Here is a 60,109-nt window from a genome sequence, read left to right as displayed (position 1 = left end):
ATCGCTGCTTGGCGTTGAGCGCCAGGGACCCGGTTCCAGGCCGGTCCTGGGGGGAGGGGCTGGCGGCCCCCCGAAAGAGGGAAGGGGGTGCATGGAGCTCGGGAACCAAACGAAGGGCCTGGGCTCTGCAGGGCAGCGGCCGGTGCTGAGAAAGAACCCCAAAGGCCAGTGTCCGGCTGGACGCCCCAGCCCCGGCCGCTTTGGGAAGGAGCCCCTGGGTCGGTCCTTCGTGGAAAACGGTCTGGTTCCCGGTTCCCGGGACGGGCGGCCTCGGGGACCCGCGGCGGCTTCCTTTGCCCCCGTCGGTGGGAAGTCCAGGCCGCGGCCGGGCCCGGGGGCGGGTGGGCAGGGCGGCACTGCGGACACGCGCCCCCGATCCCCCGTCTCCCCCTCTCCCCGCGCCCGCCCCCGCCGCAGCCCCTCCGGCCCCTCCCGCGCCCGCCCCGCGCGCTCGTCCCAGCCCCGCGCGGGCCCCGCCCGGCCCCGCCCTCCGCGGCCCAGGCAGACCCGCCCGCCGCCCCGCGAGTTCAAGAGCCGCCTCCTCGCACGGGGGCCCGGCCACTCGCAGCAGCTCCGCCGCGGGGACTGCACCTCCGCCTGCCGGACCCGCCCCGCCCGCCCGGGGCTCGACGCCGCCGCCGCCCGAGACCGCGGGCCGCGCGCCCCGCTGGGCTCCGGTGCCGAGCGCGCAGGTAGGGCCCGCGCCCCGCGGCCGGGGGGGTGGGGTGCGCTGACCCGGAGCCCGGAGGGGAGGGGGCCGGGCTCGGGCGAGGCGCCGCGGGGAGGATCCCCGGTTTGGAACGAGGGAGGCAGCGCCCGGGCCGCGCGGGGAGCCGGACTCCGGCTCCGGAGTTGGGGTGCGAGTTGGGCGAAGTTGGAGAGTCGCTCCGAAGCGTCGCTCGGGCCCGCGTGGCTCCGGAGGGCGGGCTGGGGGCCCCGTTGCGCCGCGCCCCAGCCCCCGCCCGTTCCCCGGGGCGGTGGCTCGGCGCGCCCTGCGCTCCCGTCCCATCCGCGTGGACGGACGGACGGGGGACGTTCCCGAGGGGGCGACCCCCCGCCGCCCCTCCCCGTCCCCACACTCCGCCGCCGGGAACTCCGAGTCCCCAGTCCTCCCGGCCCCACCCAGCCGTGTCCTCCCGCCTCTGGGCCTCCGCTCCGGGCGGCCCCGAGCCCCTCCGGCGCCCCGCCCAGCGCCCCTCCGCTCCGGCGCCGAGCACTCCTCTCCCGGGCCGCGGACTGAGTTCGCCGCCGCCCGCGGGCCGGGGCCGGGTGGGGGTGGGGGTGATCGGGGAGATTCCTGCGCCGGGTGGGCGGGCGGGCGGGGGTGCGGGCGGCGCGGCCTCGGGACCGCCCCTTCCCCCGGAGGCGGCGCTCCCCCAGCCCACCCCAGCCGTCCGGGCGGCCCCCGCCCTGCGCCTGGCCGGGCGCCAGGGCTGAGGAATGTGAGGCTGGAGCCGCCGCTAATTCAAACCAGAGCCCGGGGAGCGGCGAGGGGCCGGGGGGGCCGGGGTGCGGGCGGCCGGGCGCAGGGGCCCGCGCTCTGCAGCCCTGCGCCCGCGGCGGCTCCGGGGGCCCGGCCGGGAGCGGGGGCGGGCGCTGCGGGGTGGACGCCCGGGTTATGTAAGGCTCCCCGTGCGGGACCGGAGGGCGAGGGCCCGGCCAGCCCGGGCTGGGCGCCCCCGCGGGGCCAGGGCGGGGGACTGGGGGGCGGCCTGGCGGGCGGGAGGGACGCGCCGGTCTGCGCGCGGCGGGCAGGGCCCGTGCGTGGGAGGAGGCGCAGTGGGCACACAGGGCACCCCAGCTCTGACTGGCCGGAACCCCCGGGGTGACCACAGAGAATGGAGCCGCGTGTGCTGGGCCTGGGTGTGGCCGCGAGGCGCCCGGGCCAGGGGGAGCCTGTGCCCTGCGAGGACTGGGCCGGGAAGGCAGGGCGGACCCTCCCGGGAACCGGGGCCTGGAGTTTTTTGGGAAAGCTGTGGACGGAGGTCCCCAGCGCAGCCTGGGGCTCCCGGTAATAGGTTTTGGAAGTTTCCTGAGTTAGAACCTAGCTCCTGTTGCAGGGTCACATGTCCCGGGACAGCCCCGCGGGGCCAGGGCCTTGCTGACTTTGCGGGTGCAGTGCTGCCTTGGGGTCTGTGGGGATAGGTGAGGCCAGGGAGGGGAGGGTGGGGGGCTACAGGGGGAGCTTGAAGGTGCCTCGGGAGGCATGCCAGGGCCTCCACCCGGGTGCTGGGTCCAGATTGGGGGAGTGGATCGTGCTTCCAGCCCCTCTCCTCTCGCCCGCCATCGGGGAACCCCGGGCAGGGTGTGGCCCTCACTTCCTTTCCGAAGCTGATTGGGGAAGCGTCCCTCTCCCAGCGCCGGGATGAGGGGCCGGGCCGCCCTGGGAGGGGTGTGTGCAGGGCGGGGATGGAGGGAGCCCAGGCTAGGGGTTACCTCCTTGCTGGGGGGTGAGGGCGGGCGGGAGAGGACCTGGGACCCTGAGGGCCGGGCGGGCAGAGGACGTGAGGTCGGGCTGCTGGGGTGGAGGTCGGAGCCCTGACCTAGAGGCTCTGCCCAGGGACATTAGTCCGAGAACCGGCCACCAGGCAGCCAGCTTGTGCTGCCCAGGCCGAGCCCCACCGCTGGATTCGAGGGTGCAGCTCCGGGTGCCCCTGAGAGCTGCCCCCGCAGAGCTGAGGCTTCGGGCCACCTGGTCTCGCTCAGGGTGTGGGGTCCAGAGCCCGGGTGGGAGGCCTGGAGGGCGGAGGCCAGCCCGGCCAAGGGCAGGCAATGAGCTGGGGGTCCCCGGGGTCCCGGGGAGGCCCTGGGTGGAGTGCCGGACTGGGTTCTCTGGCTCAGCGTGCAGTTGGCTGCCCGGCCTGGCAGCGCGCGCCCGCAGAGCCTGAGGAGCTGGTTTGAGGGGTTCAGGCGGAGCTGTGGGGGTGGAGGAGTGTGTGGGGCGTGGGGTGTGGTCACCACCCTCCTCAGAACTTGGGAACCGCCTGGGGACAGACAAAGGGGCAGACTGGGAGAGCTGGCTCCCCCCGCCCCAGCCCCAGCCCCCCCCAAGTTTCCCTCCCAGGCGCGGGGCCGCGTGGAAGGGAGGTGGCTGCTGGAGAGGGACAGTCCCAGCAGCAGGGTCCGGCCTCTGCTCTTTGTTCCCACGCTTCACACGGGCACTGCCATTGCCGGGACCTCCATACCTGCAGGGGGGTGGGGGGCCGAGGGGGGACCACCTGGGCTCAGTCGGAGTGTGGCTCTGGGGCCGGGGTTCCCATCGGGGCCTGTGGTCCTGGGGGTCGGGGCCGGGGCTCAGGCTTCACGGTGTCCGGGCCCTGTGTCTGCCCTGTCCCGGCCTGGGGCGTGCTGTGACCTGCGAGAGGCTCCCTCCCGGTGGGCCTGGGTGTGTCACCGCTGGGTGTGCCTGTGGCTGGTGGGGCCGGGATGGTGACCGCAGAGCCGCAGGGGCTGCAGGTGGGGACGGAAGTGACTTTCTCCGTCGGGGACAGTCTGGACCCTGGAGCTGGTGTCTGAGCCCGGGGCGGGGGGGGGCGGACGGGGGGACGGACCTGGGCGCGGGGCCAAGCGCGCTGCGCTGGGGCGGGAGGGGCATCCTGCCCGGTCCCCGGGGCCGGGCGGAGGTTCCAGGGGAAGGGGAAGTGCCTGCAGCCGAGTCCGCTGCACGTCCCGCTGGGCTGGGGGCGGCTCTTCGGCAGCCAAACGCCCTGCAGTGGCCTGGCCCGGCCACTGGGTGGCGAGCTGGGCATCGGTGGGGGGCTACGGTCTGGGTGCCCCTGGGGCCCGGGGGCAGCCCCCAGGCTGTAGTGGAGGCCCCCCCTTCGCTGGCTCTGAGCCCGGCGTGGGACCTGCTGGAGAAGGCGGTGCTGTGAGGACGGGGGGGGGGGTGGGGGGAAGGGGGGAGCCCCTCTTGGTCAGGGGAGAACGAGGGAGCTCCCTCCCCTGGAAGCGGGAACTGGGAGCTCCCGGGGGAAGTGGCCAGGGGAGGGGGCGGGGGAAGGCCTGGGCAGAGCCGAGGAGGCAGCCGTGGGGCTGGGGAGGCGGGGACACCCTGGCAGTCACGATGGAGCCCAGAGTGGGGTGGGAGTGGGAGAGGGTTGTGGCCCAGGCATCAGGGAGAAAGGCCGGTGCAGGGGGGTGGGAGGGGAGGTAGGCAGAGAGCCTGGGCAGAGTGACCGGGGGGCATTGCCTGGGCCTGCTCTGACAGGCGTGGCTGTGGTGGGTGAAGGCACGGGCTCTGGGCTGCTCAGAATGCGGGATGGGGCCCGGCTGGGGCGGCTCAGTTGGCTGAACATCGTCCCATGGGCTGTGAGGTCATGGGTTGGATTCCAGGTCAGGGCACATGCCAGGCTCGATCCTCAGTAGGAGGTGCAGGAGGCAGCTGATGGATGTTTCTCTCCCCCTCTCCCTTCCTCTCTGCAATATATAAAAATGTATACCCCCCCCCCAAAATATTTAAAAAATAAAATAAAACTGAGTTATTAGGAAAGAGAACAGGGAATGGGGCTGAGAGCGTGTCCGTGTGCTGGGCGTGCACACGTCCTTGTGTGTCTTCTCCGAACGTGTCCCTGGTGAATGTGTAATTCTCCCCGTGACCCCATCCCCCAACGCACACCCCATTCAAGCGGAGAGCACCCCCTGGTGTACCGCCCAGAACCCGCCGGGCCCTCCCTGTGCCCCTGGGACGCGGGTCTGCCTTCCTCGGGTGGGGACTGTGCCCCGCCCGCCCTCCGTGCTGCCTCGGGGGTCCTGGGAAGGGAAGGTTCACTTGGCCTTGACCCGGGGCCCAGGACAGTGTGCGGGTGAGCTGGGCCTCGGGCAGCCCCGCCTAGACTCCTGGCCAGAAGACCCCTCCGACCCCGGGCTCCGGGACGCCTGGACGGGCTCCGGGACGCCTGGATGTGTGCACTCGGGTGCAGGGCTCGCTGTCCCCACGCTGGACCAGGCGAGGCCCGTCTTCCTGTGGGCGTGTCCCTGGTCCTCACCCACCTCCGGTGCAGGTTTCTGTCTCTGTGGTCTCCCCTGCTCCGTCCTCTGCGGTTGCTCGGTGTGTGTGTGTGTGTGTGTGTGTGTATGTGTGTCTCTCTCTGTGTGTGTATGTGTGTGTGTGTGTATATATGTGTGTGTGTGTGTGTGTGTGTGTGTCTCTCTCTGTGTGTGTATGTTTGTTTGTGTGTGTGTGTGTGTGTGTGTGTGTGTGTAAGGGGCGGAGGCGCGTGCATTTCCACCGTCTCTGCCGAGGCCAGTCCCCTGCCCTGGGGCGGGTGCTGGTCTCTGAAAGACGGACGTGAATTTTTAATGGCGGAGTTATTTGGGGATGGAACGGGCCCCCGGGCGTGGAACAGCCGGTGTCCTGCGGGAGCTTTCGCTTCCTCTGTGGTGGCTGGTGAGCGGCAGGGAGGGGGCCCTGGGTGTGTCCCTCTCTGAACAGGGATCCTCGGTCCTGTGATTCCTGCTGGGGCTTCCCCTCTGGCGGCCCCTCTGCCTCTGCGGTGAGTCACGTTCTGGGCCCGGGCCTGCCCCTCCCGGCCTGTGTGTGTGGTGGTCCGCCCGGGCGGAGGGAGCTGCATTGCGGTGATGTCCTCTCCGTGGCGGGTGTGTGTGCTTTCTCCCTCGATGCCATCTCTCCGGCGCTGGGGGCTGGGCAGGTGGTGCCTCTCTGGCCCGTATGTCTTCAGGTTTGGGGCACAGAGGCCCGGAGGCCCAGGGCCAGTCCCTCGGGGGGTGTATCCGTCCCGGTCATCTTTAAAAAAATATATTATTGATTTTTTTACAGAGAGGAAGGGAGAGGGATAGAGAGAGAAGCATCAATCAGCTGCCTCCTGCACACCCCCTACTGGGGATGTGCCCGAAACCAAGGCACATGCCGTTGACCGGAATCAGCCTGGGGTCCCCCAGCCCGCAGGCCGACGCTCTGTCCACTGAGCCACGCCGGTTCCGGCGGTCCCTGTCACCTTGGCACGTGCCAGCCCCACCCGTTTCGGAGCCCAGCCGCCCGCGGCCCTCCCATGGGCTTCGGGGAGGGAGGGGCAGTGTTCCCGGGGGGGGGGGGCGGGAGAGGATGCGCCTCTGGGGTCACACCTGGCGGAACCCCTGCCCTGGGCGAGGAGCCCCCCTCCGGGGCCCGTCCAGGGGTGGCCCCGGCCCAGGCGCGCAGGCCTGCTCTGCACAGCCCCTCGGAGGCTTCGCCTCGTTCTCCGCTGCCTCTGGCGGGAATTGCACTCCGTCCCGGGGTCTCAGACCTGTGTCCTCTCGGCCTTAGCGGAGTGGCCTCTCCATCTCCCGCTCTCTCTGCCCTGCTGGCGGCCCCTGCCTTCCAGTCCCACCCCGGCTGCCGCCCACCACTAGGACCCCGCGAGGCGGCGTCAGGTGGAGGGGCGCGGGCAGGGGGCAGCTAGCAGGCCCTGGGCGAGGGCCCTGGCGCTCCCCATGCTCACCCCCTCCTCACTTCCCTGTGGGGGTAGCAGGCCCGCTGGGACCTGTTTGCAGGTGGAAATGCGCTCTGTCGGCCCCCATGGTGGCCGTTAGGCTTTGAAATGTGGCTCATGCAACCAGTGAACTAAACAAACAAACAGAATGTTTTTATTGCCCAGCGTCGTGGTGGATGGTTGAGGGTCGCCCTGTGAACCAGGAGGTCAGGGTGTGGGTCCTGGTCGGGGCACCATGGTTTGTTGCCCAGGTTGTGGGCTCCATCCCCAGTGGGGGACCTGCAGGAGGCAGCCAATCAGTGATTCTCTTTTTCCCTTCCTCTCTGAAATCAAGAGATAGAACATCAGTGACGAGAGAGAATCATTGATCGGCTGCCTCCGGTGCACGCCCCCTACTGGGGACCCAGCCTGAAACCCGGGCCTGTGCCCTGAATCGGAATCAGACCGTGACCTCCACCTTCTGGTTCATAGGTCGACGCTCAACCCCTGGGCCACATTGACCCAGCAAGAATTTTTTTTAGTTTTTTAAATCCTTACCTGAGGATATGTTTGTGGATTATTTTTAATCCTCTCCAATAATATATATATATATATATATATATATATATATATATATTATTTTTTTATTTTTATTTTTTTTAATACATTTTATTGATTTTGTACAGAGAGGAAGGTAGAGAGATAGAGAGTTAGAAACATCGATGAGTCATCGATCAGCTGCTTCTTGCACACCCCCTACTGGGGATATGCCCGCAACCAAGGTACATGCCCTTGACCGGAATCAAACCCGGGACCCTTCAGTCCCCAAGCCGATGCTCTATCCATTGAGCCAAACCGGTCTCGGCTTTTTTTTTATTTTTTATTTTTAAGAAAATACATTTTATTGATTTTTTTACAGAGAGGGAGGGAGAGGGAGAGAGAGTTAGAAACATCAAAGAGAGAGAAACATTGATCAGCCGCCTCCGCACCCCCCTCCCCCCCCCCCCGCCAGGGATATGCCTGCAACCAAGGTACATGAATCGAACCTGGGGTCCTTGAGTCCGCAGGCTGACGCTCTATCCACTGAGTCACACAGGCGAGGGCCTAAGGACATGTTTTTATTGGGTTTTTAGAGAGAGGAAGGGAGATAGATAGAAATGTCGATCCGTTGCTTCCCCAACCGGGGATCGAACCTACAGCCTCTGGAAATGCCCTGAACGGGAATTGAACCCAAAACCCTTCGGTGCACAGGCAGAGCTCCAACCGACTGAGCCACCAGCCAGGGCCAGGAACTAAATTTACATTGAATTCCACTCATTTAAATGTAAGCACCCCACGTGGCCAGCATGCTGGCCAGCACAGCTCCAAAGGCTGTGACCTTGGCTGGACGTACAGAATTCCGGGTGGCGCCACGGGCCTGCGTGGGGTGGCCGGCTCCCCTGGGCTCCAGTGGGCGGAGGGAGGGCCGGCTGCCCTGGGCGCAGGCTCCAGGGGTGGGGGAGCCGAGGGCTGGGGCCCAGATGCAGAGAACAGCCCTGGCCACGGGGCCTCCAGGCCCCTGCCAGCACCCCTGCCTGCCGTCCGCATGGCCCATATCAGGAGGGGGGTCCTTCCCGGCGGTACCAGGAGGCGGCCGAGCCCGGCAGCAGGGTGGCAGGCGGGGCCTCCCGTTCTCAGGCCGTGGGCCCTTCTCTCCCCGGGGGGGCCTTCATCCGCCGGGTCCAGGCCCGGCACAGGCCCTCCCAGCCTCCCGGCTGTGTGCAGGGCCCTGACCGGCTTGGGGCCCTGTCCGGCCTGGGGCTCCGTCTGAGGAGCCGGCAGGGAAGCCTGGCCCGGAAGCACTGCCGGGTGGCGTTAGGTGTGACCCTTCGCATGTTTGGAGCCGCCGTGGCCGCGGTGACTCATCGGGGAAGCGGGGAGGGTGGGGCGAGATGCGGCGGCTGAGCTGGCGCTCCCCCCTCACCTGCTGCTGGCTCAGCACCAGGATGCGAGGCTGAGGGTGGGGCCGCCCAAGGAGGAAGTCGGGTGCCAGGCGTCGGTGCTGCAGGGATCTGAGGCCTGAGGGCCTGCAGGCGGGCAGCTCCCCACCCTGCTGGGTGCTTGTCTGTCCAGGACTGGCTTCTCAGTCCTGGATGCGGGGCGGGGGGGGGTGTGTGTGTGTGTGTGGAGGGGAGAGGGACGGGCGCCATTGAGGCTCCAGCTCTGCTGTTTCAGGCTCCTCTGCCCTCGGGGGGGGTGTGTGGCCCCCCTGCACGGCTCTGCTCCCAGCCACAGACCGCAGGTGTGAGTTCAGGCGGTGGGGGCACTTGGGTCCACGAAGTTGCCCCCCCACCCCCCCAGGCTGTGATCTGCCCGACACTGGAACGGCCGAGTGCCTGTGAATACCCACGAGCAATCCCGTTTCTCAGAGGCAAACTACGCCGTCAAGACCCTATTTTTGTTTCATCCCCACCCCAAGTCTCCCAAGCCTCCGGAACATTCTGAACTGGGCACACCCAGAGCACCTGGCTCATAATTTATATCCGGGACGGGGACTGAGTCTCCCAAACCTCCAGGTCTGGCGCGGAGCACGCTGAGCAAGTGTGAGCGGGGCAGCAGCGAGTGGGCGGCGGGCACTGTGGGGCGTGCGCTCCTCCGTCTGTTATTTTTGTTGGTCCTCACCCGCGGGGCTTTTTCCAGGGATTTTTGGAGAGCGTGGAAGGGAGTCGGGGAGAGAGAAACATCGGTGTGAGAGGGACACATCTACTGTTGTCTCCCACACGGGCCCTGAGCGGGCCGGGGGTCGAGCCTGCCACCTGGGCGTGTACCCATGGCCGGAATCGAACCCGGGACCCTTCAGCCCGCGGGGACGCTCTGCCCGCTGCGCCTGTGGCCCGGGCAGCAGACGCACCTTTATCAGCGGCTGACTCATTCCTGGGTGCACAGCTGCGGGGCGGGGTGCTGGGCGGGGTGCCGCGCGCCCCCCCCCCCCCCCCCCCCGTCACACGGACCTGCTGCGGGGACACAGACGCCCGTTTCCTGTGGGCGCCTGTGGGCGGTGGCTGTGCCCAGGGCCTTCTCCGGGCCCCTCTGCTGCTGCTGCTCCTGGGCCGCGCTCGGGGCGGGTCTCTGTGCCAGCACCTGGGCCTGGCCCTGCCCGGCGTGGGCAGCAGCGGCCTGACTCACCAGCCCAGGCCGCGCAGCTGGACTCCAGCCTCTGGGGCCGGGCTCCTTTGTCCGGCTGCTCCCGGCCAGGCCTCAGTCCCGCCGGCGAGGGCGAGGGCCCCTGGTCCTGAGGACTGAGTTGGACAGGGAGGCCCAGAGTCACTGTCCCCACACCCTGCTCCCCGGCCTGCCGGTGCCCCCAGCGCTGGGCCACAGGAGTGTCTGCTGGTTAGAGCTGCAGCCCTGGTAGGACAAAGTGCCGGGGGCCAAGATCCGGGGGGGACAGGGTGCCGGGGGGACAGGATCTGGGGGGGACAGGGTGCCGGGGGGACAGAATCGGGAGGGACAGGGTGTGGGGGAGGGGTGGGGCGCAGACAGGGGACAGGGTGCCTGGAGGGACAGGGTGCCTGGAGGGACAGGGTGCCGGGGAAGGGGGTACAGATTTGGGTCCGAGCCCAGGCAGACTTGCTTCCTTACTGTGGACCCGGAGCAGTTGGCCTGTGACGGTCACTCTTCCCACCTGCCGGTTGGGGCCGTGGTGTCCCCCTCCTGAGGCTGGTGTCTGTCCGAGGTCCTGTGCGCAGAGCTTCGCGCACACGCTCTCTCCTCCGTCCTCACCCACATCCTTCATCGCCGCGCCTCGCCGGCTCACCGCCTCGCTGTGGGGAGAGGGGGGGTCTGAGAGGCGCAGGGGCTTGGCCAGGGCGCCCGCGGGGAGGGAGCGGAGCCGGCTCTGACTCTGGGTCTGGCCTCCGAGCCCCCCCCCCCCTCCCCGGCTTCCAGGCTGAGTCACGTCTGGAGGGAATGGACGGTGGGTGGCAGCGAGGGTCCAGCCTGGGGCACAGAATATCATCGCCTGCGTGGTTCGAGCCTCATTGTGAACCTGCTGGCCCGGGTTCGAGCCTCATTGTGAACCTGCTGGCCCGGGTTCGAGCCTCATTGTGAACCTGCTGGCCCGGTTCGAACCTGCTGGCCCGGGTTCGAGCCTCATTGTGAACCTGCTGGCCCGGTTCGAGCCTCATTGTGAACCTGCTGGCCCGGGTTCGAGCCTCATTGTGAACTCTCCCCTAGGCTGTGTGACCGTGACTCCGAGAGAGACTGAGAAGAGGACCGAGGGGAGGACTGAGGAGAGGACCGGAAGGAGGGGCGGGCTCCTGGCAAGGCCTTTGCTCCTGAACGAGTCCTGCAAAAGGTCAGCAGGAGGGGGTGGTGAGGAGGCGGCGGGGTGGGGGTGCGGAGACCCCTGGGTGGCACCGGGGGGCGGGGCTCGGGGGGCACTTGGCAGCCGGTGCTTCTCGCCCCGGGAGCTCGCCCACCCACGACCCCCGGCCTCCTCGCCCCTCACCGCCCTGCCTGGCGCCCCCCGGTCTGAGCTCGCTCCCTCCCCTTCCCTCGTCCCAGATGGAGAAGGAGGAGGAGCCCACGCGGGAGCTGCTGCTGCCCAACTGGCAGGGCAGCGGCTCGCACGGGCTGACCATCGCCCAGACGGACGACGGCGTCTTCGTGCAGGAGGTCGTGCAGAACTCCCCCGCGGCCCGCACCGGGGTGGTCAAGGAGGGTGAGTCCTCGGGGGCGGGCGTGGGCGGAGGGGGGAAGGGCAGGGGGCAAGCAGCAGTGGGCACGTGGCAATGGAAGGTCTGGTCCCAGTGCCAGCAGGATGGCCAGTACCCAAGGCCAGCCTTCTCTCGCCCACCCTGTGTCCGTCACTCGCTCCCAGTCCTCGTGAGCTTGCGCCACGCTTGGGCGATCAGCTGGCCGGTCTAAGCCCTGGACAGTGGGCACTGCCACTCCTGCCTTGCATGGAATGTGTGTGTGTGTGTGTGTGTGTGTGTGGCTTTCCTGAGACCCGCTTCCTGTTCCTCTGGCTCAGGGGACCAGATTGTGGGCGCCACCATCTACTTCGACAACCTGCAGTCCGGCGAGGTGACGCAGCTGCTGAGCACCATGGGCCACCACACGGTGGGCCTGAAGCTGCACCGGAAGGGGGACCGCTCCCCCGAGCCCGGCCAGACCTGGACGCACGAGGTCTTCAGCTCCCGCACCTCTGAGGTGGTTCTGGTGAGTGCCCGCCGGGGGCCGCGCCCCGAGCTCCCGCCCGCCGCCCGCAGGTCCCCCTCCCCGAGGCCGCTGCTGCCTGCGGGGCCTCGTGCCATTCCTTCTCCTGAGTTCACCCCTCTGCCCTCTGCGGAGTCGGCCTGGTTGTCCCTGTTGTTCCACGTGTGGCCCGTGGCTGATGTGGCCTCTAAGTGTCTGTCTGTCCTGAGTGCCACGGCCTGGGAACCCGCTCATGCTGCTGGTGAGTCCCCAACGCGGCGCCAGAATCTTTGAAATCACTTCCCAGGTGCCCGGGTCTGTGTCACAGAACATTTTCCTTTCCTTTCCTTTTCTAAATATGTTTTGTTTTTTTTTTAAATTGATTTTAGAGAGAGAGGAAGGGGGATGGAAAGAGAGAGAAACAACCATCGGCTGCCTCCTGCACGCCTCCTACTGGGGATTGAGCTGCAACCCGGGCAGCCTGACCGGGAACCCAGCAGCGACCGCTCGGGGCCCGGGATGATGCCGGCCAGCGCTCACAGAACCTCTGTCTGCTTCCGGAGGCCTGGACTCACCTGTGAGCCAGAAGCTGGGCCGCAAAGTGCCTGAGGGACGATTCCCTGCTCCTTCTGACGGCTTGTTTATGTAACAAAGAGGGGGTGCTTGCAGGGAGAGTTCGACCAGGCACAGCCGCTCCCAGGAAGTCCCCCTCCTGCTTAAACAAACACACCAGGGAGTTAAGAGTTGAGAGCCGCGCTAGCCAGTTTGGTTCAGTGGAGAGAGCGTCGGCCTGCGGACTGAAGGGTCACTGGTTCGATTCTGGTCAAGGGCACATGCCTAGGTGGTGGGCTTGGTCTCCATTGTGGGGCGTGCAGGAAGCAGTCAGTGATAATACTCTCCCATCATTGATGTTTCTCTCTCTTCTCCCTTCCTCTCTGAAATTAATAATTAAAATAAAAAAAAAAGAGTTGAGAGCCTTAGGGTTAAGTCAGTGCAGAGCTGCTCGCCCAGAGGCATCCTGGGTACTTGGCTGGCCGATTGGAGTCCAGAACTGATGGTAATTGCTCCTCCCAGTCCGGGCAGTCCAGTCGCCTGCAGCCTCATCGCCCCGTGGCCTTTGCTTCCCGGAGTTTCCCTGCGTAACCTGTCTTCCTCCTGCGATGTGGCCGCCAGCCCTCCGTGCTCTGCCCCGGGCGGCTCCGCGGACCCCTGTTTCGGTCCCGGCTCCTCTGGGAAAGGGCTGGGCTGCGGCCGGGCGTCGGGAACGCGGGCAGACTCCGTTGCAACCTCTGCCGGGCGTGTCTCTCTGCAGAGCGGGGATGACGAGGAGTACCAGCGCATCTATGCCACCAAGATCAAGCCCCGGCTGAAGTCGGAGGACGGAGTGGAAGGCGACCCCGGGGAGACCCAGAGCCGCACCATCACGGTGACCAGGAGGGTCACGGCCTACACTGTGGATGTGACGGGCCGGGAAGGAGCCAAGGACATCATCAGCAGCCCTGAGTTCAAGGTCAAGATCCCACGGCACGAGCTGACCGAAATCTCCACTGTGGACGTGGAGACCCAGTCTGGGAAGACGGTGATCCGACTGCCCTCGGGCCCGGGGGCTGCGGACGTGCGGGCCGGCGCCATGGCCGTTTCGGGACCAGAGCTCCATGGGGCTGGCCACTCGAAGCTGCAGGTCTCCGTGCCCGGGATCAAGGTGGGAAGCCCAGACACCAGAGTCAGTGCCAAGGGCTTGGACGTGGGCGGCAGAGGGGGGGCCCAGGGTCCAGGAGTGGGCGTTTCGTCTTCTCTTGGTGGTGGGGCGGTAGAGGTTCAGGGCCCATCTCTGGAGAGTGACAGTAATGGGAAAATTAAAATTCCCACCATGAAGATGCCAAAATTTGGTGTCTCCACGGGGCCCCAACCCCAGGCCCCGGAGGCAGGGTGGCGTGTTTCTGCAGCTGCCGGTGTCACGGCTCAGGGGCCTCAGGGGAAGCTGCAGGGCCCTCGAATCACTGGGCCGTCCTTTGAAGGAGACCGAGGCCTGAAAGGTGCCAAGCCCCAGGGGAGCGTCGGGGTGGACATCTCTGCTCCCAAAGTCAAGGGCACCATCCCCGGCCCCCATGTGCAAGGTCAAGGCCCTGATGTTGACATTCACGGGCCTGGAGGCAAACTCACCATGCCCGAGATGAAAGCGCCCCAGTTCTCTGTGTCAGGCCCTAAGGGAGAGGGAACTGGGATTGACGTGACACTTCCTGGGGTCTCGGGGGGCGTCAGCCTGCCCGAGGTTACTTCGGGGGGGCTGGAAGGGAAGCTGAAGGGCACTAAAGTCAAGACTCCCGAAATGATTATTCAGAAACCCAAAATCTCCATGCAGGACGTGGATCTGAGCCTGGGGTCCTCCAAACTGAGAGGAGACGTTAAGGTTTCCGCTCCGGGAATGCAAGGCGATGTCAAAGGCCCTCAAGTGGCAGTTAAAGGCTCCAAAGTGGACATAGAGTCGCCCAGCCTAGAGGGGACCCTGGCAGGACCCAAGCTGAGCAGCCCTTCTGGGAAGATGGGAACCTGCAGCATCTCCATGGCAGATGTCGACTTAAAGGTGGCTGCCCCTAAAGGGAAAGGGGGTGTAGATGTCACGCTCCCCAAAGTCGAAGGCAAAGTCAAAGTCCCCGAAGTTGATGTCAAAGGCCCCAAAGTGGATGTCAAAGGCCCCAAAGTGGATGCCCGTGCCCCAGATGTGGAGCTCCACGGCCCAGAGTGGAACCTGAAAATGCCCAAGATGAAAATGCCCAAGTTCGGCACTCCGGGAGTCCAAGGGGAAGGCCCAGAGGTAGACGTCCATCTACCCAAAGGAGATGTCAGCATTACGGGGCCCAAGGTCAACATGGAGGCTCCCGGTGTCAGCGTAGGAGGCCTCGGGGGCAAGCTGAAAGGCCCTGATGTTAAGCTGCCTGAAGTGAGTGTCAAGACGCCAAAGGTCTCCATGCCAGATGTGGATCTGCACCTGAAAGGCCCCTCGGTGAAAGGAGGGTACGACGTATCGGCACCAAAACTTGAAGGGGAGCTGAAAGGCCCCCAGGTGGACATTAATGCCCCCAACGTGGATGCTCACGGCCCAGAATGGCACCTGAAGATGCCCAAGATGAAAATGCCCAAGTTCGGCGTGCCAGGGTTCAGAGCGGAGGGCCCAGAGGTGGACGTGAACCTGCCCAAGCCTGATGTGGACATTTCCGGGCCCAAGGTAGATGTGAGTGCTCCGGATGTGAGGGTGGAGGGACCGGAAGGAAAACTGAAAGGACCCAAATTTAAGATGCCCGAGATGAATATCAAAGCCCCCAAGATCTCCATGCCAGACGTGGACTTGCATTTGAAAGGCCCTAGTGTCAAAGGAGAATACGATGTGACGGTGCCAAAGGCCGAAGGTGAGGTGAAAGTTCCCGATGTTGAACTTAAGAGTGCCAGAGTGGACATTGATGTTCCAGCCGTGGACGTGCAAGGCCCAGGCTGGAACGTGAAGATGCCCCAGATGAAAATGCCCAAGTTCAGCGTGCCTGGCGTCAAAGCAGAGGGCCCAGAAGTGGAGGTGAACCTGCCCAAAGCCGACATTGGCATCTCGGGGCCCAAGGTGGATGTTGACATTCCAGATGTGAACATTGAAGGACCCGAAGGAAAGCTGAAGGGCCCCAAGTTCAAGGTGCCTGAGATGAACATCAAGGCCCCCAAGATCTCCATGCCTGAGGTGGACTTGCATATGAAAGGGCCTAAGGTAAAGGGCGAATATGACGTTACAGTGCCAAAGCTGGAAGGCGACCTGAAAGGGCCAAAAGTAGATGTCAGCGCCCCAGATGTTGAAGTTCATGGCCCTGATTGGAACCTGAAGATGCCCAAGATGAAAATGCCCAAGTTCACCATGCCCAGCCTCAAAGGAGAGGGCCCAGAATTGGATGTGAACCTGCCCAAGGCTGATGTAGACCTTTCTGCACCCAAGTTAGATGTGAGTGCTCCAGATCTGAGCCTTGAGGGACCAGAAGGGAAGCTGAAAGGCCCCAAGTTTAAGATGCCTGAGATGCACTTCAAAGCTCCTAAGATGACTCTGCCAGATGTTGACCTCAATCTGAAAGGACCCAAAATGAAAGGAGATGTAGAGATGTCTGCACCAAAAATAAAAGGTGAGATGACAGTTCCAGACGTGGACCTCAAAGGGCCCAGCGTAGACATTAAAGCACCAGATGTGGAAGTACAAGGTGGAGACTGGAGCATGAAAATGCCCAAGATGAAAATGCCCAAGTTCAGCATGCCTACTTTCAAAGCAGAGGGCCCAGAAGTGGATGTGAACCTGCCCAAGGCTGACATTGACATCTCTGGACCCAAGGTGGATGTTGACATTCCAGATGTGAACATTGAAGGACCCGAAGGAAAGCTGAAGGGCCCCAAGTTCAAGATGCCTGACATGCACTTCAAGGCCCCCAAGATCTCCATGCCTGATGTGGACTTACACTTGAAAGGGCCCAAGGTCAAAGGGGATGTGGATGTCTCTGTGCCCAAGATAGAAGGTGAGATGAAAGTGCCGGATGTGGACATCAAAGGGCCCAAAGTGGACGTTGATGTCCCAGATGTGGACATGCATGGCCCAGACTGGCACCTGAAGATGCCCAAGATGAAAATGCCCAAGTTCAGCGTGCCTGGCTTCAAAGCAGAGGGCCCAGAAGTGGATGTGAACCTGCCCAAGGCTGACATTGACATCTCCGGACCCAAGGTTGACATAGAAGCTCCAGATGTGAGCCTTGAGGGACCAGAAGGGAAGCTGAAGGGCCCAAAGTTTAAGATGCCTGAGATGCACTTCAAGGCTCCCAAGATCTCCATGCCTGATGTGGACTTGAATCTGAAGGGACCAAAACTGAAAGGAGATGTGGATGTGTCCTTGCCTGATGTAGAAGGTGAAATAAAAGTGCCAGATGTTAACCTTAAAGGGCCCAAAGCTGACATTAGTGCTCCAGATGTGGACGTCCATGGCCCAGACTGGCACTTGAAGATGCCCAAGGTGAAAATGCCCAAGTTCAGCATGCCAGGCTTCAAAGGAGAGGGCCCAGATGTGGATGTGAACCTGCCCAAGGCTGACATCAGTGTCTCGGGACCCAAGGTGGATGTTGAAGTCCCAGATGTGAACATTGAAGGCCCAGATGCAAAACTAAAAGGTCCTAAATTTAAGATGCCAGAAATGAATATAAAGCCTCAGAAGATACCGATACCAGATGTTGGTTTGCATTTGAAAGGTCCGAAAGTGAAAGCAGATTATGACGTGACTGTTCCAAAAGTAGAAGGAGAGATACAAACTCCTGATGTCAACATTAAAGGTCCCAAAGTGGACATAAACGCACCAGACGTGGGCGTCCATGGCCCAGACTGGCACCTGAAGATGCCCAAGGTGAAAATGCCCAAGTTCAGCATGTCAGGCTTCAAAGGAGAGGGCCCCGAAGTGGATGTGAACCTGCCCAAGGCCGACATTAATGTCTCTGGACCCAAGGTGGACATTAATGCACCAGATGTGACTCTTGAAGGTCCAGAGGGGAAACTAAAGGGTCCCAAGTTCAAGATGCCAAGCATGAATATACAGACACACAAAATTTCTATGCCTGATGTTGGACTTAATCTGAAAGGCCCTAAACTGAAAACTGATGTGGATGTCTCCCTTCCTAAAGTGGAAGGAGACTTGAAAGTCCCTGAAATGGACGTGAAAGCCCCTAAGGTGGATGTGGAAGTGCCTGATGTTGATCTCGAATGTCCTGATGCAAAGTTGAAAGGGCACAAGTTCAAGATGCCTGACATGCACTTCAAGGCTCCCAAGATCTCCATGCCTGATGTGGACTTACACTTGAAAGGGCCCAAGGTCAAAGGGGATGTGGATGTCTCTGTGCCCAAGATAGAAGGTGAGATGAAAGTGCCGGATGTGGACCTCAAGGGGCCCAAAGTGGACGTTGATGTCCCAGATGTGGACGTGCATGGACCAGATTGGCACCTGAAGATGCCCAAAGTGAAAATGCCCAAGTTCAGCATGCCTGGCTTCAAAGCAGAGGGCCCAGATGTGGATGTGAACCTGCCCAAAGCTGACATTGACATCTCCGGACCCAAGGTTGACATAGAAGCTCCAGATGTGAGCCTTGAGGTACCAGAAGGGAAGCTGAAGGGCCACAAGTTCAAGATGCCTGACATGCACTTCAAGGCCCCCAAGATCTCCATGCCTGATGTGGACTTACACTTGAAAGGCCCCAAAGTCAAAGGGGATGTCGATGTGTCTGTGCCGAAATTGGAGGGAGATTTGAAGGGTCCCAGCGTGGATGTGGAAGTACCTGATGTTGATCTCGAATGTCCTGATGCAAAGTTGAAAGGGCACAAGTTCAAGATGCCTGACATGCACTTCAAGGCCCCCAAGATCTCCATGCCTGATGTGGACTTACACTTGAAAGGGCCCAAGGTCAAAGGGGATGTGGATGTCTCTGTGCCCAAGATAGAAGGTGAGATGAAAGTGCCAGATGTGGACCTCAAGGGGCCCAAAGTGGATGTTGATGTCCCAGATGTGGACATGCATGGACCAGACTGGCACCTGAAGATGCCCAAAGTGAAAATGCCCAAGTTCAGCATGCCTGGCTTCAAAGGAGAGGGCCCAGAAGTGGATGTGAACCTGCCCAAGGCTGATATTGACATTGCCGGACCCAAGATTGACATAGAAGCTCCAGATGTGAGCCTTGAGGTACCAGAAGGGAAGCTGAAGGGCCACAAGTTCAAGATGCCTGACATGCACTTCAAGGCTCCCAAGATCTCCATGCCTGATGTGGACTTACACTTGAAAGGCCCCAAAGTCAAAGGGGATGTCGATGTGTCTGTGCCGAAATTGGAGGGAGATTTGAAGGGTCCCAGCGTGGATGTGGAAGTGCCTGATGTTGATCTCGAATGTCCTGATGCAAAGTTGAAAGGGCACAAGTTCAAGATGCCTGACATGCACTTCAAGGCCCCCAAGATCTCCATGCCTGATGTGGACTTACACTTGAAAGGGCCCAAGGTCAAAGGGGATGTGGATGTCTCTGTGCCCAAGATAGAAGGTGAGATGAAAGTGCCAGATGTGGACATCAAAGGGCCCAAAGTGGACGTTGATGTTCCAGATGTGGACGTGCATGGCCCAGACTGGCACCTGAAGATGCCCAAGATGAAAATGCCCAAGTTCAGCGTGCCTGGCTTCAAAGCAGAAGGCCCAGAAGTGGATGTGAACCTGCCCAAGGCTGACATTGACATCTCCGGACCCAAGGTGGACATTGAAGCCCCAGATGTGAGCCTTGAGGGACCAGAAGGGAAGCTGAAGGGCCCCAAATTCAAGATGCCTGACATGCACTTCCATGCCCCCAAGATCTCCATGCCAGATGTTGACTTCAACTTGAAGGGGCCTAAAATTAAAGGAGACTTGGATGTTTCAGCCCCAAAGATGGAAGGAGAGTTGAAGGGTCCAGAATTGGATGTTAAGGGCCCCAAATTGGATGTTGACATGCCAGATGTAGCTGTGGAAGGCCCAGATGGCAAATGGAAAAGTCCAAAATTCAAGATGCCAGACATGCATTTTAAAGCCCCTAAAATCTCCATGCCAGACATCAATCTACACTTAAAAAGCCCCAAGGTCAAGGGAGAGGTGGATGTAGATGTTCCCAAGTTGGAAGGCGACCTCAAAGGTGACATCAGTGGGCCAGATATAGACATTGAGGGACCAGAGGGCAAATTGAAAGGCCCCAAGTTCAAGATGCCTGACATGCATTTCAAAGCCCCACATATATCTATGCCTGATGTGGACTTAAATCTGAAAGGACCGAAAATCAAGGGGGATGTTGATGTGTCTGTGCCAGAAGTAGAAGGTAAAATTAAAGTGCCAGATGTGAACGTCAAGGGCCCCAAAGTAGACATAAGTACACCTGAAGTTCATGGTCCCGACTGGCACCTGAAGATGCCCAAGATGAAAATGCCCAAGTTCAGCATGCCAGGCTTCAAAGCAGAGGGCCCAGAAGTGGATGTGAACCTGCCCAAGGCCGACATTGATGTCTCAGCACCCAAAGTGGACATTGAAGCCCCAGATGTGAGCATTGAGGGCCCAGAGGGAAAAATCAAGGGGCCTAAATTCAAGATGCCAGAGATGAACATCAAAGCCCCCAAGATCTCCATGCCTGATGTAGATTTACATTTGAAAGGCCCCAAGGTCAAAGGAGATGTAGACCTTTCCCTGCCTAAGGTGGAAGGTGACCTCAAGGGCCCCAAAGTGGACATTGAAGCCCCAGATGTGGATGTTCAAGGCCCAGACTGGCACCTGAAGATGCCCAAGGTGAAAATGCCCAAGTTCAGCATGCCTGGCTTCAAAGGAGAGGGCCCAGATGTGGATGTGAACCTGCCCAAGGCTGACATCGACATCTCTGGACCCAAGGTGGACATTGAAGCCCCAGATGTGAGCATTGAGGGCCCAGAAGGAAAACTGAAGGGCCCCAAGTTCAAGATGCCGGAAATGCACTTTCATGCCCCCAAGATCTCCATGCCTGACTTTGATTTGCATATGAAAGGTCCCAAAGTGAAGGGCGATGTGGACGTGTCCCTGCCTAAAGTGGAAGGCCCTGAAGTTGACATCAAGGGCCCCAAAGTGGACATTGAAGCACCAGATGTGGACGTCCATGGCCCAGACTGGCACCTGAAGATGCCCAAGGTGAAAATGCCCAAGTTCAGCATGCCTGGCTTCAAAGGAGAGGGCCCAGATGTGGATGTGAACCTGCCCAAAGCCGACATCGACCTCTCAGCACCCAAAGTCGACCTGGAGTGTCCTGATGTGAATATTGAAGGGCCTGAAGGAAAGTGGAAAAGTCCAAAATTTAAGATGCCTGATATGCATTTCAAGACTCCAAAGATATCCATGCCAGATATTGATCTTAACCTAACAGGACCAAAAATAAAAGGAGACGTGGACGTCACAGGTCCCAAGCTAGAGGGAGATCTGAAAGGTCCTGAAGTTGACCTCAAAGGCCCCAAAGTGGACATTGATGTCCCAGATGTGGACGTTCACGGCCCAGACTGGCACCTGAAGATGCCCAAGATGAAAATGCCCAAGTTCAGCATGCCTGGCTTCAAAGCAGAGGGCCCCGAAGTGGATGTGAACCTGCCCAAGGCTGACATTGATGTAACTGGACCCAAGGTGGACATTGAGGGCCCTGATGTGAACATTGAAGGACCAGAAGGGAAGTTGAAAGGGCCTAAGTTTAAGATGCCCGAGATGAACATCAAGGCGCCCAAGATCTCCATGCCTGACTTTGATTTGCATCTGAAAGGTCCCAAAGTGAAGGGCGATGTGGACGTGTCCCTGCCTAAAGTGGAAGGCCCTGAAGTTGACATCAAGGGCCCCAAAGTGGACATTGAAGCACCAGATGTGGACGTCCATGGCCCAGACTGGCACCTGAAGATGCCCAAAGTGAAAATGCCCAAGTTCAGCATGCCAGGCTTCAAAGGAGAGGGCCCAGACGTGGATGTGAACCTGCCCAAGGCTGACATCAGTGTCTCGGGACCCAAGGTGGACATTGATGTCCCAGATGTGAATATCGAAGGTCCAGATGCAAAACTGAAGGGCCCCAAGTTCAAGATGCCAGAGATGAACATCAAAGCCCCCAAGATCTCCATGCCTGACATTGATCTGAACCTGAAGGGCCCCAAAGTGAAGGGCGATGTGGACGTGTCTTTACCAAAAGTGGAAGGTGAGATTAAGGTTCCTGAAGTGGACATCAAAGGCCCTAAAGTGGACATTGACGTCCCAGATGTGGATGTTCATGGTCCTGATTGGCACCTGAAGATGCCCAAGGTGAAAATGCCCAAGTTCAGCATGCCTGGCTTCAAAGGCGAGGGCCCAGATGTGGATGTGAACCTGCCCAAAGCTGACTTGGATGTCTCAGGACCCAAGGTGGACATTGATGTCCCAGATGTGAATATTGAAGGTCCAGATGCGAAACTGAAGGGCCCCAAGTTCAAGATGCCTGAGATGAACATCAAGGCTCCTAAGATCTCCATGCCAGATTTGGACCTTAATCTTAAAGGCCCTAAGGTGAAAGGAGAGGTGGATGTTTCACTGCCAAATGTAGAAGGTGATCTGAAAGGGCCTACTCTTGACATCAAGGGCCCGAAGATCGATGTAGATGCTCCAGCTGTTGACATTCATGGTCCAGAAGGCAAGCTGAAAGGCCCAAAAGTGAAGATGCCTGACATGCATGTAAACATGCCCAAGATCTCTATGCCAGAAATTGACCTGAATTTGAAAGGCTCAAAGCTTAAGGGAGAGGTTGATGTTTCTGGGCCCAAATTAGAAGGGGACATTAAAGCTCCCAAGTTGGATGTAAAGGGCCCGGAAGTGGACATTTCTGGCCCTAAGCTCAATATCGAAGGCAAGTCAAAGAAGTCTCGTTTTAAGCTTCCCAAATTTAATTTTTCCGGCTCCAAAGTCCAGACACCTGAGGTGGATGTCAAAGTTAAAAAGCCAGATATTGACGTCACAGGCCCAAAAGTTGACATCAATGCTCCTGATGTTGAAGTCCAAGGGAAAGTGAAAGGATCCAAGTTCAAAATGCCTTTCCTGAGTATCTCATCTCCTAAAGTTTCTATGCCTGATGTAGAGCTAAATCTGAAAGGTCCTAAAGTCAAAGGAGACTTAAGTGTTGCAGGCCCTGATTTAGAAGGTGACTTTAAAGGACCCCAAGTGGACATTAAGGCACCAGAAGTCCATCTTGATGCACCTGATGTGGATGTTCATGGCCCAGACTTTAATTTGAAAATGCCCAAGATGAAAATGCCTAAGTTTGGTGTGCCTGGATTAAAAGCAGAAGGGCCAGATCTGTCTGTGGATCTGCCAAAAGGAGATATCAACATAGAGGCTCCCAAGATGGACATTGAGGGCCCAGAAATCAGTGTGGAAGGTCTAGAAGGAGGCTTAAAAGGCCCCAAACTCAAGATGCCTGACATGAATATTAAAGCTCCCAAGATCTCCATGCCTGACATCGATTTAAATCTGAAGGGCCCCAAGGTAAAAGGTGATGTGGATGTTTCCCTGCCCAAAGTGGAAGGAGATCTGAAAGGCCCAGGGATTGATATCAAGGGGCCCAAAGTGGACATTAATGCCCCTGATGTAGACGTTCATGGCCCGGACTGGCATCTCAAGATGCCTAAGGTGAAAATGCCCAAGTTCAGCATGCCTGGCTTCAAAGGAGAGGGCCCAGACGTGGATGTGAACCTGCCCAAGGCCGACATTGATGTTCCCGATGTGAGTATCGAAGGTCCAGATGCGAAACTGAAGGGCCCCAAGTTCAAGATGCCTGAGATGAACATCAAAGCTCCCCACATCTCCATGCCTGACATTGATCTGAACCTGAAGGGCCCCAAAATGAAGGGCGATGTAGACGTGTCTTTGCCAAAAGTGGAAGGCGACCTAAAGGGCCCCGAGGTGGACATCAAGGGCCCCAAAGTGGACATTGACACTCCTGACATTAGCATTGAAGGCCCAGAGGGGAAACTGAAGGGGCCCAAATTCAAGATGCCAGAGATGCACCTAAAGGCTCCCAAGATCTCCATGCCTGACATTGACTTAAACCTGAAGGGCCCCAAAGTGAAGGGTGATGTGGATGTTTCTCTTCCCAAGATTGAAGGGGATCTGAAAGGCCCTGAAGTTGACATCAAGGCCCCAAAAGTGGACATTAATGCCCCTGATGTGGACGTCCATGGCCCAGACTGGCACCTGAAGATGCCCAAGGTGAAAATGCCCAAGTTCAGCATGCCAGGCTTCAAAGGAGAGGGCCCCGAAGTGGATGTGAACCTGCCCAAGGCTGACATCGACGTCTCAGCACCCAAAGTGGACATTGAAGGCCCTGACGTTAATATTGAGGGGCCCGAGGGAAAGTTGAAAGGTCCGAAGTTCAAAATGCCGGAGATGAACATCAAGGCGCCCAAGATCTCCATGCCTGACTTTGATTTGCATCTGAAAGGCCCTAAGGTCAAAGGGGATGTGGATGTCTCCCTGCCTAAGGTGGAAGGAGATCTGAAAGGCCCTGAAGTTGACATCAAGGGCCCCAAAATGGACATTAATGCACCAGACGTGGATGTTCAAGGCCCAGACTGGCACCTGAAGATGCCCAAAGTGAAAATGCCCAAGTTCAGCATGCCTGGCTTCAAAGGAGAGGGCCCAGATGTGGATGTGAACCTGCCCAAGGCCGACATTGATGTCTCAGCACCCAAAGTAGACGTTGAAATTCCAGATGTCCATCTAGAAGGTCCGGATGCAAAACTGAAGGGCCCCAAGTTCAAGATGCCAGAGATGAACATCAAAGCCCCCAAGATCTCCATGCCTGACTTTGATTTGCATCTGAAAGGTCCTAAAGTGAAAGGCGATGTGGACATTTCTCTGCCTAAGGTGGAAGGTGACTTAAAGGCCCCTGAAGTTGACATCAAAGGCCCCAAAGTGGACATTGATGTCCCAGACGTGGACGTTCATGGCCCAGACTGGCACCTGAAGATGCCCAAAGTGAAAATGCCCAAGTTCAGCATGCCTGGCTTCAAAGGCGAGGGCCCAGATGTGGATGTGAACCTGCCCAAGGCCGACATTGATATCTCAGGACCCAAGGTGGACATAGACACTCCTGACATTGACATTCATGGCCCAGAAGGGAAACTGAAGGGCCCCAAGTTCAAAATGCCTGACCTGCACCTCAAAGCCCCCAAGATCTCCATGCCTGAAGTCGACCTGAATCTGAAGGGCCCCAAAGTGAAGGGCGATGTGGACGTTTCTCTGCCCAAAGTGGAAGGTGACCTCAAGGGCCCTGAACTTGACATCAAAGGCCCCAAAGTGGACATCGATGTCCCTGATGTGGACATGCATGGTCCTGACTGGCACCTGAAGATGCCCAAGGTGAAAATGCCCAAGTTCAGCATGCCAGGCTTCAAAGGAGAGGGCCCAGACGTGGATGTGAACCTGCCCAAGGCTGACTTTGATGTCTCCGGACCCAAGGTGGACATTGATGTCCCAGATGTGAATATCGAAGGTCCAGATGCAAAACTGAAGGGCCCCAAGTTCAAGATGCCTGAGATGAACATCAAAGCCCCCAAGATCTCCATGCCTGACCTTGATCTGAACCTGAAGGGCCCCAAGATGAAGGGCGATGTGGATGTTTCCCTGCCTAAGGTGGAAGGTGACCTCAAGGGCCCCGGAATTGACATCAAAGGCCCTAAAGTGGACATTGATGTCCCAGATGTGGATGTTCATGGTCCTGACTGGCACCTGAAGATGCCCAAGGTGAAAATGCCCAAGTTCAGCATGCCAGGCTTCAAAGGAGAGGGCCCAGATGTGGATGTGAACCTGCCCAAAGCTGACATTGACATCTCTGGCCCCAAAGTGGATATTGCTGCCCCAGACCTGAATATCGAAGGTCCAGATGCGAAGCTGAAGGGCCCCAAGTTCAAGATGCCAGAGATGAACATCAAAGCCCCCAAGATCTCCATGCCTGACTTTGACTTAAGCCTGAAAGGGCCAAAGGTGAAGGGCGATGTGGACCTTTCACTGCCCAAGGTGGAAGGTGACCTGAAAGGACCAGAGGTGGACATTGAGGGACCTGAAGGGAAACTCAAAGGCCCCAAGTTCAAGATGCCTGATGTGCACTTCAAAACCCCACAAATCTCCATGAGTGACATTGATTTGAACTTGAAAGGACCTAAAGTAAAAGGAGATTTGGACCTTTCCGTTCCTAAACTGGAAGGTGATCTGAAAGGCCCCAAAGTGGATATTAAAGGCCCTAAGCTGGACATAGACACTCCTGACATTGACATTCATGGCCCAGAAGGGAAACTGAAGGGCCCCAAGTTCAAAATGCCTGACCTGCACCTCAAAGCCCCCAAGATCTCCATGCCTGAAGTCGACCTGAATCTGAAGGGCCCCAAAGTGAAGGGCGATGTGGACGTTTCTCTGCCCAAAGTGGAAGGTGACCTCAAGGGCCCTGAACTTGACATCAAAGGCCCCAAAGTGGACATCGATGTCCCTGATGTGGACATGCATGGTCCCGACTGGCACCTGAAGATGCCCAAGGTGAAAATGCCCAAGTTCAGCATGCCAGGCTTCAAAGGAGAGGGCCCAGACGTGGACGTGAACCTGCCCAAGGCTGACTTTGATGTCTCCGGACCCAAGGTGGACATTGATGTCCCAGATGTGAATATCGAAGGTCCAGATGCAAAACTGAAGGGCCCCAAGTTCAAGATGCCTGAGATGAACATCAAAGCCCCCAAGATCTCCATGCCTGACCTTGATCTGAACCTGAAGGGCCCCAAAGTGAAGGGCGATGTGGATGTTTCCCTGCCTAAGGTGGAAGGTGACCTCAAGGGCCCCGGAATTGACATCAAAGGCCCTAAAGTGGACATCGATGTCCCTGATGTGGACATGCATGGTCCCGACTGGCACCTGAAGATGCCCAAGGTGAAAATGCCCAAGTTCAGCATGCCAGGCTTCAAAGGAGAGGGCCCAGACGTGGATGTGAACCTGCCCAAGGCCGACATTGATGTCTCTGGACCCAAGGTGGACATTGATGTTCCAGATGTGAATATCGAAGGTCCAGATGCAAAACTGAAGGGTCCCAAGTTCAAGATGCCAGAGATAAATATCAAAGCTCCTAAGATCTCCATGCCTGATGTTGACCTAGATTTGAAGGGACCCAAAGTCAAAGGAGATTTTGAGATGTCCGTTCCTAAGATGGAAGGTACTTTCAAAGGCCCAGAAGTAGACTTGAAAGGCCCAGGTCTGGATTTCGAAGGCCCTGAGGCCAAACTCAGTGGCCCACATTTCAAGATGCCATCGCTGGATATATCTGCCCCTAAAGTAACTGTTCCCGATGTTGATTTGCATCTCAAGACACCCAAGATTGGGCTTTCTGGCCCCAAAGTAGAAGGCGGAGAACTGGACCTTAAGGGGCCTAAAGTTGACTTGGAAGCTCCGGCCTTGGACGTCCACATGGAGGGCCCGGATGTGAACCTGGAGGGGCCGGATGTCAAAGTCCCCAAACTTAAGAAACCCAAGTTTGGATTCGGGGCCAAAAGCCCCAAAGCTGACTTCAAGGTGCCGTCGGCCGAGGTGACTGTCCCCGAGGCGGAGCTCAGCGTCGAGACCCCGGACATCAGCGTCGGTGGCAAGGGCAAGAAGAGCAAGTTTAAGATGCCCAAGATCCACATGAGCGGCCCCAAAATCAAAACCAAGAAGCAAGGGTTTGATCTGAACCTTCCTGGCGGCGAGATGGACGCCAGCCTCAAGGCTCCCGACGTGGACGTGAACGTGGGGGGGCCGGATGCCTCGCTGAAAGTGGACGTGAAATCCCCTAAAACCAAGAAGCCCATGTTCGGGAAGATGTACTTCCCCGATGTGGAGTTTGACATTAAATCATCCAGATTCAGAGCGGAGGCCTCCCTCCCCAGCCCCAAGATGGAGGGCGAGATCCAGGCGGGCGGCCTGGACATCACCTCGCCGGGAGTTCACGTGGACGCCCCTGACGTCCGCCTCGAAGGCCCCAGTGCCCACGTCAAAGCACCGTCCTTCGGCATCTCTGCCCCTCAGGTCTCCGCCCCCGACGTGAACCTGAGCTTGAAAGGACCAAAGGTCAAGGGCGACGTCCCCAGCGTGGGGCTGGAAGGACCGGACCTAGACCTGCAAGGTCCGGAAGCGAAAATCAAGTTCCCCAAGTTTTCGATGCCCAAGATCGGCGTCCCCGGCGTGAACGTGGAGGGCGGGGGAGCCGAGGTCCAGCTGCCCGCGCTGGAAGGAAGCATGGGCGCACCGGACGTGAGGCTCGAAGGGCCTGGCGTGTCTCTGAAGGGGCCGAGGGTAGACTTGCCTTCGGTGAACCTCTCCATGCCCAAGGTCTCCGGGCCTGACCTTGACCTGAACTTGAAAGGACCAAGTGTGAAGGGAGACCTGGCCGTCTCGGGTGACATCAAGGGCCCGAAAGTGTCAGTCGGCGCTCCCGATCTGAGCTGGGAGGCGCCGGAAGGTGGCATTAAGCTTCCCCAGATGAAGCTGCCCCAGTTCGGCATCTCCATGCCCGGGTCCGACGTGGACGTGAGCGTCAAGGGGCCCCAGCTGACCGGAGAGCTGAAGGCGCCAGGCATGGACGTGAATCTCGGAGGCCTCGGCCTCAAGGGGCCTCAGATCTCGGCCCCGGATGTGGACTTGCACTTGAAAGGACCAAACGTGAAAGGGAGCCTCGGCGGCTCCGGGGAGCTGCACGGGCCCGCCGTCGGAGGAGGCCTTCCGGGCGTGAGTGTTCATGGCCCGCACGGGGACCTCCACCTGCCCGGCGTGAAGGCCCCTGCGTGCGGTCTGGAGCTGCAGGGGGGCAAGGTGCGGCTCCCCACGGGGCAGGTTTCCGGCCCTGACATCAAAGGCGACCTGAAAGGACCTTCCTTCTCCGTGGCCTCTCCCGAGTCCGATCTTGGCTTCAGCCTGAAGGGCCCGAAAATCCACGGAGGCGTGGATGTGTCCGGGGGTGTCGGCGCCCCAGACGTCAGCCTGGGCGAAGGGCACCTGAGCGCCAGAGGCCCCGGGGTCGAGTGGAAAGGCCCCCAGGTCTCTGCTCTCCACCTGGGCGCGCCCACGGCCGCCGGCGGGCTCCATCTCTCCGGACCAAAGGCGGAAGGAGCAGGGAGAGGAGGCCACGTCGGGCTCCAGGGCCCGGGGCTGAGCGTGTCCGGGCCGCAGGGTCACTTGGAAAGCGGATCTGGAAAAGTCACATTCCCGAAGATGAAAATCCCCAAGTTCACCACCTCTGGCCGCGAGCTGGTGGGCCGAGAGGTGGGGGTGGATATCAATTTCCCTAAAGGGGAGGCCGGCGGCCAGGCTGGTGCCGGAGAGGGCGAGTGGGAAGAGTCCGACGTCAAACTGAAGAAGTCCAAAATCAAGATGCCCAAGTTCACCTTCTCCAAACAGAAAGGGAAGGGCGGCGCCACCGGCTCGCCGGAAGCTTCCATCTCGGGGTCCAAGGGGGACCTGAAGAGCTCCAAGGCCAGCCTGGGCTCTCTGGAGGGAGAGGCCGAGGCCGAGGCGGCGTCGCCCAAGGCCAAGTTCTCCCTGTTCAAGAGCAAGAAGCCCCGGCACCGCTCCAACTCCTTCAGCGACGAGAGGGAGTTCTCGGCGCCCACCACCCCGACCGGGACTCTGGAGTTCGAGGGCGGCGACGTGTCGCTGGAGGGCGGGAAGGTCAAAGGGAAGCACGGGAAGCTGAAGTTCGGTACCTTCGGCGGGTTGGGGTCAAAGAGCAAAGGTCATTACGAGGTGACGGGCAGCGATGACGAGGCAGGCAGGCTGCAGGGGAGCGGCGTGTCCCTGCAGAAGTCCCGGCTGTCCTCCTCCTCCAGCAACGACAGCGGGACGAAGGTCGGCATCCAGCTGCCCGAGGTGGAGCTGGTGGTTTCCGCCAAGAAGGAGTAGCCGGCCCGTGTACATACGTGCAGGAGGACACACGCCTCGGGTGTGTGTCTGTATATTCCCTCCGGCGAGCACGCGCCCGCAGCCTCCGCAGCCTCCGCAGCGGGCACGGAGCGGCCGCGGGGCCGGTGCCGCCAGCCGCCGCCCCCGGCTCGGAGCCCCCGGCTCGGCCAGCCGCCTGCAGAGTCAGCAGTATTTGCCTTAAGATTTCTTTTTTTATTTTTTATCTTTATTTTTTTTTTGCATTGAACGCTGACGAGAACTCCCGTTTACTACGCAAGCTTTGTGTTTATTACCCTTATTTTTACTGGGCCTGGGTAGTGTCGGGGTCTTTGGCAGCCCACTTCCTTTTTCATTGCCACGACCTGGCGGGTTTTCGTTAGTGAGGGCGGGCGGGGGAGGAGGCGGTCGCGGGAGCCGGACCTCCGTGCCTCCTAAGGCTGGGTCGAGCGGCAGGCACCCCGGGGTGGCCGAAAAGAGTGGGTGTCTGTCCCCCCGCGGGGAGAGGGAGTGAGAATCGGTGGGCGGGGGCTTCCATTCTGGGCCGGGTAAGGGGAGCACCCTGTTCCTGATGCTAGTTCTGACTCCTCTTAACCGATGTTACCGTGGTTAGGGACCTCCCCGCACTTTAATGGCAACTTAAGAATGTAAGGAAATGGAAGCTGTCGATGGCAAATAAAACTCTTTATTAACCTGATGTCTGCGCCTTTGCATTGCGTTGGGGGAGGAAGCCCCGGGAGGCGGCTCTCCAGCCCCGACAGTGCCCCCGGGGTCCGGGTCCGGTCCGCCCGGCACTGCTGGTTCAGTCACGGGCGGCGGGCGGAATTCTTGATGCTCCTGGCGAGGCCGTCACTGAGAAGTCGGGAGGCTTGGTCACTGGCAGCTCCCCGCCCCACCCAGGGACCCCCTCCCCCCCTCCCCTTTGCCCCCTCGGATGTGAACGCACGATTCAGAGCCGGGTCTGCGTTGGTAGAAGGCGGTACAGGTGCGAATGCTGGGGAAGGCCTGCTGGTGCAGGTGTAGGGTCTGGCTGAGCCACAGCCTGCCCCCTGCCCCCGCTCACTGCAGCTCTGCTGGGTCCCTGCCCCCTGCCCCTGCTCACTGCAGCTCTGCTGGGTTCCTGCCCCCTGCCCTCGTCTCCTGTCCAGGCCTCCATTCCCGCTGCAGTGGGCGCTGATCTTGTGTAGGAGATGTCTCTGGGGCTCCTTCTAGTCCCTCCTGGGGCAGAACTGGATGCCAGGTGTCTTCTGACTGAGGGGCCCTTCAGATTCCAGCTCTGCAGTCAGCGCATGGCGGGGAACCTTGTAGGAAGTGCCCCCATGCTGGGCATGGCTGGGCAGGGGGTAGTGACCTCAGCACCAAAGCAGGTAGATGAAGCGTGTGTGTGTGTGTGTGTGTGTGTGTGTGTGTATCTCCCCCCCCCCCCCCCCCCCAAGCTCCAGCTCTCCCGTCACCCTGGGACCAGGTCCCTGTCGCCACCCCATCCCGCCCTCTCCGGGACGGCTTGCCAGTTCCTGCCCACAGCAGTGGGACCTGCTGGTGCTTGGATCTCAGGTCAGTATTTGCCAGCTCCGCCCATCGTTCCTGCTCAGCCAGCGCAGCTGCGCCCCTGGGTGCTGGAGCCCCGGGTGGCTGTGGTTTGGGAAGAGCTAGGCGGTAACACGGGAGGTGTTGGATCCTCCTGCTGCTTTTGTGAACTGGGCAAGGCACGGGGTCCCCCATGAACCTCAGTTTCCTCGTCCACTTAATGGGGTAGTACCCCTAGGACCGGAGTCCCTCGGGGTGTCTGTCGCTGCGAGGGCACCCCATTTACACGCGCAGTGCCCCTGGCACCATGGCCACCTGTTAATTATGGAAGCATGAGGGCGTGTGTGGCGTCTGAGAGGGCACGGGGCCCTGCACACACACTCGGTGAGGGCACACACATCCCTGCGGCACCCGCCCCCGCAGCTGCCTCTGCCCCGTGGGCCTGGCACCTCCGAGGGAGCTGCCACTCAGCCACAGGCAAAGCCCAGCGCCCGGCCCTCAGTTCTGCGGCTGACAGCTCTGTGGGGTGAGCCCTGGAGTCAGAGGGTGGGGTGATGGGTGACCGTGGGGTGCCTACGGGGACACTGGAGAGACCCTCCGGGCAGAGCGACCCAGGCCGTCCCCTAAGTAACCGATGAAATGCGGGGGTTTTAAGCCTGAGGAGGGGGCGTGGACGCTGGTAAGGGCCCTGTGTTCACTCACCCAGTAAGTATTTCTCAGAGCCCCATGGGTCTGAGCATCCTCATAGGCCAAGGGCTCGGGGTTGGGGGGGGGAAACGGGGGGGGGGGGTGGAGAGACACAGGACACCAGGCTCCAGGCCTGGGAGCGTGGGAACGAGGCTGCTCCCGGTGGTGAGGACGGGATGGCCCCCTGGCTCTCAGACCAGATCTCACTGGCGGGGACAGCCAGGGGCTGGCGAGTAGGATGGAAAAGGAAACTGGCCACTCAGACGGGAGGAGCTTTGGAGCTGCCCTTTGCCTACGGGGGCTGTTCCCGGGCCCGTGGGGGGGGGTGTTCCTGGAGGAGCGCCAGGGGCTGCAGAGGCGCTGGAGGCCACCCTGGCTGGCTTTGCCGGTGCTGCCCGCCCACTCCCATTGCCCCTCTCCTCCTGCTCCTCCCGACACCACCACCGCCACCGCCACCGCCCTGCCCTCTCAGCCCTGGGGGATGGGCCAATGAGTCTCCTGAGCGTGGCAGGGTCCCGCTTCTTCGGGTTGGAACGCTGAGGCCCCGGTCCCGTGGGAGCAGCCGGGGCCTGGGAAGGCGGGTCAGAAGGTGGGTCGGCACAGAGAGTGGCCGGACCGCAGCCTGCTGGCTGGGCTCTGGGCGGCGGCCTGTGTGGGAAGCGTGTGGTTAGGGCGACACTGGGAAAGTGGAATTATTTTGGAATGCATCATGTGCTCGCCGACGGTAGTAAATATTTGTCATCAGCTCAGACTCGTTCCTGTGTCCGTCAGGGTCCCTGTAGGAACTGCAGTCCCCGCGGACAGCAGCTCGGCCCTGGGCCTGTACTCAGGGGCTGTGTGCGGGTGGGGGGTGAGGGGGAGCGGGCGGGGAGCCGGCCGCGGGGCCCGGGGAGCAGTGGCGTTTCTGGAGCCCAGCCCGAGCTCCCTCTCTCTGGACCCCCTCTCAGCGTCACCTGCACGTTAAGGAAGTATTTTCTTGGGGAAACGAAAACCTCCCTCTTGAGTTTTGCAAAAAACCAAAAGGCCTGGAAGACGCCCCACGGTTCCCAGGACAGAACCCTCAGAACAGCGCCGGCCTGGGGGTCGTGGGGTTGGCTGTGACCGTGGGGAAATCAAGACCCTCTGAGCTTGTCTGCTCATGTGGGACATGGATAAGGCATGGCCAGTTCCAACGGCGGTGGACCTTGCAGAAGCCGGGCTGGTGAAGGAGGTGCGTGGGACCGTCCAGGAAAAGCAGCCGATTTCCCTGCGGGGGGTAGGCAGGGCCAGATGTGCGAGCAGCGGCAGCATCGAGTACGTGCTTTGTTCTCCCCTGGCCTGAAGCAAAGCTCAGCACCCTCCAGGGCTTTGCGTGTGACCAGCATGTATGTACGTGTGTGTGTGTGCACCCGTGTGTGCGTGTGCATGTGCGTGTGCGCATGTGTGTGCGTGACGGCTTCAGAGTCCCACCTTGGCTCTCTGGTGTCCCACAGTAGCTGTGACATGAATACTACCTGGGAGATGCAGTTAAACGTCACTGGTGTTCATGTTTTTTATTTATTCATTTTTATTGATTTCAGAGAGGAAGAGAGAAGGAGAGATGGAAACATCAATGATGAGAGAGAATCATGGAACGGCTGCCTCCTCCATATCGAGCTTGCAACCCGCGCACGTGCCCTTGATCAGTCCACAGGCCGATGTTCTATCCTAGGGGTGTCGAACTCAATCAGAGAAGGGGCCAAAATCTAAAATCCAGCCTAAATCGCGGGCCGAATGGTTTACTGATCAGTCATAAACTGACAATGTCATAAACTGCCAGCGGAGTGCAGTGATGACAGCGCGGTGCGGGCCACATTGCAAGGCCTGGCGGGCTGGATTTGGCCCGCGGGCCTTGTGTTTAACACATGTGCTCTATCCACTGAACCAAATTGGCTAGGGCTTTTTTAAAAATTTTATTTATTTATTTATTTTTTAAGTGTCTTTATTTTGAATTCAAACCGGCAGAGACGTTGCAAGGATAGACGATGCTTATCCACATACCGTTCACTTAGATTTATGTGTCCCCTTGTTTGTCTTAAACCTCTCTCTCTCTCTAGATGTTATAATTGTTTATTTTTGCCGAATCATTTGAGAGCGAATTGCAGACACCATGATCCTTTACTCTAGAACACGTTGGCAGGTAGGACCCCCTTGGAGAAGCAGCAAACGGTGGCCGCGTTCAGACAAGTTCCCGGGAGGGATGGCTCTCCGGCACGCAGGCCCCGCGTCACTGTTCCCAGCCGGCCCTCACTTCCGCGGGGCGATGCCTTTCTCCCGCGGCTTCAGCCCGTGTCCCCGGCCCCTCGGGACAGGCGTCCTGGCCTCTGCCGCTCCTCCAGTCCGGCAGCTCCTCAGCCTTTGGCCGTCACGGGCCAGTGGGTGTGAAGAGGGCGCTCAGGCTGGGCTTGCCTGGCTTTCCTCCTGGTCGGGTGCAGGGGGTGCCTGTTGGGGGCGGGAATACCACAGGGGCCTGGGGTGAGGGCATGGGCCAGTTTCCCCCTGTACCAGCCCCACGGCTTCCCTTTGGAAGGAACAAGTAAACCCAGGTTTTCAAGGAAGAAGTCCAAGTCCGGGCGAGCTTCTTCCGCAAGCACACTGTGACGGCCGGCGCTGCGGCCTGCCTGGCCTGGCGGGGGTTTGGGAACGGCTCTGCAGCACAGAGCAGCCCTCTGTCTCTCCTCACGAGGACAAAGAATTCGGGGCATGAATGCTAGCCACGGGCCGAGCATGCCATGTGCTGTTTACAGCCCGCGGCGTCCCTCCCCAGGCGCAAGTGCTTCCAGAGGCGCCGCTCCCGGCTGGGCCCGGCTGCCAGGGCGCGCACACGTGTGCGGAGCGTGCTGCTGGGGCCGGTGCATGCCGTTCCCTTCCAGAACCTCTGCTCACTCCCTCCCCCAGTCCCAGGCCCGGCCTGGATGGGAAGACTTCCCAGCGGAGGGGCCGAGGGGTGGAAAGGATTAAGCATGGAAAGGCCTGGCCTAGCCGGTGTGGCTCCATGGGCAGAGCATCGGCCCGTGGACTGAAGGGTCCCGGGTTCGATTCCGGTCAAGGGCACGTAGCTTGGTTGCAGATTCCCCAGCCCTGGTCAGGGTGAGTGCAGGAGACAACCGGTCGACGTGTCTCTCTCACATCGATGTTTCTCTCTGTCTCCCCCCCTCCCTTCCACTGTCTCTAAAAATCCATGGAAAAATACCCCGGGGTAAGGACTAACGACAAAACAAAGCAGAGAGTGAAAAGACCTTCTGTGTGGACGGGCCCTCTAGCCCGCACAGGGCTCTGCTTCTGCAGATCTCACTTGGGTTCTCCGCTCTGCCCGGCCGGAAGGGCCAGGCTGGCGAGGGCAGAGAAGTGAAGCCGGAACTCGCAGCTGGGGAGAGATGACTCCGCCTCGGTCAGCCCGAGCGTCCTGGTTGCAAAGATGAATTACTTTTCTGTGTGTGTTTTCTTTCCCACGATGCCATGGCTGTTTCCCCGAGGAAGCTGGGAATGTTCTCCTGGGGAGCTTTTAGGAAGGGGAAGATGACTTTTGAAATTTGCAGGGCCTTGACCTTTTAACAACAAACATCCCAGAAATAGTCGTTTGCAAAGCCTCTTTCCTCAACCAGCCTACGAAGTGGTAGGGGAATAATACTAACAGTGATGGGGGTGGAGGGGAAAGGGGGGATAAGGATACATACATAATACCTTAATAAAAGAAAAAAAGATTTAAAAAACACTAATAGTAATGGCAGCTATCAGTGCTGCCACTTCCTCGCTGTGGGATCTTGGGATAGTTATCAGACCGCTCCGTGCCTCAGTTTCCTTATCTATAAAACAGGGGTGATTTGTACCCGTCTCAGAGCTGTGTGGCGAGGGCGATGTTAAGTGAACCCATACAATGTGCTCAGCATATAATAAGCACTGTCAGTGTCAGCTGTTACCCTCGGGAACTTACTTTGTGTTGGGCATTTTATAAGTACTAGAGGCCCGGTGCACAAAATCGTGCACTGTGTGTGTGTGTGGGGGTGGTCCCTCAGCCCAGCCTGTGCCCTCTCGCAGTCCGGGACCCCTTGCTCCTTACTGCCCACCTGCTCACTGCTCCTTAGTGCTGCCTCAGAGGCAGGAGAGGCTCCCGCCACCGCTGTTGGGCTCCCCAGCTGTAAGCACGGCTCAGGGCTTCTGGCTGAGCAGCGCCCCCCCTGTGGGAGTGCACTGACCACCAGGGGGCAGCTCCTGCTTTGATTGTCTGCCTCCTGGTGGTCAGGGTGCATCATAGCGACCGGTTGTTCTGCCGTCCGGTCGCTTTGCGTATTAGCCTTTTATTATATACGATTGTATGTGCTTTGTATGTGGTACTTTCTACAATACCCCATGAGGAGGGTCTTATATTTCTTACAAAGAAATGGAGGCTCACTGGGTTGCAGGCTCAGTCCCCAGTAGGAGGCAGCTGATCAATGATTTTCTGTCATCATTGATGTTTCTCCCTCTCTCTCCCTCTCTCTTCCTCTCTGAAATCAATAAAATATATTTAAAAAAACACACAAAACAAAGAAACCGAGGCTCTGAAAAGTTAAGCAATATGTTCAGTGCCATACAATTAGCACGTAGCAGATACAGGATTCAAACCGGGTCTGGCCAGACAGAGAAGCCTGTGCCCTCACGAACAGCTTTCCTGGACGACTGCTAATAACAGTGTGAGCTGTGTCAGGCTTGGAGTGGAGTGTGGGGAGGGCACTCCAGGCGGGAAGTGTGGAAGTGAGGTGGGCGGGAGGCCGGGGGGCGCGAGCAAGAGAACAGACCACTTAGAATGTAACTCGAGACTGGGCAGCCTGGCTGGTTTCCGGTCCAGTCCAGAAAGTTAAAGGACAGGCTCTTACCAATGTGCCAAAGGGGGCGGGTAGGCGGCAGGTCCCAAGCAGAGTGAACTCTTGGCCCAGGTCAGCCTTCTCAGCAGCGGCCTGCCCCTCTGGCCAGTGTCACCCTGGGTCTCTTCCCCCCAGAGTGGCACTTCCAGAATAAGGATAACTAAGGGAGAAAGAGGATTAGAGCATTGGCATTCTAATGAGTCCCACCTGGTCCCTGGCCCATGCTGGCAGCTGGAAGGCCCCTGGCCAGCTGGGGCCCGGGGGCTAAGCCCCGTCTCTGGGGGGACAGCTTGGGAATGTGATGGGGACTCCAGGGAGGAATTTCGGGCAGAAACCAATTGTTCCCAACTGTGGATGGAGTCTCTCCCTCTTCTTTTAATCTTTATTGTTGAAAGTATTACGTATTGTGCCTCGCCAGCACGGCTGTGGGTGAACCTGAGGGGGGTCGGTGAAGGATGAAAGAACACAGACAAGAGAGTAAAGCCGGGGCTAGGTGGGACACTGCCCTCTGATTGGAGAGACAGTGCCACAGCCTGCAAGCCGAGTCTTTATTTCTTTTAAAATATATTTTATTGATCTTTCATAGAGAGGAAGGGGGAGGGATAGAGTTAGAAACATCAGATGAGAGAGAAACATCGATCCGCTGCCTCCTGCACACCCACTACTGAGGATTGGCCTGTAACCAAGGTACATGCCCTTGACCAGAATCGAACCTGGGACCCTTCAGTCTGCAGGCCGATGCTCTATCCACTGAGCCAAACCAGTTAGGGCCCGAGTATTTATTTTACAGCCAGATTCCACGAGGCCAAAGAAGGGCATGGTCAAGATGTTTACAACGCTCTCTCGGGTTTCGAATCTACTCAATTACATGTACCTGAACCCTATCAAGCCCACATCACTCAGCCTCCTGGGACCACAGGTTCGGCCCATAAGGTCAGGCTCACAGCCACAGCCTTTGGCTGTCCCTGTGCTGGGACTTGGACGTGGCTTTGCAGGAGAGGACTGTGCCCTCTCCTTAGTCCGAGGCTTGAACCTGTCCAAACGCTGTGGCCGCGCCCCACAACACACGTCCCCTGTCTTCTCCCTGGAGTGTGTCCCTGCCAGCCTGCATGGCTCCAGGGCTGCGGCCAATCCCGGCTTTTTAGAACCTGCTGAAATGAGCGGTGTGAGCTGGAGAGGGACCCCCTCTCCCACCCAGGCGCCCCCACCCGCCCGGGGAGGAGGAACCGGGCCTCCCCCAGCTCGGATCACTGGCTCTTCCTTCCGGGACCCCGCGCGCAGGAAGATGGAAGTAAATGGGAATGGATGGAGAAACCAGAGGAGCGAGCCCAGGATGCGGTGTGGCTAGGGGGCCAGGGGAGGAGGCAGCTGGGGGCGGGGGTGCAGGGGTGGGGGGTGGGGCGAAGCCCAGGAAGAGGAGGGGGCAGTTTGCAGGGAGCGGCTGCAAGGGCGCGGAGAGGGAAGAAGGGAAGAGGCCCCCAGTGAGAGGGACCACCCGAGCAGCCCTTGGGGATTGCCCGCCGCTCCAATCTCTGACAGTCCCCTGGGCTCTGGATGGACTTACAACCTAAGGAAAGCAGTGCGCTTGCAACGACAAGTTCCCTGTCCAGCCGGGATACCCTGATGCCCCCCTGTCTCCCCTCCCCCCCCCCCCGCCCCTCCTCCCTGCAATCCTGGGGCCGCCCAGAGACTCCCGGTCCCGGAGGACCGGGAGGGAGAGGGAGGGAAGGGAGGGAGGGAGAGGAGAGGGAGGGAGAGAGAGGGGAGGGAGGGAGGGGAGGGAGGGAAAGAGGGAGAGGAGAGGGAGGGAGGGGAGGGAGGGAAGGGAGCGCGTGAAGGAGCAGCTGTCCCCCAGCAGCTGACGCCACGCCCCGCTTGTCCGAACTGCCAATCCCCAGGCCGCACTTTGGTCCCGTGACCCGTTGCCAGGCAGATTTTAGCCGCCTCTGGGCTGCTGTGGCGGGGCAGGGCGGGGCGGGGCGGGAGCCCAGTTTGGGGCCGCGGGGAAGCTGGACCCGGGAGGCCTTGGGGCAGTTGCTGGGGCCGAGTTCACATTTCCTAGGGCGTGGCCGGCGGACGGTAGCCCCCTAACCCTGGGGGGTCCCCGAGCCCCTAGCAGCCCGGACCCTCCATCCCCAGCGCTGCTCCGAGCACAGACCGCGGGGCCTGCGGGCTGGAGGGGCCCGGGCCTCAGCTGTCAGCACGATGGTCCCTCACGTTGGACACAGGGCCTCACTGTGGCTATTTCAGGCGAGCGCGGCCCTCTGGTATTTTGGGACGGGAGAGCCTTTTAGCAAAGTGAGCCCACAGCGTGGGTGGTTGCTGCCCCTTGCTCCACCGGCAACACCCCTCCGGGACCTGAGAGCCCCCATGCCGAGCTGCTGCTTCCTGGGCTGGGGCAGTAGCAGGCCTGGGACCCCTGCCTGTCTTTTTTTTTTTTTTTTTTTAAATATATTTTTAATAGATTTTTTTTTATTTTTTACAGACAGGAAGGGAGAGGGATAGTCAGAAACATCGATGAGAGAGTCATCGATCAGCTGCCTCCTGTACACCTCCCACTGGGGATGTGCCTGCAACCAAGGTACATGCCCTTGACCGGAATCGAACCTGGGACCTTTCAGTCTGCAGACCAACGCTCTATCCAGTGAGCCACACCAGCCAGGGCCCCTGCCTGTCTTAAGGTCTCCACTCAGGCCCCAGTGAAGGGGAAGGCTCAGCTCTGAGGTCCCATCTGGCTTCTCCAGCCAGTGCCCGGCGGCCTGGGTTTTGGGTTTTGCTCCGGCTTTCCCTCTGCCACCACCTCACGTGCCCGCTGGAATGTGTGCTGGCAGGAGAGAGGACGCGGGCATCTCTACTTGTCAGGGTGCAAGTTCGCGCCGTTCGCAACTTACACTTCAAGTGGGCCCTTCAGGCAGATTAGGGAGGTCAAGTGAGAGAGCGGAGAGAGCCCGGGGTGGATTGCCCAAATTCCTAGAAAATAAATCCTAGGAATCTGGTTGTGGGTGGGGGGCATGCCAGGTGGGGGGGCCCAGCCAGGCACGTCCGTCCGGGGTCACGGCTGGTCCTCTCGCTGTCTGAACGCCCCGTTTCCCCACAGATCCCTCGTCTGCCTCCTGAGTCCTAGCGAAGAGACAGATGAATGCTCTAAGCTAGGGGTGTCGAACTCAATCAGAGAAGGGCCAAAATCTAAAATCCAGCCTAAATCGCGGGCCGAATGGTTTACTGAACAGTCATAAACTGACAATGTCATAAACTGCCAGCGGAGTGCAGTGATGACAGCGCGGTGCGGGCCACATTGCAAGGCCTGGCGGGCTGGATTTGGCCCGCAGGCCTTGTGTTTGACACATGTGCTCTAAGCCCAGGGCTTTCTTAAAAAAAGCTATTTTTTTTTTTTTAAACTGAGCTTTTTTTTTAAACTGAGCTGCTGTCCTCATCTGGAGAAAAGCCACTCCCTCTAAGTGCTGTTTTTGTTAACTGCTCTTTGTTTGAAGTAATTACTGTTCCTAAAAATGGGAAATTACATGTTACTGTTTATCAGAAGGAAATAAACACCGCGGATTGATGGGGTCCTGGCGGCCGGAGGGGGGCCGGGCCGGCAGGCGAGGGGAGGCCGCATGGCCGTCCTGCCAGCGCCCGTCATCGGCTTTTACAGTTTCCAAAGGGGAAGTGGTGGGTCCTGCGTGGCCGCCCCGTTGCTGGCCGCGCTCTGGTTACGTAATCACGGGGGCGCGGGGAGGGCTGTGCTGGCGGCAGGAGCAGCACAGGAAAAAACACGCGCGGGCGTGCCTCCTGCCCACTCCGTGCTCACCGGCATCGCCCTGTGTTCTGTGCTCACCGGCATCGCCCTGTGGGGCAGCTCAGTGGTTAGAGCGGCCACACACACCGAGGGGCAGGTTCGATCCCCAGTCGGGGCACATGCAAGAATCGGCTAATGATGCATCAGATGTGGAATAGCAACTCTTTCTCTCTCTCTCTCTCTCTCCTCCCTCTCTCTAAAAACATTTTTTTTAAAAAGGAAAAAGGGTACAAGCTGGACAGAGATGCTTATGGGGGCAGCTGAGCAGCAGGGAGGTTCGCCCGGAGAAGGAAAGGATTGGACAGGGCTCTGAGCAGGCCCGGGGCACGGGGGAGGGGGCTCACCTGTCCCCCAGGGCCCTTCCGCTGAGGACTCAGGCCGGGCTGGCCTGGCCCTCAGCTCTTTCCCACTCGGCCCTCTCCGGCTCCTGGCTGTCCAAGCGGCTTCCCCACCTCCTCTGGGTCTCAGCTGAGGGAGGTTTCCTTCTGGAAGTCTTTCTTGACTCCCTCCACACCCCCCAGACTCCCCTGCCATCCGTCTGTCCGTCCGTCCGTCCGTCCGCGGGCTCATGGTGCCCTGCATTTCCCTGCTCTCAGCACCTGCTCACGTTAGATTGTCAGCGACTGGTTGCTTGTCTGTCTGCCTCCGCCGTCAGACTGTCAGCAGCTCTGGGAGGGAGGGGGATGTGGCCGGCTTAGTCCCCAGATGCCTTCAGCACAGTGGCAGACACAGGCACAGGGCACAGGTATAGGCACAGGCACAGAGCACAGGCACAGTGCCAGGCACAGGGCACAGGGCACAGGGCACAGGGCACACGGCAGGAACCGGGAAGCCCTCTAGCACCATCTGGTCACTTTATACCCTTCCCCTTAGCACTATGTCCTCTAATCTTCCTTCTGTCCAATCTGTGTATTTCCCTGGACTTCCAAGGCATTCACCTAGATTTGGGTAAAAATAAATAAAAACAAACAAAACTGCCTTAGCTGGTGTGGGTCAGTGGTTAGAGCAGCGGCCCTCTGACTGAGGGTTGTGGGTTGGATTTCGGTCAAGGGTACGAACTTCGGTTGCAGGTTCCATCCTGGGTCCCTGTGGCAAGCAACCAGTCATTGTGTCTCTCACACATCAGTGTTTCTCTCTTTCTCTCTGTCTCCCCCTCCCTTCCACGCTCTCTAAAAACCAATGGAAAAAATATCCTTGGGTGAGGATTAAAAACAACAACAACAAAAAAATCCCACAGCCAAAACCGGTTTGGCTCAGTGGATAGGGCGTCGGCCTGCGGACTGAAGGGTCCCAGGTTCGATTCCTGTCAAGGGCATGTACTTTGGTTGCGGGCACATCCCCAGTAGGGGGTGTGCAGGGGGCAGCTGATCAATGTTTTTCTCTCATCGATGTTTCTAACTCTCTATCCCTCTTCCTTCCTCTCTAAAAAAATCAATAAAAATATATACTCCCCCCCCCCATTAAATTAACAAAACACACACACACACCACAGCTGGTCCCCTAATGGGCTGTCGCCAAGGTTTGCGAACCAGCTGCCTCCAGAGGGGCAGCTGACATTTGTTGGCTGAGCATGGGAGCTGAGGAGGGGGAGGGGAAGGAGGCTGGCCCGTGGGGGAGGAGGGGATCCCCAAATCTGGCCCGCTTGGTCTAACAGTGGAGACTCACATTGGAAGTGTCAGGTGCTGCTTAAACCTGGGAAATGTGACTTTTCATTATTCTGTTCCCCGTGGATCATTTTAACGTTTATTAATTAAAAAACGCATCTTTTTGTCCTAGCCAGTTTGGCTCCGTGGATAGAGCCTCTGGCCTGCAGACTGAAGGGTCCCGGGTTCAATTCCCGGTTGTGGGCTCGATCCCCAGTAGGGGGCATGCAGGAGGCAGCGGATCCATGATTCTCCCTCATCACGGATGTTTCTCTCTTTCTCTCCCTCCCTCACCCTTCCTCTCGGAAATCAATAACAGTGCACGTTTCTGACGAGATTCCGAGAGCCTCTGCCGCGCTTTGTTTTATTCCGAGTGAAACAACGAGCACCTTCACTTGTTGTCGCTATCTGCTCCCCGCCCCTCCCTTCCTTCCTCGTGACATTTTTATCATTTTTATGTTTTCCGCCCCAAGCGCTGTGGGGCTGGCCTGCTTCTCCTCCCAGCCACTGCCTGCTCCACCCAGCTGCTCTCAGCGGCCGGACTGACGCCTGGACAGCGGGACACAAAGCCCTGTGTCCTCGCCTGCCGGGAGCACTGGCTGCGAGTGCTGCCGTCGAGGGGGCGGCACTGGCGCTGTCCGCCTGGCCCGGCCACCACAGCCCGCCTCCCAGCACGTGCCCAGCCTCCTGGGGGGCAGCGAGGCGGGGCCAATGAATACGGTGCCTCGGGTGCGGGCACAGTCCTTCCAGAGAGCAGACTTTGAGGCACTGAGATCAGAAATCTCCTCGGGGGCCCGGCCGGGGCGGCTCAACAGCTGAGTTGCAACCCAGGAACCGAGAGGTTGCCTGTTCGATTCCCGGGGCGGGGCACATGCCAGGGCTGCAGTGGGGGGCGTGCGGGAGGCAGCCGATGGACTATGCTCCTCTCGGGCATCGATATTTCTGTCTCTCTCTCCCTCTCCTTTCCTCTCTCTAACAACCAATAAAAATATAAGTTATTTTTTATTTTTTAAAAAAATATATATTATTGATTTTTTTACAGAGAGGAAGGGAGAGGGACAGAGAGTTAGAAACACTGATCAGCTGCCTCCTGCACACCTACTACTGGGGATGTGCCCGCAACCAAGGTATTGTACATGCCCTTGACCGGAATCGAACCTGGGACCCTCCAGTCTGCAGGCCGACGCTCTATCCACTGAGCCACAGCAGTTAGGGCAATAAAAACATATTTTTAAAAAGGAACCTTGGGGGAGTGGGCCGGGGCTGCGTGCTTATGTTGCGGGCATTTGAGCAGCTCACATCCAGTTGTCCAGAATGTCACTTTCAGCCCCTCGCAGGGCGGAGCCGCTCAGATGGCCGCCGCGCAGGTGGCTGTGCCGGCTCCCGGTCCGAGCAGACGTGCAGTGCTGGGCCGGGCGCCCCCCGGGCGGGCGAGGCCCTTCCTCGTGGAGAGGAATGCGGGGCAGGTGGCTCCCCAGGCGGCCCTGCAGGCCGGTCAGCCGGGCCGGGCGTTCCCAGGCCATGTGGGCGCCGGCCGGGAGCAGCGCTGAGCCGCCCACGCCCCGCGCTCACCGGCTGCTGCGGGATGGCACGTAGGCCGGGGCGGAACGGGTTCCAACCTGACCTGGTGCTGAGCAGAGCAGGTCCTGAGCAGACAGGATCCCCGGCCAAGCACTGACCCGGCCGCCCCGCCCCGTGGGAACCGCACGGGGAAAGCAAAGCAGGCTGGGCGGGCTCAGGTGGGGCCCGTCAGCCGCGATGTGAGCTCAGGAGAGGCCGCCCAGCGCGGAGCCGCGCCCCTGCTGGCCGGCCACGGAGGCCCCGCTCCCTGTGAGCAGCCATCCCTGTGTGTGCCCGGCCCCTCTGTCCTGTGAATGCATCTTGGTCTGGGGTTCCTTTAAGGTGTGTGCTTCATCTTTTGCTTACTCCTTAGACTCAGTTCCCCTCTCTGCTTCCCCATCTCTCTGAGATCCCAGGGACCAAGGAGCTGTGTCATGGGGAGGTGCACAGCCCTCTGTCCGGGTGCGAAATGCTCATCACAGGAAGTTAGTCTCGCCTCCCCTTTTCCAGGCGGGGCCCCTCAGGAGCCCCCTCCCCTCCCTGTCCCTAGTCCGTTCAGCGTGGACAGGCAGGGGAGCTGGCAGCCAGGTGGCCTGGTGCGGGGACGGGGGCGGGCAGGGAGCCGAGGACGCCAGCTCTCGCTGCCCTTGCCCCGTCAGGTGGCTGGTGAGGGGTTGTCCTCCCTCTGTGGCCGCGGTGAGCACTGCCGGCTTCCACGCCCAGGCCACCCCCTCGCTGTCCTCCACTCCCCGCGGCCCCTTCGGCAGGGGCTGTGCTGACAGCCCCGAGGAGGGAGCGGGTCCCCTAAGCCGGGCCTGCTGGGCCGTACCCTCCCCCCTCGGCCCCTGGCTCTCCCTCCCTCCCCGGGGCCTGGGAGTGGCTCAGGAGCTGCCCAAGGGCAGGCACCCCAACCTGTGCAGCTGGTTGGAGCAGACGGAGAGGTTAGTGAGGGGCCAGCCAGGGGCCATGCGCTGGCACTAACCCCTTAATCCGCTCCCACCTTCTCCTCTCGCCCTGGCCAAGGTTGTCTGCAGTTTCATTGTGAGTGAGAGGAGAGGCCCCAGCCATCTCTGCCCCGCCCCTGCCCCGGGCTTATTGCACCACCCCACGAAACTCCCAGCGGCCCTCCCCCCAAGGGGAGGATGACAAAGCCACTGGGTGCAAACTCCACGAAGGCAGATTATATATAGACTAGAGGCACGAAAATTCATGTCCCTCAGCCCGGCCTGCACCCTCTCACAGTCCGGACCCCTCAGGGGATGTCTGACTGAGGGCTTAGGCCCCGTTGGAGCAGGCCGAAGGCGTCAGTCGGACATCCTTACTGCTGCCGTGGAGAGCCGGCTTCTGGCTGAGCGGTGCTCCCCCTGTGGAAGCACACTGACCACCAGGGGGCAGCTCCTGCATTGAACATCTGCCCCCTGGTGGTCAGAGTGTGTCATAGAGACCGGTTATTCTGCCATTCCGTTGATTTGCATATTAGGGTTTTATTATATAGGATTTATTTTTTGGTTAATCCTCACCTGAGGTTGTTCTTCCATTGCTTTTCAGAGCGAAAGAGAGGGAAGGAAATAAGGGGGAAAATGTCAAAGTGAGAGACACACATTTGCCCTTGACTAGGATATGAACCCGTGACCTTTTTGGTTCACAGGCTGATGCTCTAACCACTTAGCACACCACTCAGGGCTGAAGGCAGATATTTTTATAAAAATATATTTTATTGATTTCAGAGAGGAAGGGAGAGGGAGAGAGAGATAGAATCGTCAATGATGAGAGAGGATCATTGATTGGCTGCCTCCTGCATGCCCCCTACTGGGGATTGAGCCTGCAACCCAGGCATGTGCCCTTGGGCGGAATTGAACCTGAGACCCTTCAGTCCGCAGGCCGATGCTCTATCCACTGAGCCAAACAGCTAGGACAATTCAGATATTTTAAATATTTCTCTAGCCGAAACCAATTTGGCTCAGTGGATAGAGCTTCGGCCTGTGGACTGAAGGGTCTGGGTTCGATTCCGGTCAAGGGCATGTACCTTGGTTGCGGGCACATCCCCAGTGGAGGGTGTGCAAGAGGCAGCTGATCGATGATTCTCTCTCATCGATGTTTCTAGCTCTCTATCCCTCTCTCTTCCTCTCTGTAAAAAAATCAATAAAATATATAAAAAAAATAAATATTTCTCTGAAGTCTAGAACTATGGCTGGCGCACAGGAGGCGCTCAGTAAGTAGTTGTGAGCACATATCCTCCTGCTGGAATGACCACAGTGGATAAGACACTGGACATTTTTTAGGACTAACATTTCCAAGGACTGGCTTTCTCATTGCAGTTGGTTTTTGTGGAGAACTGGCCCAGCAGGAGCTTTCTCCTGTCTCACTCAGTTGGCCACGCCTTCTTCGCGTAGCCCCTGCCGTCTGTCCTCTGGGCCTGCACCCTGAGGACTGCGCTCTGTGCCTCGGGGCGCGTGTGTATTAACACAGACACCTGCAAGGTGCTGGTGACCGGGCCGAAAGGGAGAAAGAGCCTCTCCCTTCCCCTGCTTGTCTTCTCTCTCTTCCTCTCTCTCTCTCTCTCTCTCTCTCTCTCCCTCTCTCTCTCTCTCCCCACCGAGTTCTCCGCAGCTACAGGGGCCCTTCCTCCTTGGCCATGCCCTGGAATGATGATGCCAAAGCCATTCTCTGCTCGCCCTCTAGGTCTCTCCTTGAGTGGGCTCGGCACGCTCAGCAGAAGTTGCTGATTTGCCCATTGCTTGGCGGTGATGGCAGGCCCACCTGCTATGTCAGAAGTTACACCACAGGCCTTACTCTTTAAAAATATATATATATTTTTATTGATTCAGAGAGGAAGGGAGAGGAAGAGAGAGAGAAACATCAAGGATGAGAATCATCAATCTGCTGCCTCCCGCACGCCCCCTACTGGGGATCGGGCCCACAATTTGGGCATGTGCCCTTGACTGGAATCGAACCCACGACCTGCCAGTCTGCAGGCCACTGAGCCAGGGCAGCGAGGGCGGGCGGGCCTTCATCTTGTCCGAGCGCACCCATCGCCTGGTACAGTCTCTCCATCGAGAAGAGCGTTTTACAGGGAAAAGCTTTAAGAGCCTCTGAAACCTGACACTGTTTAGCTTCAGGGCGACTCCCACACCCCGCCTGGATGTCAGGGTTTTCTGCTTTTCTAACCCTTTGCCTCAGGCTCACAGCAAACGCGGCTGCGAAAGGACTTCCCTCCCTGAATGTTTTCTCTGGCGACTGGTGGCAAATATTCGCGAGAACCCTCGGCGGGAATCCCGCCCAGTGTGGCGGCTTTGGTCGTGGCTCCGGCGGAGGCTCACCGTTCCGGAGGGAGCACAGGGTTTGAAGACAGCTGGCTTGTTTCCATGGTTTCGGGTTAATTCCGTGTCTGTATCCGATACCATATTTGCATCAGAAAAGCATTTGCTTGATGATTTGATTGTTTCGTTTTCTGAAGTGAACGGAAACCGAACATAGCGTCCAGCTACTGCCCACGCTCGTGCTGGTTCCAGGAGGAGCTGTTATTCCTCAGGCAGCCACGCCGCCCACAGGACACCGAGGCCACGGCGAGCGTGGCTATGAACCATTCTTTCTTCACAATAACTTCTTAAAAAAAAAATAAAAAAATATATATATATATATATAGCCGAAACCGGTTTGGCTCAGTGGTAGAGTGTCGGTCTGCGGACTGAAAGGTCCCGGATTCGATTCTGGTCAAGGGCATGTACCTTGGTTGGGGGCACATCCCCAGTAGGGGGTATGCAAGAGGCAACTGATCGATGATTCTCTCTCATCAGTGTTTCTAACTCTCTATCCCTCTCTCTTTCTCTCTGTAAAAAATCAATAAAACATATTAAAAAAATATTTTTTACAGAAAGGAAGGAAGAGAGATAGAGAGTTAGAAACATTGATGAGAGAGAAACATCGATCAGCTGCCTCCTGCACACCCCCTACTGGGGATGTGCCCGCAACCAACGTACATGCCCAAGGGACCCTGGAATCGAGCCTGGGACCCTTCAGTCTGCAGGCCGACGCTCTATCCCACTGGCCACACCGGTTACGGCCAGGATAACTTCTTACTTGGGTTTTTCTGATCACTTTGGCATGGACTCCCCCCCCCGTATTTTCTAATATATGTTGCAACACATGGGTGTGTGGGTGGCCAGTTTTGAGTGTGGGTTCACGAGCCAGGCAGCCTGGGTTCCAGTTCCTGTGCAGCTGCTTCCTCACTGCTCGCTCTTGTGGGAGAGGCTTGAGCACCCCTCCCCCCGCCCCCCACCGGAGCTAAGCTCAGTGTTTCCCAGCCCTAATCTGGGCAAGAGCGGCAGCTCCCTTCGGAGCAGCTCTGAGGAGTTAACCTCCGCGGCAAGCTGCCTGGGCAGGCGGCTGCTGCTGCTGTCGGTCCTCTGAGAGGAAGCACGCCTTTCTCCCGTGGTTGCTCAGAACCACGTGGAGTTCCGCTTTGCAACTGAAAACCGAGCAACTGGGAAGAGAAGGGAGTTTTTGAGTGCTGAAGTACACAGCCACGTCCTTCCCGGGAGCGGCAGGACGGCTTCTGTGGAACATGGGCACCGGCAGCCTGTCCGGTGTTGGGTCAGCTGGGGAGGGCGGGTGGGGATCTGTGTGGGCTTCCAGAGAGCCGTGGGCGTTTTCCTGCCCCTGGTGGTTAGGAAACGCACTGTCCTTGAACGGACACGGAAAGGAGCCCACGGGCCATCGAGAGCGGCCTGTGCTCCACGGCCAGCTTTCCCGGTCGCTGCCGGACAGAATCCGGTTTGGCCCGGAATCCCGTGCCGGGGGCTGTCCTTCCTGACGGAGCGGGTGGGGACCCCACCAGAGGCTTCAGGACGGCCCAGGGGAGCTCGGTCTATGGACGGGCCTGCCCCCCGCACCCAGCTCAGGGCTGGGCAGGGAGAGCTCCGCACAGCGACCCCAGCCCCCTCTGCACATGCTCCCTCCTCTGCATGTGCTCCCTCCCTCTGCACGTGCTCCCTCCCTCTGCACATGCTCCCTCCTCTGCACACGCTCCTCCCTCTGCACATGCTCCCTCCCTCTGCACATGCTCCTCCCTCTGCACATGCTCCCCCCTCTGCACATGCTCCTCCCTCTGCACATGCTCCTCCCTCTGCACATGCTCCCCCCTCTGCACATGCTCCCCCCTCTGCACATGCTCCCCCCCTCTGCACGTGCTCCCCCCTCTGCACATGCTCCCCCCTCTGCACATGCTCCTCCCTCTGCACATGCTCCTCCCTCTGCACATGCTCCTCCCTCTGCACATGCTCCTCCCTCTGCACATGCTCCCCCCTCTGCATGTGCTCCCTCCCTCTGCACATGCTCCCCCCTCTGCACATGCTCCCCCCTCTGCACATGCTCCTCCCTCTGCACATGCTCCCCCCTCTGCACATGCTCCTCCCTCTGCACATGCTCCTCCCTCTGCACATGCTCCTCCCTCTGCACATGCTCCTCCCTCTGCACATGCTCCCCCCTCTGCACGTGCTCCCTCCCTCTGCACGTGCTCCCTCCCTCTGCACGTGCTCCCTCCCTCTGCACGTGCTCCCTCCCTCTGCACATGCTCCTCCCTCTGCACATGCTCCTCCCTCTGCACATGCTCCCCCCTCTGCACGTGCTTCTCCCTCTGCATGTGCTCCCTCCCTCTGCACATGCTCCCCCCTCTGCACATGCTCCTCCCTCTGCACATGCTCCCCCCTCTGCACATGCTCCCTCCTCTGCACATGCTCCCCCCTCTGCACATGCTCCTCCCTCTGCACATGCTCCCCCCTCTGCACGTGCTCCCTCCCTCTGCACATGCTCCCCCCTCTGCACGTGCTCCTGGGAGATGCTGGGCCCCCCTCTGCACGTGCTCCCCCCTCTGCACATGCTCCCTCCTCTGCACATGCTCCTCCCTCTGCACGTGCTCCCTCCCTCTGCACGTGCTCCCTCCCTCTGCACATGCTCCCCCCTCTGCACATGCTCCTGGGAGGTGCTGGCACCCCTCTGCACATGCTTCCGGAGGCGCCTGCTCCTCCGTGTGGACATGAACCTCCTCTTCCTTCTGCCTCTGCCAAACGGCGCCCCATGAGGAAGAACAGCCCCCGGCACGGGATTCCTGGCCAAACCGGAGGAGGCTGGGGTGGCCGTGTCGCCTCTGGGTGTGTCCGCGTGGCCGGTTCACTCTCGCAGGGTGTCTTCCAGCCACGCCGCCCACTTCTCGAGACTCTTGTCTCTTCTCCCCGCAGAGCATATGGCCTGGGTGCAGTGGGCGGGGCCGGGCCTGGGCGGGTGCAGGTGAGGCCTCTGGGTTACCATGGACCCACACGGGCGTCTGAGAGTGTTAGCCGGTGGATGACTAGTTGAGTTACCCAGTAACGATCCACCTTCTTGTTGACAGAACCCGCCCGGGCCGTCAGCCCTGGACCCCGAAGACCAGAACCAACCCGATGGGGCTCCCGGCCGAGCGGCCCCCGGCCACACCCGGGCAGCGTCTGTCTCCGCTCCCAACGCAGGTGAGAGGAGCGGGACACACACACACACACACACACACACACACACACAGACACGGACACGCGGGGATGGTGACCTCATGGGGACAGCAGCCCCTCCCCCGGAGATGAGGAGCCCGGCATGTGACCCTGCCTCCCTGGGCCGCAGAAGGTCAGGGCCCGCCCGCCCGGCAACAGGCCTCAGAATTCAAGCCCTTTCTCTCTCCCCCAGCGCCTGGGAGCCGGTACAAAATGCTCTCACTCCGGGGCCTTTGGCTCCTCCAGAAGGAGCCTCAAGGGGTCCTTTGTCCGCGGGCCGCCCTGGAACATGGTGCCTCTGTTCACTGCGGGGCCGGGGCGGGGCAGGGCGAGGCTGCTGAGGGGAGAGGCTCATCTCCACTTCTGGCTGGAAACCCACCGTGTAGGGGAGTGTTCCAGACGCTGCAGCGGAAGTGCTTCTTGGCCTCCCAGCGGGGAGCCGCCCTGCAGGGCGAGCCGAGGGAAGGAGGAGCTGTGGGTGCGGAATCCTGGGTCACAGGCAGCCTGTGTTTTCACAGGGAGCCTGTGTTTCGGGCCGCCCAGCTGGAAAGCTTTTTATTTTATTTTATTTTATTTTATTTTATTTTTTTTGAGGTCGTTACAAACGCTCAACAATCAGGCGATCCCACAGAACGCGGCCTCTGGGGGACTTTTGAAAGCTTCCCCCGACGCCCAGGCCCCAGGTTTTGGCTCTCCCAGGACAGGGCTCCCATCTACCTCACCGCTGAAGGATGAGGGACGAAGGATGATGGCAGGAGCTCTGGCTGCCTTGCAGCCTCCGGGCTGGGTACCCAGCAGCGCGTTCTTGTACGGGAACCCCGTCCACATGGGCGAGGTGTCTTGGGGTTGAGAGGTGACTGGAATGAGACCCTTTCCTCCAAGGACTTGTCACCCCCGGGCTGCGTGCGTCTGTCCATTGATGAACTGAAGCCAGCCCCAGGGAGGCGCAGGCCAGCGGCCAGGCGGGACGATCAAGCCCGCAGAGCAGAGGGGCCACGTGGCCCTCCTCCGCACGCCCTCGGTTACTGCCCTCGGTTACGGTTCCGGGGGAGACTCCGGTTTCCCTGGCCGGGCCTCCCCGGAGCCTGTCAGGGCTTCTCTCCGATGGGGGTCGTTTTCTTAGAAACCAGCCTGCCTGTCCCTCACTTTCTCGGCCAACACGCTCCCCCGAGGCCAGGAAGGCGCCCGCGCCCCTGCGTTAGCCCTAGCCTCTCCGGACCCTCCCCTCCCCCCAGGAGGCACCTGCGGCTCCTCTGCACCAGCGCTGTGACCCGGTGGACTGGGTGGAGCGCGCTGCGGGGTGCCATGGAGCCATGGAGCCGGGGGACGTGAGCGGAACCCCGCAGGGCCCCGGGCGGGGAGAGGGGCTGCGAGGCTCTGACCAGCGGAGTCCGGGGACCCGGATGGGATCTGGCCACGTGGTGGGGGGTGCTCCGGGGGTTGAAGGGTGGAGGCCTGAGGCTGACTGTCCCCCAACAGCCACGAGCTGAGGCCACATCGTAGGCGTGGAGAGCGGCGGGCCTGCCTGGGTTTGAGCCCTGCTTCTGCTGCTCTAACGCCGGCAGGTCCCACTCCCCCTGTGGAAGCAGGGTGACTGCGGGGCGTCCCCTGCTGGGGGTGTGTGTGGGGAAGCCAGCTCCGCGTGCACAGTGCTGGCGGGGGTCCGTGCTCAGGGAATGTGCGCGGTTGCAAACAGGCGCCCTCGCCCCGTCCCCAGGCGTCTGGTAACCACGGTGACTTCCTCCTGGTCGCCAACGCTGTCATCAGGTGTCCCCTCCCGCCTGGGGCCCGGTGTCCCCTGGCTCCTGTGGTTCCACCTGTTTGCTCACTCGGCTCCTCTGACCCCTTTATTCCTGCTTTATCCTCTGAGGGCACTTCCCCCGGGATGGGCTCCACTCCGCCCTGCCCCTCCCCCAGGAACCCCTGTCCCCGCCTGAAGCTTCTGGTGGCACAGGCTGGGTGGCACAGGCTGGGTGGCATGGACTGGATGGAATGGGATGGAATGAATGGACTGGGTGGCATGGATTGGGTGGAATGGACTGAGTGGCATGGGCTGGTGGCATGGCCTGGGTGGCATGAGCTGGGTGGCATGGGCTGGGTGGCATGGGCTGGATGGAATGGACTGGATGGAATGGACTGGGTGGCATGGGTTGGTGGCATGGACTGGGTGGCATGGGCTGGGTGGCATGGACTGGTGGCATGGGCTGGGTGGCATGGGCTGGATGGAATGGACTGGATGGAATGGGCTGGGTGGCATGGGTTGGTGGCATGGCCTGGGTGGCATGGGCTGGATAGAATGGGATGGAATGAATGGACTGGGTGGGATGGCCTGGGTGGCATGGGCTGGTGGCATGGGTTGGGTGGCATGGGTGCAGACATCCCTGCACCCACAGTTATCCGTGGGAGCTGGAGGGTGACTTGCCATGTGGGTCGGTGTTATGAATCTCTGAAGCCATGGAGCCCTCGCCAGCGGTCTGACCTGAGAGATAGAGCCGTCTGTTTGTTCAGAACGAAGACTAGCTCAGCCGTGGGGCTCCGAGGTTGAGTGTTGATCCATGAACCAAGAGGTGGCCAGTTTGATTCCTGTCAGGGCACACGCCCAGGTTGCCGGCCTGATCCCCAGCAAGGGGCGTGCGGGAGGCAGCCCATCGATGGTGTTTCTCTCTCATCGGTGTTTCTCTCTCTTCCTCTCCCTTCCCTTCTCTCTAACAATCAATAAAAACATTTAAAATAGAAGAATCATGAAATAGACATGACATAAAATGTACCACGTATGCTAAGCATGCGGCTCCGGGGCATTGAGTGCCTTCTCAGTGCAACCATCGCGCCATCATCTCCAGAACATTCCATCCTCCCAGCAGAGAGGCTGTCCCCACAAAGCATTGCCCCCCCCCCCCCCCCCATCCCCTCATCCCTGGCAACCACACGCCACTTTCTGTTTCTATGGACTTAACTACTTTAGGCCCCTTACACTGGTTCTTCGTGTCTGGCTTACTTCCTGTAGCACAATGTCTTTTAAAAAATGTATTTTTATTGATTTCAGAGAGGAAGGGAGAGGAGAGAGAGAAACACCAATGATGAGAGAGAATCATGGATCGGCTGCCTCCTGCATGCCCCCTACTGGGGATCGAACCTGCAACCTGGGCATGTGCCTCTGACCGGAATTGAACCCAGGACCCTTCAGTCTGCAGGCCGACGCTCTATCCACTGAGCCAAGCCGACTCGGGGCACGAGTCCCGGCTTCCAGTGTTCTGGGTTGTACCCAGAAGTGGAATCGCTATGATCCGTCTCTTGTACAGACTTTATAAGTCAAGACCGGAGGAAATTCTCTCTTTACCGACCTTCCCCCCACCCCCGGGGCCTCCCACACACTTATCTCCCTAAATGTCCTTTCTGCCCTGGGGTGTTCAGGCCGAAACTTCCGCATCACCCTGGTCCTCACATTCCTTTCCACCTGACAGTCAGACCCCGCCTCCGTCAGCTCCTCTCCTGAGTCTGGTCACGTCTCCTCTCCCCCGGCCCCGGCCCCACCCTCTCTCATCTGGACGTGACCCTGTGACTAACGGCCCCCCTCCGGCTCTCCCAGCAGCAGCACCGGTCACTGCCTGGACAGGACAGTGTCCTTTCTCGCTAGTGACCCCGGCGCTCCCGCCTCCCTGAGGCCGAGCACAGGTGCTCAGGGGCCTGTCGCTCTCACCGATCTTCCGACCCGTTCCCTGCCGTTCCTCCTCAGCCTCGGCGTTCGCGGCGCCCCGTGCCCGGAATGTTCTCCCTGACAAGCTCTTCGCCCTCAGCCTCACTCCACGGAGGCCCTCTCTGACCCTGACCTCAGGCACGCCCGTTCTACCACGGACTGGCCGCTCTCTGTTTCTCTCTCATCGATGTTTCTCTCTCTCTCCCTCTCCATTCCTCTCTCTCCTTCTTCCCCGCCACAGTCAGAGCTCCAGGAGTCAGGCTTGGTTTGGCTCCTGGCACAGCCACATAGTAAGTCTTAGCTTGTATCCGTGGAATGAATGACCGGATGGTGATGCTCTGAGGAGCCGAGTTCACGGCCCTGGATGTTTCTGTGCCTCCGACAGCTGCGCAGCGGCCTCGAGGCCGGCGTCCGCTCCCTCAGGGCGGCGTCACTCAGGGCAGCGGTGGGCAGTGCTGGCCAGTCCCTTTGGCCCGCGGTGCCTGTAAGTGCCAATGGCCGCAGGACTTTCCCAAGCTCGGCCGCCCCTCTAAGGGACGTGCGTGCTCCTGCTGCTCCGACCGGCTCTGTGGGCGTCTCCTCGGGGCTCAGGGAGACTACGCAGTTCACACGTTTGTTTTCACATTTCGGTGACAATCCAAGGGGGAAAAGAAAGGAATTAATTCTTGGTGTTTTGATGGTCGCCCGCCATATCGCTGGTGCCATCCGAGTGGTGCCGGCGTGGCGTTTGCCTTATGTGTATGGCATTCTCTCTCTTTTAAAAAAATATTTTTACTTTTATTATTTCAGAGAGGAAGGGAGAGGGAGAGAGAAATAGAAACATCCATGATGGGGGAGAACCACCGATCAGCTGCCTCCTGCGTGCCCCTCACTGGGGATCCGGCCTGAAACCCGGGCACCTGCCCTGGAGGCTCGGTGAGGACCCCTGAGCTGAGCCTGGAGGAATGAGGCGCCCAGCAGCGTGAGGATGGTCTGCTTGGGGTCCCTGGGGTAGAAGGAATGGCAGTCCCCGGCAGGGAAGGTGGCATTGGCCCCGGCAGGGAAGTTGGCTTTGGCTCCACGTGCGGAGGGGAGGCATGGCGGGCAGCGGGAAGGTGGAGGCCGGGGGGTGGGCACGGACAGTGAGGAGAGGAGGCATGGCGGGCAGCGGGAAGGTGGAGGCCAGGGGGTGGGCACAGACAGTGAGGAGGGGAGGCATGGCGGGCAGCGGGAAGGTGGAGGCCGGGGGGTGGGCACGGACAGTGAAAGGTCTTAGCGTCTAGGCAGGGGGTCAGCCTGGACCTGGAGGGTCCGTGTCTTGGGCGAGTCAAGCTGACCGCACAGTAAGGCGACCGCTTCTCTAAAGACACGTCGTCAGATCGGTCACCCCCTGAGGCTGTGGGGCTGGCACGTCTCCCTGTGAATTTGGGGGCGGGCGGGGGGGGGGCACGCAATTCGGCCCGTACCACCTTTCCTCTCCCCCACGTGACCTCGGGGTGAGAGGTCAGCCGGCACCGGTCCGGCCGCTGGGCTGCTGGCAGGGGCGGCCTCTGAGCTCTCGGTGTCCGAGGCCTGGCTCTGCTGCCCGGCGCTCCCGGCTGGCCAAGGGGCTCCTCTGTGCCAGGCCCCCCACGTGGTCAGACCAGAAGGCAGCAAACCCAGGGGCCACCCCCCCCCTTTTTTTTGATTGCTTGTAGAATTCCTCGCATAGCAGAGCCGGGGAAGAGGCCGTGTCCGGGACAGAGGTCAGGGCTGCCCGTCCAGGGCCCCAAGGAGGGGTGGGGTCTCCTCTGCGGGTCCCACGCTTGCTCAGACCTAGAACCCCCTCTGTCACCACCAGAAGCTGCGTTCCCCCTTAAGCTGCATTTTCTCCCGCCTCCGAAGCACCAGTCACTGGGGGAGCTGAGGACTCCGGCCCCTGGGTCCGCCTGCTCCCCCCTCCCCGTGGGACGGGCAGGGAGCCGGTCTGGCCAGGCCTCCCCCGTCCTCCCTATCTTTCTGGCCATGAGGAGAGAGGGGGTGCGGCCTTCAGTGCGGAGCCAAGCCTGGGTGTGTGTGTGTGTGTGCATGTGTGTGTGTGTGTGAGTGTGTGTGTGAGTGTGTGTGAGTGTGTGTGAGTGTGAGTGTGTGTGAGTGTATGTGTATGAGTGTGTGTGTGTGTGAGTGTGAGTGTGTGTGTGTGAGTGTGTGTGAGTGTGAGTGTGTGTGAGTGTGTGTGAGTGTGTGTGTGTGTGAGTGTGAGTGTGTGTGTGTGAGTGTGTGTGTGAGTGTGTGTGTGTGTGAGTGTGTGTGAGTGTGTGTGTGTGTGTGTGTGAGTGTGTGTGTGTGTGTGTGTGAGTGTGTGTGTGTGTGTGTGTGAGTGTGTGTGTGTGTGTGAGTGTGAGTGTGTGTGAGTGTGTGTGAGTGTGTGTGTGAGTGTGTGAGTGTGTGTGAGTGTGTGAGTGTGTGTGTGTGAGTGTGAGTGTGTGAGTGTGAGTGTGTGAGTGTGTGTGTGTGAGTGTGTGAGTGAGTGTGTGTGAGTGTGTGTGTGAGTGTGAGTGTGTGTGAGTGTGTGAGTGTGTGTGTGTGTGAGTGTGAGTGTGTGTGTGTGTGTGAGTGTGTGTGTGTGTGTGTGTGTGTGAGTGTGTGTGTGTGTGAGTGTGTGTGAGTGTGTGTGTGAGTGTGTGTGTGTGTGTAGGCACCTGTGTCTTCCTGCCCTCTGCCTGTGGGCAGTGCCCGCTCCCTGGCACGCCCCGCTGGCCGCCAGGAGCCATGAGGCGGGAGCATCACCTAGAGTAGGGGTGTCGAACTCAATCAGAGAAGGGGCCAAAATCTAAAATCCAGCCTAAATCGCGGGCCGAATGGTTTACTGAACAGTCATAAACTGACAATGTCATAAACTGACAGCGGAGTGCAGTGATGTCAGCGCGGTGCGGGCCACATTGCAAGGCCTGGCGGGCTGGATTTGGCCCGCGGGCCTTGTGTTTGACACATGTGCCCTAGAGCCGCGTTGGAACCCTTTCAGCGAGCTTCCGCCCAAACGGGGGAAAGGCTGGGGTTGCACAGGGGCCGATCACCCACTTGGAGGGCGGCTTCCGGGACCGGAGCTGCGGGGGAGGGGCGGGGTGCTGGGGGGAGGGTGGAGGCCAGGTGCCCCCTCTGTGCCGAGGGAGACACCCCGAGAAGAGGGTCCGGAGCAGCCTGGCGACTGGCCACCCCTCGCTGTATCCCAGACAAGAATGTGGGCCTCGCCGACGGTGTAGAGAATCTCCTAGCTTTGGCACACTGCGGCTCGCGAGCCACAGGCGGCTCTTTGGCCCCTGGAGTGTGGCTCTTCCACAAAATGCCACGGCCTGGGTGAGTCTGTGTTGAAGAAGTGGCGTTAGAAGAAGTTTACATTTAAAAAATGTGGCTCTCCGGAGAAATTTCAGTCCTTGTCCTGTTGATATGTGGCTCTGCTGACTGATGAGTTTGCCGGCCACTGGTCAGGGGCAGCCACCACTTTACAGACCTCCAGCCTCTCTCGTCAGTCCGTCTCCTTGAGACAGGAAAGCTGCAAACCACGCGCCCGGCGAGCTGAGGACGGACAGTCAGAGATCTGATGGCAGTTAGAGGTCTGATGGCCGTCAGCGCTCAGCGGGCGCTTTCTGATCTGCCCGGCCCGGAGGGAGGGCCTGAGCTGCTTTCTGTGCCCGGAATGTTCCTCCTTTCTGGGGGGAAAAAAGAAAAGCTTTTAAAATCGATTTTAGGGAGAGAAATGGAGAGGGAGAGACACACATCAACGGCTAGAATCACTGATCGGCGGCCTCCTGCACGCCCCTCACTGGGGACGGAGCCCGCACCGGGCCTGCGCCCGGGCCGGAATCCATCGCGACTCCTGGTCCACGGGTCGATGCTCAGCCGGAGCCACGCTGGCCGGCCGGCACACCCCTCTGCTCCGGACGTGGCGGCGGTGAACGAGGGGAGAGGAAAAGGGGACGGAGAGCCGCTCTCCCACCAGCTGGCGCCTGAGGGCTGGAAAACGGTTAAAACGGCCCAGCCGGCCCAGCCGATAACTCGTGCTGGGCTCCCGCCGGCCGGGAGCTCCCCCTTACCCCCCCTCCCAAGAATGGAGTGTGTGTGTGTGTGTGTGTGTGTGTGTGTGTGCGTGCGTGCGCTGACCACGCCTGCCTGGGCCCCCGGAGCCGCAGGCAGTGCTGGGGGAGCAATAAGGAGCACCATGCTTTGTTCTTCGGGGAACGTCTGTCTGTCTATCCGGGAGCAGAAGGGCTGGAGGAGGGGATGCGGGGCCTCGGGAGGCTGAGGCCCAGGCTTCCCGGTAACGCTGGTGGGCACCCGAGCCCGACCCCCCCTCCTGCTCCTTCTCACAAGTGTGGAGACCTGTGCTGTGCTGTTCCTTTGGCCAGGAATGCCCCGCCCCCGCCCAGGGGGCGCCCCGCACACGTAGGAGCCTAAGAACCAAGGGGGGGGGGGGCCCTGCACTGCTCCCAGGGTTTCGATTTTGTCACCGCGTTATTAGTATTATTTCAATATATTTTTATTGATTTCAGAGAGAGGAAGGGAGAGGGACAGAGAGGAACATCAATAATGAGAGAGAATCATGGATCGGCTGCCTCCTGCACGCCCTCTACTAGGGATCGAGCCCATAACCCGGGCAGTGCCCTTGCCTGGAATCGAACCCGAGACCTCTCAGTCCACAGGCTGACGCTCTATCCACTGAGCCAAACTGGCCAGGGCTAGTGTATTTTTCTTGATTTCGGAGAGGAAGGGCAGGGAGAGAATTGGTCGGCTGCCTCCCGCACGCCCGCTACTGGCGACGGAGGCTGTAACCCTGGCACGTGCCCTGACCAGGAGCCCAGCCGTGGCCTCCTGGTTCCTGGGTCAACGCTCAGCCCCTGAGCCACACCAGTTAGTGGCCATATCTGTGTTACTTCTTATTGCGGTAAAATATACATGACAGCACCCCGCCACCTTGGCCATGTCGGTCCCATTTCTGTGGCGTGAAGCACAGTCACGTGGTTGTACGACCGTCAGCACCACCATCTCCGGGACGTTTCCATCTTCCCAGACCGAGCCTCTGTCCCCATTAAACGCTGACCTCCCCTCCCCTCCCCTCCCCTCCCCTTCCCTCCCCTCCCCTCCCCGGCACTGCGCTCCATCTCTGCCTCTGAATGCGGCTCCTCCAGCCCCTCCTCTCCGTGGCATCCTGCAGTAGGTGTTCGTTTGTGTCTGGCCAATCTCACTGTCACAGCTTTTTAAACAAGGGCCCTGGCAAGCCTGCTGGAGGGGCCTGGGCTGGGGGAGGCGGGGAGGGGGAGATTCCAGGGGGGGATGGGAGGAGGGAGGAGGGGGAGGGAAATGCCGTCCTGGCCCTGGCTCAGGCTTTTTTTTTTTTTTTTTTTTAAATCCTCACCCAAGGATATTTTTCCATTGATTTTTAATGTATATGTTTTATATATATATATATATATATATATATATATATAGTATATATATATATATATAGTATATATATATATATATATATATATATATATATATATATTTTTTTTTTTTACAGAGAGGAAGAGAGAGGGATAGAGAGCTAGAAACATCGATGAGAGAGAATCATCGATCAGCTGCCTCCTGCACACCCCCTACTGGGGATGTGCCCGCAACCAAGGTACATGCCCTTGACCAGAATCGAACCCGGGACCCTTCAGTCCGCAGGCCGATGCTCTATCCACTGAGCCAAACCGGTTTAGGCTCCATTGATTTTTAAAGAGTGAAAGTGGCTGGGGGTTGGGGGGAGAGAAACATCAATGTGAGAGAGACACGTTAATTGGTTGCCTCCTGCATACGTGTGGACCAGGGTCGGGTTGGAGCCTGCAACCCAGACACATGCTCTTAGTCAAGGGCATGTGTCTGGTTTGACTAGGAGTCAAACCTGGTGCCTTTCAGTCTGTGGCCAATGCTCTGTCCACTGAGCCACACTGGCTGGGGCCTGGCTTGGGCTTCTGAGGGCTGAGCTGACCAGGATGGGAGGCTGGTGAGTCAGGGAGCCGTGGGGCTGAGGCAGGAGGGGCAGGTGAGGGGGTGGTGACAGAGGTCCCAGGTGGGCAGTGGCTGGTTTTGGCAAGTACTGCCCAGGGTGGTGTGGGTCAAGGCCAAGAGCTCCAGTGGGAGGGCATGGAGGGACCGTGGTGTGGACCGGTCAGCTCAGGCACATCTGTCCAGGAGCCATGGGTCCCAGGCCAGGATGGGGAGCGGACAAGGGAGAGCAGAGAAGGAGGGACCAGGGATGGGGGATTTGGGGGCCACAGAGGGTGAGAAAAACCAGAGTGGGCATCAGCCCCAGTGGGGGCGCCAGGAGGAGCAGGCCCAGGAGGAGTGCCCTCCTGCCCGGGAGGCAGCCATCTGCTGCCCAGGCGGTGGCTGGCGAGAGGGCAGGGGCCGTGGTGAGGTCTCCGGGAGGCTCTGCAGGCGACCGGGTGGGAGATGCAACCAGGGCAGGTGCCCTGACTGGGAATCGAACCCATGACCTCTTGGTTCCTGGGTCGATGCTCAACCACTGAGCCACACCGGCTGGGCCAGATGGGACGCCCTTGCCACGGTGTCAGCTCTGCGTGCCGAGGTCCAGCAGCTGGGCGGGCGGGCGGGGCTCTGAGCGCCGGCTCTTAGGAATATTGTTGATTCTCCGGGAGAACAAAGAGCCGGGGGAGGGGTTGCCGGGAGATGGGATCTGATGCGAATGGCCTTTCATAAGATTGCAGCCTCGCCCTCCGGGAGGCCACCCAGCGGGCCGTGCCTCG

General features: G+C 59.7%; 1 protein-coding gene across 2 annotated transcripts; it reads left to right on the top strand.

Moving 5' to 3' along the window:
* The first annotated feature begins 537 nt into the window (after positions 1-537).
* On the top strand, positions 538-29,770 carry AHNAK (AHNAK nucleoprotein). 2 transcript variants are annotated; one of them, XM_084895728.1, is made up of 6 exons: positions 538-692; positions 10,623-10,743; positions 10,953-11,109; positions 11,422-11,609; positions 12,898-13,287; positions 13,948-29,770. In XM_084895728.1, exons 3-6 carry the CDS (start codon positions 10,953-10,955, stop codon positions 29,074-29,076), a joined length of 15,864 nt encoding a protein of 5,287 aa, XP_084751854.1. In that variant the 5' UTR covers positions 538-692; positions 10,623-10,743; the 3' UTR covers positions 29,077-29,770. The 2 variants fall into 2 exon arrangements, with proteins under 2 accessions (XP_084751854.1, XP_084751853.1); XM_084895727.1 differs by having other exon boundaries at positions 12,898-29,770.
* The last annotated feature ends 30,339 nt before the right edge of the window (positions 29,771-60,109 follow it).

This window comes from Pipistrellus hanaki, assembly GCF_964339955.1.
Source record: "Pipistrellus hanaki genome assembly, chromosome: 9".
Lineage (NCBI taxonomy): Eukaryota > Metazoa > Chordata > Mammalia > Chiroptera > Vespertilionidae > Pipistrellus > Pipistrellus hanaki.
The sequence above is the reverse complement of the archived record's forward strand: the minus strand, read 5'-3'. Positions and strand labels throughout refer to the sequence as shown.

Bases quoted from the DNA above. Each gene is read 5' to 3' on its own strand.
- AHNAK (XM_084895727.1), top strand. From the start codon at position 10,953: ATGGAGAAGGAGGAGGAGCCCACGCGGGAGCTGCTGCTGCCCAACTGG. The intron at 11,110-11,421 runs GTGAGTCCTCGG...CCTCTGGCTCAG, and splicing joins CACCGGGGTGGTCAAGGAGG to GGGACCAGATTGTGGGCGCC. The intron at 11,610-12,897 runs GTGAGTGCCCGC...GTCTCTCTGCAG, and splicing joins GCACCTCTGAGGTGGTTCTG to AGCGGGGATGACGAGGAGTA.